The sequence below is a fragment of the Bufo gargarizans genome, chromosome 6 (assembly GCF_014858855.1).
Source record: "Bufo gargarizans isolate SCDJY-AF-19 chromosome 6, ASM1485885v1, whole genome shotgun sequence".
Taxonomy (NCBI): Eukaryota; Metazoa; Chordata; class Amphibia; order Anura; family Bufonidae; genus Bufo; species Bufo gargarizans.
In genome coordinates this window covers 78,861,009-78,933,097 of record NC_058085.1, presented here as the reverse complement: position 1 = coordinate 78,933,097, position 72,089 = coordinate 78,861,009, and the positions used below count along the sequence as shown (strand labels likewise).

General features: G+C 44.8%; 1 protein-coding gene across 3 annotated transcripts; it reads left to right on the top strand.

The window, feature by feature from the left end:
* The first annotated feature begins 21,930 nt into the window (after positions 1 to 21,930).
* Positions 21,931 to 69,891, top strand: LOC122941399. 3 transcript variants are annotated; one of them, XM_044298624.1, is made up of 7 exons: positions 21,931 to 22,065; positions 24,532 to 24,565; positions 32,506 to 32,537; positions 38,537 to 38,633; positions 44,051 to 44,174; positions 51,598 to 51,768; positions 66,202 to 69,891. In XM_044298624.1, the coding sequence occupies exons 5-7, from the start codon at positions 44,112 to 44,114 to the stop codon at positions 66,904 to 66,906; spliced, it is 939 nt and encodes a 312-aa protein (XP_044154559.1). In that variant the 5' UTR covers positions 21,931 to 22,065; positions 24,532 to 24,565; positions 32,506 to 32,537; positions 38,537 to 38,633; positions 44,051 to 44,111; the 3' UTR covers positions 66,907 to 69,891. The 3 variants fall into 3 exon arrangements, with proteins under 3 accessions (XP_044154559.1, XP_044154557.1, XP_044154558.1); XM_044298622.1 differs by lacking the exon at positions 38,537 to 38,633 and having other exon boundaries at positions 21,934 to 22,065; XM_044298623.1 differs by lacking the exons at positions 24,532 to 24,565; positions 38,537 to 38,633 and having other exon boundaries at positions 21,945 to 22,065.
* Positions 69,892 to 72,089: the final 2,198 nt, after the last annotated feature.

Here is a 72,089-nt window from a genome sequence, read left to right as displayed (position 1 = left end):
GGAAATGGTGTGTGCACGGTGATGACAATGCCGGGGACGGGCGGAGGACAGCTGTAGGGCTCACACTGTGTCATTACTAGGTGAGATCATGGCATTGCTGAGGAGTGGGGGCACCAGCGCCGCCCGCAGACCGCAGTGCAGGAAAGGAATGAATTTCCCCGCCCCCTCCACCGCCTGAGTCCGCCTCCTACTAACTAGAGGGACTGGGTGGGAGGACTCAGGCGGTGGAGGGGGCGGGGAAATTCATTCCTTTCCTGCACTGCGGTCTGCGGGCGGCGCTGGTGCCAGCCTGGCTCCGCCTACGCTACGCCCCCGTTCCGGCCCCCTCCACCGCATCCGCCGGCCTACCTCATGTTGGACCGCCCGCGCCCCACCCACTACACTGGGCGGGCGGTCGGCCCCCTGGCTGCCTGTGAGTGCTCCTGTGAGTGCTGTGATGTATAAAAAAAAAAAAAATGATGCGGTCCAAACGGGCGGGCCCCCAGTGGCGTAGGGCCCCATAGCCACTGCTATGGTTGCTATGGCGATCCCTACGCCACTGCCCCCGAGGAGCCTGTCAGTAAGCTGGTGATGCGGAGGGGACAGAGGTGGAGGCGGGGAAGACACTTGGCGGGCGCCATTTTGGATGAAGGAGAGTGTGGGTAGGCCCTGCTGATTCTCTGTAAATAGAGGGGAAAAAAGGACCACTCTGTAGAGGGCTTGATGATGGGATACCTAGGACTCCCCCTCCAGTAATAGAAGCTAATGTGCAAGTTACTGTGCCCTGGAAGAGACCTATTGGACGTGGGGAGCTGTGCACTTGGAAGGAGAATCAGAAGTCCCACACATTTCAGCCCTGGAAATGGAGGTAACGGGGGAGCACCCGACGAGTGAGACGCAGACGCCGACACCACGAGGCCCGACATTAAAAGCACAGGAATCCGCCATGACTGCCGCAGCTACAGGAGAGTGGGGAGAGGGTGAATGGGAGAGCTTCCCAATATATGAACAACACACGTATGACTCCTTAGCACCTGTGGGTCCTCCCATATCCCCCACAAGCAAATCAATAGAGATAACACTCATGGCCTCAAAGCAGGAGATCAGGGCTCCTGCCATCACGGTGCTAAGAGATCTCCACACAAGGATATGTTCTATAACCACCAGAGACGACATGGAAACATATATCTCCAAATTGGAGAAAATATACAAAACAGAAGTCAACAATATTAAAAGTGAAATGCTCTCCCTGGGGGAGAAAACAGCCAATCTAGAGCAATCCTTGGCGGTAGTGTCTGCTAAACAGGACACACAAGACGCTAACATAGAATTGCACACCTTTCAGCTGCATCATCTTGCAGACATTGATGACACAGAGAATAGAGAAAGATTAAATAATATCAGAGTGAGGGACCTTACTGAAGCAGTGGCCTTCAGAGATTTGGACAGCACTTTGTGTTCCATCTTCAAGGTACTTTTGGGGGTCCCCCAAGATACACCCCTGGAGTTAAACAGGGTTCATCGAGCATTGGGACCTAAACCGACAGACCCAAACAGAGTCAGAGATGTTATCTGCCGGGTACATCATTACCAACAGAAAGCGGCCATAATGAAAAAAGCTAGGGTGGTAGGCCAGGTTCACTACCAAGGCTCATCATTACAAATTCTATCAGACCTCTCACGCTTCACTTTGCTAAAAAGAAAGGCTATCTGACCAGTGTCACTTTATGTGGTGATAACTTTAAAACGCTTTGACTTATGCAGGCCATTCTGAGATAGTTTTTTCGTCACATATTGTACTTCATGACACTGCTAAAATGAAGTTAAAAAAAAATACATTTTTATTTATAAAAAAAATACCACATTTACCAAACATTTGTAAAAAAAAATGCAAATTTCCAAGTTTCAGTTTCTGTACTTCTATAATACATAGTAATACCTACAAAAATAGTTATTACTTTACATTCCCCATATGTCTACTTCATTTTTGGATCATTTTTGGAATGACATTTTATTTTGTGGGGATGTTACAAGGCTTAGAGGTTTAAAAGAAAATCAACTTTTCAAGGACCAGTGAAGTCACTTTGTGAGGCTTACATAATAGAAACCACCCAAAAATGACCCCATTCTAGAAACCGCTGTACGGGCACACGGCAAGACACAGAAGGAAATGAATGCCATACGATTTTTGGAAGGCAGATTTTGCTGGACTGGTTTTTTGGCACCATGTCCCATTTGAAGCCCCCCTGATGCCCCCTTAGTGTAGAAACTCCCAAAAAGTGACCCCATCTAAGAAACTACACCCCTCAAGGTATTCAAAACTGATTTTACAAACTTCGTTAACCCTTTACGTGTTCCACAACAAATAATGGAAAATAGAGATACAATTTCAAAATTTCACTTTTTTTGCAGATTTTCAATTTTTATATTTTTTTTCCAGTTACAAAGCAAGGGTTAACAGTGAAACAAAACTCACTATTTATGGCCCTGATTCTGTAGTTTACAGAAACACCCCATATGTGGTCGTAAGCTGCTGTACGTGCACACCGCAGGGCACAGAAGGAAAGGAATGCCATACGGTTTTTGGAAGGCAGATTTTGCTAGACAGTTTTTTTGGACACCATGTCCCATTTGAAGCCCCCCTGATGCACCCCTAGAGTAGAAACTCCAAAAAAGTGACCACATTTTAGAAACTACGGGAAAGGGTGGAAGTTTTGTTGGTACTAATTGAGGGTACATATGATTTTTGGTTGCTCTATATTACACTTTTTGTGAGGCAAGGTAACAAGAAATAGCTTTTTTGGCACCGTTTTTGTTATTATTTACAACATTCATCTGACAGGTTAGATGATGTGGTATTTTTATAGAGCAGGTTGCACGGATGCGGCGATAGCTAATATGTATACAATTTTTTTATTTATGTAAGTTTTACACAATGATTTCATTTTTGAAACAAAAAAAATCATGTTTTAGTGTTTCCATAGTCTAAGAGCAATAGTTTTTTCAGTTTTTGGGCGATTATCTTGGGTAGGGTATGATTTTTACCGGATGAGATGACGGTTTGATTGGCGCTATTTTGGGGTGCATATGACTTTTTGATCGCTTGCTATTACACTTTTTGTGATGTAAGGTGACAATAAATTGTTTATTTAGCACAGTTTTTATTTTTTACGGTGTTCATCTGAGGGGTTAGTTCATGTAATATTATTATAGAGCTGGTCGATACGGACGCGGCGATACCTAATATGTATACTTTTTTTATTTATGTAAGTTTTTATGTAAGTTTTACACAATAATATCATTTTTGAAACAAAAAAAAAAAATCATGTTAGTGTCTCCATAGTCTGAGACCCATAGTTTTTTTTTTGTTTGGGCCATTGTCTCATGTAGGGGCTCATTTTTTGCGGGATGAAGTAACGGTTTGATTGGTACTATTTGGGCATACATGCAACTTTTTTTATCACTTTTATTACCTTTTTTTGGAAGTAAGATGGGCAAAATTTCAATTTCCTCATAGTTTTTATTTTTAAGGCGTTCACCATGCGGGGAAAGTAACATGACCGTTTTATAGATCAGGTCGTTATGGACGCGGCAATGCCTAATATGTGTAGTGTATTATTTTTATTTTTTTTCTGTGATAAATGTGTTTTTTTATTTTTACTTTTTTTCACTTTCATTTTTTATTTTTTTTATCCCGACCCACAGATGTCAGCCGTCGACCCACAGATGTCAGCCGTTTATACTAGAGTGTCAGCAATGCTGACACTCTGGTATACCCACTGGACACCAATGAATATTCAAGAGGAGGCGGGCGGAGCGCACCGCCCGCCTCCCGCACCGCCTGCAACCCCCCCCTGCACCACCCGCCGGCATAAAATCATTCAGGGGTGCGGGGGGGGGGGGAATCTTTTATTTTGGGCATTTTAAAGTTTCTGATCCCTGCGGTCAGGAACCGCAGGGATCAGAAACTGCAGAAAGTGCTGCAAACCGCAGGTCTGAATTGACCTGTCATAGGACCCCCCTCAGCATTGATCCTGGGTGCCTGGCTGTGTGTAACAGCCGGGGTCTCAGCGCTGTCACCATGTCTGCAGACATGGTGACAGTTTAATGCCATGACGAGTATACTCGTCATGGAGCGCTAAGTAGCAGTGCTCCATGACGAGTATACTAGTCCTCGGTCCTGAACGTGGTGGATTAGATACGATGACAGCTGTTAAACTAACACTGAGTTTAGAAGCTATAGCAGGCCGCTAACACACAGTTTTAGATTGATGATTCCCAACATGCAACCACAATATGGGACCCATTTCTTTAACACTCCTGGGATGGTTAGCCCTCTGATGGGGGAACAGGCCCACAGTACATGTTCTTTAAGTACTATGACTCTTCGGTTATATGTTATTATGGTTACATTTCAGTGATGATTGTATATTTAATACCAGATTATTTAATGGGGTTTCTCTTTGTCTAGAGGGGGCAGCTCCTCTATTGAAAGCTCGCCTCTTTACAAGGACTCACATCTCTCTTGATGTAAGATATATTCCTTCCCTCCTCTGCATGCGATATACCACATTACATCTGTAGCAATTTTATTAGATATGCAATTGCATTTTTTGTAAGACAAAACCTACTCACAATCCTTTTAAACTATTTGTGATCTATTTTCTCTCTTTGCTCTCTCTTTTTCTTCAGCTTATTACCTGATTTTCTTCCAGTCCTTCTTCTCACCTAAAACACCCCCCCTTTTATTTTTTCTCTTTTCCCCTCGTACACCTGATAGAGATCCCTGAACGTAAGGGGATTTAGCACACCCCAGAAGAGGTTGCAGACTCTTTACCATATGCATAAATAAAAAGTTAAAATATTTCTTTTGCACGAAACTCATTTTAAGAGGGAACATGTTCCAGCGTTACGTGATAGATATTTCTCACATTGGTATCACAATGCCAGCCCAGATTCCCGATCTAGAGGCGTCTCGGTGGCACTACATAACTCCTTGCAAGGAGGGGTAGTGGATGTTAAGATGGATGAAGAGGGGCGCCATATTTTTCTTAAACTCAAGATTTATTCAACCTTATTTTTGGTGGTTAACTGGTATCTGCCCAATAAGAAACAGATATCCACCTGCAGATCCTTTCTGCACCAATTATGCGATTTCATGGAGGGGCAGGTGATAATTGGCAGAGACTTTAACTTTACGCTTGACTCTTCAGCAGACTCCACGGCGGGCCGGAACACTGCAATCTCTACTTTCCCACTTCCATTCTCTGCAACTCACAGATGTTTGGCGGATTCTTCACCCACAAGGTAAAGACTACACATTATTTTCTCCTCTACACCAATCCTATAGTCAGATAGACATATTCCTTGTCAGTCATCACATATTGGCATGGAAACCTCAGGCCTCCATTAGGGACATTTTCATATCCGATCATGCTCCGATTTATTTTGCGATTGAGCTACCAGCTTTTTAAAGCTTGGAACTGGAGGTTAAATGATAATCTCCTCAGAGATGTGGCATGCACAGCATATATCCGAAATGCGATCAAGGAGTTCCTACAGATACACGCTTCAGATTCTACCTCAGTTCCAAAACAATGGAAGGCGTTGAAATGTGTCCTCAGGGTACAATCATAAAACATGGCACTCGATTGAAAAAAGAAAAAGCACTCAAACTCACTAACCTCCTCACACAGGCACACAACCTAGAAGTGCAACACAAACCAATTCTCTCACCTGCTATTCATGCGGAGTTACTCAAAGTTCTGGATTCCATCAAAAGCTTGATAGACCAGAAATACAGGTAGTATAGAGATCAAGGCAAATGCATTTTTTTTATAAATGTGGGAGGCCACTAGCCCATCTTTTGCACCCTAGATCACCTCAGACTTTTATTCCCCATATTAAGAGAAGAGATGGTAAGGGCACAGATAATCCTATAGAGATTTTAGAGGTTTTCAGAGAATATTACAGGACAATTTTCAGATATGACATCTTCTTTGGCTGCACGCATTGAAGACTATATTGCTAAAACAGCATTACCTGAAATATCTGAGGCAGACAGAGAGGCATTAGTCTCTGATTTCTCCGAGGGGGATGTAAAGAATATTATCAGGAACTCACCATCTGGGAAAAGTCCAGGTCCAAACTGTTTCGCAACGGCTTTCTATAGGCACTTCAGTGACCTTCTTTCCCCCTTCTTAGCAAAGGTTTTCAATAGCATTAGTTTAGAAACTCCTTTTACTAAACAAGCATTGGAAGCGCATATTAGTATACTCCCTAAACCAGGAAAAGATCATTCCTTATCATTAAACTATATGCCAATCTCTTTGATCAACATTCCAAGATCATTTCAGATAGATTAGCGCCTATAATTCCAAACACAATCCACACGGACCAAGTAGGCTTTGTTCTTGGGAGGGAAGCACGAGATTATACGATTAAGACTCTATTACCTACTAACATAGCGAAAGTCTCTTTATCCCCCTTATGTTTGTTGTCGATAGATGCCGAAAAGGCTTTCAACAGGGTCCAGTTGACTTTTTTAGACTTAACCCTGAAGCAAATAGGGCTGGGACCTAGGTTCCTGGCTAGAATTCGGGCCCTGTACTCTAACACTACGGCAAAAGTAAGGGTCAATGGACTCCTATCTTCACCAATACAGATCCGAAATGGGACCAGGCAGGGGTGTCCATTATCCCCTTTATTATACATTCTAGTGATGGAACACTTAGCCAATGCACTATGGCATAACACTTCAATACATGGTATCACAATTAAAGACACCCAATATAAAACAGCACTATATGCAGATGATCTTTTATTATATGTTACCCAACCTCACATATCTCTCCCCTCGATAATGAGCGAATTTGAAAGATTCGGTCACAAGTAATTTTAAAGTTATTTGCTCAAAATCTGAGATCCTCAATGTCACTATACCTCAGAATGAATTCCCCAGACTTCTCTGATCAAAAAAAAAAAAAAAAAAAAAAAAAAAAGGGGAAGGAGGGAGAGGGAGAGAGAGAAAAGAAAAAAAAAAGGAAAGAAAAGGGGAAAAGAGGAAAAGAAAAGAAGAACAACCAAGAAGGGAGAGGAAAAAAAAAAAAAAAGGAGAAGAGAAGGGAAAGAGGGAAAGTGAAGAAGAAGCGATACATATACACAAGGAGAAAAAGAGGCGGAATAAGGGAAAAAAAAAAAAAAAAAAAAAAAAAAAAAAAGCAGGAACAAGGTATGGCCCCAAAAGCTAGTAGGCGCTCGACTGACCTCTCAAGTCAGAAACTCGGGTCCAAAGCTGTTGAAACAACAAAAATAGATCAGTTCCTGAGGTCTCCAAGGGTTAATACGAGGGGCGGACAAAAGGAACCTGTCACAAAAAAAAATGACGACTCAGAGATGACTGAGTTAGAACCACAAAAAGCCTTTAGATACCCCGAAGAAGAAGACGGTATAATGGGGGAAGTTATCCCTAATGACAACTCCTCTCCGCTAGAAGAAATACTCCTAGCGGTTAAACAGAATGGGGATCTAATACAGGCGGTCACAACCCAACTTGGGTTTATCCAAGCTGATGTGGGACTAATAAAAGACGATTTGTCAAAAATGCGAGACAGAGTTAACAACCTTGAGAGTTCCGTTGCCCTGATACAGAATCAATCCAAAAAAATAAATACTGAAGTCTCCACATTTAAATTAGAATATAACCTTCTGAAGAAAAAGGTGGCGGACCTTGAGGCTAGGTCACGAAGATATAATGTGAGAATAATAGGGATTCCAGAGGGTGCGGAAGAAAAAAAACCAACCCAATTCATACAGAAGTTAATCCTTGAGAATTTTGGGAAAGATTCGTTTTCTTCCTTTTTTATGATCGAAAGAGCTCATCGGGTCCCAGGGGGAAAACCAATTCCAGGGAGACCACCTCGGACATTCCTTGTTAAGTTATTGACTACAGGGGATAAAGACATCCTCTTGAGAAGGGCGAGGGAATGCTCATCGGTTCTATATAATGGGAATAGATTGGCCTTTTTTCCAGATTTCTCAAAAGATATACAAGAAAAGAGACGCACATTCATGGCTGTTAAAAAGAAGCTAAGAGAAAGGGATATTAAATATTCTCTCATATTCCCAGCAAAACTGCGGATTATTTTCAATGATAAAATTCTTTTTTTTGACACCTCGGAAGAAGCCGCGGATTGGCTTGATCGAAATAATCGATGATTTAATTGATTTATGACCTGGCGGGAATAATATTTGTTATAAGGGGCTTATACCCCTAAATGTACTTCTCTTCGCTTCCTAATGGGGGTGGCTGAGTGGGGGGAGTGCGGGAGGGATGGTCATAGGAAAGAAATCTACTACAATATGTGGTGGATTGCCTGTACGAGGGGGGTGGGGGGGGGGGGATGGGCTGTGGTGCGTCAAAATAGGTGTGATTTTCCTTTATTTTTCTTTTCTTCTTTCCTCTTTTTCCATCTAACCGTTGTTGATAATGTTGACTAGAATTATTGCTTGGAATATACGTGGTTTGGGGGATAGAGGAAAGAGACAAGTGGTTTTTGATTTGACTCAGGTCCATTTACCAGCAATAGTATGCCTGCTAGAGACCCACCTCACTGAGGAGACCTCTAGGGTGGTCGACAGGGGATGGGCTGCGCATACTTATCATTCTACCTTCTCTAACTACTCGAGAGGTGTTACTGTTTTGATACATAGACTTATTGATTTAGTTTGTGAGGCATCCTCTGTCGACCAACAGGGGAGATTTATTTTTTTATATTGTAGGTTAAGGGGGAAGATATGTATTTTGGCCTTTGTCTATATTCCACCGCCATTTTCCTTTTCGGTCCTTAACTCTCTGGTACTATTTATGGATAAATGGCCAGAGTGTCCAACACTGATTATTGGCGACTTTAACTGTGTCATTGATCCTGTACGGGATAGGGTCTCTACGAGTGTCAGGAGTGACAGTCCGGTCCAGGGGTCTCCCCTGGCACGGTTTTGCCTGGAGGCTGGATTTGAAGATGCTTGGGAATATCTGGGACAGGGGAAAAGGGCTTTTTCATGTTTTAGTAAAGCAGGTAAATCGATGTCCAGAATAGATCTTGCATTGATAAGTAGTAAACATGTGAAATTGGTAAAGCGAATGAAATATGAAACGAGGTCAATATCGGATCACTCACCGTTATTACTTGAACTTTGTTTATCTCAGGAAAGATATACACCAAAACCTCCTTTTAGACTAAATCCTTATTGGCTATCAGTCATAAAGACACATGAAATAATTCAAAATGAAATTGGCCGATTCTGGGATGATAATTATGGCTCAGCAAAAATTCAAGTGGTATGGGATACCTTTAAGGCGTATATGAGGGGATTGATGGTTAGTAACGCGAACCTTAGAAGGGAGTACGGGAAAAAACAGAAAAATCTAGAAGAACGTGTAGCACTGGCGACAGAATCCTTTCATATGAACAAGACGGAGGAGAACAGGGAAAATATGCAAAGAGCCACACAAATATATTCTAAGTTTTTATTGGATAAGGCCCAACAGAGCCTTTTCTTTAAAGGGCAAAAATATTTTACCGAGTCAGGGCGACCCGGTAAATTCTTGTCCAGAGTAATTTCAAGTCAACAATCCAAAAAAATATAGATAAGGTTCGAATGACTGATGGTAGGATGGTCACTAGACAGGGCCCGGTGGAGAAGGCCTTTGTTGATTATTTCCTTGATCTGTATAAAGCCGACTCTAACATCACAGATGATAAGATAGATTTCTATCTTGACAGGATCATCTTTCCAACTATTACTGAGACGCAAAAGAGAGCACTTGAACTAGAGGTCTCAATTCAGGAACTTGAGGGAGCTATTAAATTATGCTCAGCTAACTCCACTCCTGGTTCAGATGGGCTTCCATATGAATTTTATAGTAAATATAGGGATTGTATTCTTCCAAGACTGCTGGAGGTCTTTGCTGAATCAATGAAGGATGGGAAGCTGCCAGATTCAATGATGGAGGCTATAATAATATTAATTCCAAAAAAAGGCAAGGACCCTTTAGATTTAGAATCTTATAGACCAATCTCACTGCTTAATGCAGATGTAAAGCTTCTTGCGAGGGTCCTGGCTACAAGGCTTTCTAGGGTCATTTCCTCTATTGTCCATCCGGATCAGAGTGGCTTTATTCAGAGCAAGGGCACACATCATAATTTACATCGGCTTTTCTCTAATATTCAGGCCCCTGGGGGGACCACTCGCTCCATCCTGTCATTGGATGCCTCCAAGGCCTTTGACAGGGTGGAGTGGCGCTTCCTCTGGAAGGTTCTCGCAAGGATGGGCTTTGGGGAAAAGTTTATACGTACTCTTAGGTTACTGTACAGATCTCCAAGGGCAAAATTGAGTCTTAATGGAATCCTCAGTAGTAGTATTGATTTAAATAGAGGCACGCGGCAGGGCTGCCCATTATCCCCCTTGTTATTCGATATTTATATCGAACCCCTTGCGATGGCCATCAGGCAGGATGATCAGGTTAAAGGATTTGGTACGTTAGGAATACAAGACCGTATCTCCTTATATGCGGATGATGTTTTGTTTTTTATAGACCATACGGAAATTACTCTTCCTAGGATTATTCAAATGGTTAAAACATTTGGTGAGGTGTCTGGTCTTCTTATAAACTGGGCCAAGACCAGTTTGATGCCAATAGACCCCCTGCCACAGAAAGAGGTTCTTGTGACACAGTTGGACATTGTTGATACTTTTCAATACTTGGGTTTGACTATATCGCCTCGGGTTGAAAATTTTGTACAACTTAATTTGATCCCCATAATGGTAAAGACTAGAGCTAAAATAGGGATCTGGCTGAGACTTCCTCTATCTAGAGCTGACCGAGTCTCACTAGTTAAAATGGTGATACTACCACAATTTCTTTACGTGCTCAGGAATACACCTATTTGGATACAAGATAAATATTTTAAACTCATGGAAAGAATAATTAATGATTTAATATGGGGAAGAAAGCGAGTTCGAATAAAGCTGGAATATTTGTACAAACCAGTGGAGTGTGGGGGTCTAAATCTCCCTTACTTTAAAGGGTACTTTATTGCAGCCCAGCTATTGAGGTGCTATGAAACAGAGAACAGTGCATTGCTGGGGAAGTTGGTAACTAGCCATGCCCACAATAACATTTTTACCTTGTTGGAATCTGGTCTATTGAAGAGTTATGAGCGTGGCTATAGAGAGACTATAAAATTACTCCTGAAAGTGTGGGCTACAATTAGGACATGGTTGAAGGTTAAGGGTTCACTTATATTTACGCCCCTCTGGCATAATTTGTATTTACAAAGGCTAGATGATATTGCAGCTGACACATTTTGGCAGAATAATAAAATTCTGTATATCTCACAGGTAGTTAAAGATAGAGAAATTAAACCATTTATAGAGATGACACATAATATAAGAAACCTTTCATGGTTTAGGTATTTTCAATTGCGCTCAGTACTATCCAGTTTGGATGATAAACGGGTGTTGGATATAGATAATTCATCTTTTTTGAATGATTGGGTAGGGGGTACACTGTCTAGAATAAAAATTTCAAATATATATAAGTTATTACTTAAGGCACGGTTTAGTGATACACAGTCACCAGGACAAAAAGCGTGGGAGGTGGATTGTCCAAACTTACAAATAGAAGGGTGGGAGAATATTTTTGGGAACTTAGTTTCACTATCCCAGAACTTCAACCATGTTCTAATACAATTTTATATTTGCCATAGATTATATATCACTCCCCTATGGATGAATAAATGTGGGTTAAGAGACACGTCTAACTGCCCTAAATGCGACTCTGTAGGAGCGGACTTTCTTCATATGATATGGACTTGTCCAGAACTTATAAACTACTGGAATAATATTAATAATCGTATTATGTATAAACTAAAAGTTCGAATCCCTTTTGAACCACAAGTATTTGTGCTTAATGATCTTTCCAAATTAAATAATCACAAGTATCAAAAGATCTTCCTGAGCAGAATATTGATGTTGGCTAGAGTCTTGGTCAGTCGGACCTGGTTTGCTCGATTCACTCCAGATATAAATACATGGATAAACTTAATTGTTAAGGTAAAAAATGATGAGAAAATTATGTACAAACAGAGGGAAGCTGAGGATCAGTGGATTAAGATATGGGGTGGTTGGAGGATTGATTAGTTGAGGTCAAACTGTTTTATTTATAGGGGTTCTATTTTGACGCACCACAGGCAGGGGGGGAGGGGGGGGTTGGGGGGGGGACTGTATTCTGTTTTTCTATTCTGTAATGTTTTGATATATTAATTAAAGGGAAAAAAAAAAAATTAAATTTCGAGATCAACTATCAGCACTAAAATATCTGGGAATACATATTCCAGCAGACGAGAATCGTCTATTTAATCTTAATTACCTTCCCTTATTAGACAAAACTTTGAAAGAACTTACTGCCTTGTAATAAAAAAAAGACTTGTCACGTTTCAGGCAAATAAATGTTCTAAAAATGGACATCCTACCCAAATTTCTTTATATTTTCCAGCCTTTTTTCAAAAACTAAAAACAGCGTTTACTAGATTAATATGGGGTCATCTGAGACCTCGGTATAGGTTTATCCACCTTAATAAGACCCAAAACTCAAGGAGGAGTAGGTCTCCCAGATCTCAAACTGTATTACACAGCAGCATCCCTTACCAGATTACTGGACTGGAATTACAATTGGGCAACGAAACAATGGGTTAAACTGGAACAAACTCAATATCCCCTCCCTCTGAAACACTCTCCTTGGATAGATCCCGATGCCCGTCCACAAATAAATAGACAATGTATGTTACTACGACAAACTCTTAAATTATGGTATTCCTTGACACAAAAAGGGGTCTGCGCTAGAAGACACAGCCCACTCACACCGATTTTTCCTGATCCAGCTTTTCCCAGCTAGTGCAGGCAGAGACTCATTTATGGGCATGCAAGCTATAGACGACCCTCGCTTCCATCTCTTTTTGGAAAAACCTTTACCGACATTGGCTGCAATATCTTCAAAATATCCTACTACACAGATTTCATGGCTGGAATATGAACAATTAAAATCATAATTGAGGGGGAGGGGGAGCAGTGCTCCTTTGGGACACTGGTGACAGAAACAGAAAAATTGTTCAACCTCACCTCTCCATCAACCCACATAATCTCTCAACTGTACTAGAACCTAATAACGGACTCGCATAAGGATATTCCGAACTTTGTCAAGGGCTGGGAAAAACCAACATTGAACACGCAGGTCAACAAAAAGCATTTTTGTTCTCATGCAAACTTTCTATGGCATGTTCAACTCAGGAAAAAAACTACAAGATGTCATCACGATGGTACAGATACCCAGTTAGACTACATAGAATATTTCCTAATGTTCATGACTCCTGCTGGCGGTGCAGTAGAGAAAAAGGCACAATGCTACACGTTTGGTGGGGTTGTGAACTGATTAAACCATTTTAGGATAAGATCTTTGAAATATTTCACTGCATTACTCGGAAAATAGTGGTCAATTCCCCACAAGTGACGCTCCTCTCCATCTTACCGGGATCCATTGCCTCTTAGAAAAAGAGCATATTGAGATTTTGTATCACAGCCGCTAGATCGGTAATACCTAGACATTGGCGCATGACACAAGTATCTTCTATAAGAGAATGGTTTCAGGAAATGCAATATATTGCTAGAATTGAGGAGATCTCTGCTGAGTCTTCGGATCTATCCACAAAATACATAAAGACGTGGGCGAGTTGGATTGACTCTCAGGATTCCCTCTGAATTTCTCGCTTTAATTGCTTCTTGATTCACTGGTATTTATTTAAATAGCTTCGGAAGTATAGTCTCATCTTCTTCTGAAATGTAACTACTACACCACCAGCCCCCCCCCCTTTTTTTTTGTTCCTCTCTTCTCTCCTCCCTCTTTCTGCTCTTCTCTGTCCCTGCTATCCTATATCTTTCTCTCTCGTGCCTACTTTTTTTATTTCTTTTTTACAGATACTCAAAGTAAATATTCATATATCAGATAGGTCTAGAACTTTCTATCGAAGGCATTTGATAACACATGATGATACAGATTAGTATTGTACAATGATTTGTCTATTGCATATACAGACGTGGACAAAATTGTTGGTACCCTTTGGTCAATGAAAGAAAAAGTCACAATGGTCACAGAAATAACTTTAATCTGACAAAAGTAATAATAAATTAAAATTCTATAAATGTTAACCAATGAAAGTCAGACATTGTTTTTCAACCATGCTTCAACAGAATTATGTAAAAAAATAAACTCATGAAACAGGCATGGACAAAAATGATGGTACCCCTAACTTAATATTTTGTTGCGCAACCTTTTGAGGCAATCACTGCAATCAAACGCTTCCTGTAACTGTCAATGAGACATCTGCACCTCTCAGCAGGTATTTTGGCCCACTCCTCATGAGCAAACTGCTCCAGTTGTGTCCGGTTTGAAGGGTGCCTTTTCCAGACTGCATGTTTCAGCTCCTTCCAAAGATGCTCAATAGGATTGAGGTCAGGGCTCATAGAAGGCCACTTTAGAATAGTCCAATTTTTTCCTCTTAGCCATTCTTGGGTGTTTTTAGCGGTGTGTTTTGGGTCATTGTCCTGTTGCAAGACCCATGACCTGCGACTGAGACCAAGCTTTCTGACACTGGCTAGTACATTTCTCTCTAGAATTCCTTGATAGTCTTGAGATTTCATTGTACCCTGCACAGATTCAAGACACCCTGTGCCAGACGCAGCAAAGCAGCCCCAGAACATAACAGAGCCTCCTCCATGTTTCACAGTAGGGACAGTGTTCTTTTCTTGATATGCTTCATTTTTTCGTCTGTGAACATACAGCTGATGTGCCTTGGCAAAAACTTCGATTTTTGTCTCATCTGTCCACAGGACATTCTCCCAGAAGCTTTGTGGCTTGTCAACATGTAGTTTGGCATATTCCAGTCTTGCTTTTTTATGATTCGTTTTCAACAATGGTGTCCTCCTTGGTCGTCTCCCATGTAGTCCACTTTGGCTCAAACAACGACGGATGGTGCGATCTGACACTGATGTTCCTTGAGCATGAAGTTCACCTTGAATCTCTTTAGAAGTCTTTCTAGGCTCTTTTGTTACCATTCGGATTATCCGTCTCTTAGATTTGTCATCAATTTTCCTCCTGCGGCCACGTCCAGGGAGGTTGGCTACAGTCCCATGGATCTTAAACTTATGAATAATATGTGCAACTGTACTCACAGGAACATCTAGTTGCTTGGAGATGGTCTTATAGCCTTTACCTTTAACATGCTTGTCTATAATTTTCTTTCTGATCTCTTGAGACAGCTCTTTCCTTTGCTTCCTCTGGTCCATGTCGAGTGTGGTACACACCATATCACCAAACAACACAGTGATTACCTGGAGCCATATATATAGGCCCAATGGCTGATTACAAGGTTGTAGACACCTGTGATGCTAATTAGTGGACACACCTTGAATTAACATGTCCCTTTGGTCACATTATGTTCTGTGTTTTCTAGGGGTACCATCATTTTTGTCCATGCCTGTTTCATGAGTTTATTTTTTTACATAATTCTGTTGAAGCATGGTTGAAAAACAATGTCTGACTTTCATTGGTTAACATTTATAGAATTTTAATTTATTATTACTTTTGTCAGATTAAAGTTATTTCTGTGACCATTGTGACTTTTTCTTTCATTGACCAAAGGGTACCAACAATTTTGTCCACGTCTGTACTTATCTGAAATTTGCATTAATGTACTATGATTTCCTTTGAAAATTTATTTTGATAAAATATGTTTAAACATAAATATTTATGCATCAATATCCACAGGGAGGTTGCAAAATTCTACCAACTATAGGAAGGAACAAGGGGCCGTCATTGATGGTCGGTATGTGTCACCGAGGTTCCTGGCCCTGGTGAGGTAAGAGACGGTTTTTATCAAATGTCATTATTGCAGATTGCAGTCTGACACTTCAGCCGTTTAGGATGGCTGTAAAGCTGATCCAGGATGGCTTTTACTGGGAGTAGTCAAAGTGCTGGGTGGGTGGCTATTCCCCAAGTTCCAGGCCAGGTCTTGGCAGGCTTTAAAGCAGTCAGCACTATCAGGTAGTGTGGATTTTACCATTTTACCTCCATCTGACAGTGAAGCTGTGGAGTCCTCTGGGCTGAAATCTGAAGACTGCAAACAGGCGTGCAGGCTGCCTGGAAGCCTGCCAGTGAACTTTTCTGTGGCTGAGCATTTAGCTGGGTGTGAACTGACACCTAGGATTCCAGGTGAACACTGTTTCGTTTTGCTGTGTGTGAAAAAGCACAAAGACTGTTATGTTTTGCGATGTGTGAACAAGCACCAAGACTGTTATGTTTTGCTGAGGTTGAATAAAACACTGAAGTTTGATTTACAACCTGGTTCCTTGCCTCTATACTGCGTCCGCTAATGTTTTCGTTTTTTTTTTCCCGGGAAAGGGTGTATGTCCTATATCAACCTGGCAAGGTTACGACCCGTGTCCCCTGACAAAATGGAGGCGGTTGTGAAAGCCCTCATGGAGGCTAACTTGCAGCAGTGGGAGGCTAACAAGCAGCAGCAGGAAACCAACCAGCTGCTATTACAGCATATGATGGTGTTACAAGCGGCAGGAGCGTCCCAGAACGTCCACAATGCCCGGAGAGCTGTCTGCATGGCAATCCCTAAGATGACCCCCTCGGACGACGTCGGGACCTATCTGACGGTATTCGAAAAGGTGGACGTGAGGGAGAAGTTACCCCGAGACCAATGGGCGGAGGTCGTCGCTCCGTTCCTAGCATCTGGACCCCAGCAGGTGTTTTTTGACCTACCAGATGATCAAGCGGCCGACTAACCGACCGCAAAGGGTGACATTCTGGCAAGACTGGGGGTGAATATATTGGTCCGGGCCCAGCGGGTGCATCAGTGGGAAATTAACCTGGCTAAACCTGCCAGACCGCAGTATTATGATCTGCTACACCGGTTGCAAAAATGGCTGCAGCCTAACCGTCTGTTGGCTGATGTGTTCTGGAGGGCTTTGCCGTACCCTCTACAGCACTGATTCGGCCAGGTGTCCCCTGGTAATGCCCTAGAGATGGTCAACCTGGAGGAGCGCTATGAGGCCACAAGAAATCTACAGGGGGGTTCTTTTGGGAGGGGGCCAGTTAAACCCCGGAAATCTCCTCCCTCGATCAGGCGGCAAGTGCCAGCAAAACCGCTCAGGATATACTCCCTACAGGCCCAGCTCCGATGGTCTGTTGGCGGTGTCAAGAGCCTGGTCACATAAGGGCCGACTGTCCCCATCGGGGGGAACCGATGGACACTAACAATGGCTACTGCCCCTCAATGTATGCCAGGAGGCTGTGTGCAACCGGTACCCCCGAGACATTAGACAAGTCACCTCTGCAAGGTGCAAGTGGGACATACCCTGGCGGTGGCGCTGCTGGACTCAGGGAGCCTGGTGTCTCTGGTAAGAGCTGCCCTGGTGCGTCCTGCCTAGTATACTGGCCGAAAAAGTCGGCGTTGTGTGCAACCATGGAGACTTAAAGGACTATACCACCGCCCTGGTGTCTCTATCCACGGTGGCCGACAGGTGGACTCATAAGGTGGCTGTCGTAAGTTACATTACGAACTTATAATTGCTAGAGACTTCCCCGGTTTCCCATCACTGTGGCCTGTGGCAAGGGTCACCGATACCCATGGGGCAGGAGTAGCCCCAATAGAATGGCCTTGCTCAGGAGATAAATCAGAACCCTGGGAACCTGAGGCCGAAGGGCCAGCAGTAGGGGTGGCCGCCACTGCAGTGGAAGGGGGGGAGCCAACCCCACTGAATGCAATGGTGGGCGATGTGGAGGATTTGCCGCCGAGTCCGGAGTTGGCAGACCTCAACGTCTCTGGAGACAATTTTGGTACAGCACAGCACCAGGATCTGGGAAAATGTGGTAGTAGTTGATGGTGAGCCGCAACAACCGGGGGCCAAGTCTATGTTCCCCCCTTTTGTGGTTCAACAGGAGATGCTGTACCGGGTAAATCAACTTCGGGGTGAGCATATTGAACAGTTGGTGGTGCCCAAGGCGTATCGCAAGCTTGTGTTGGAGCTAGCCCACCAACATGTTCTTGGGGGACACCTGGTCCAGCAGAAAACGCAGGACCGGATTCTACAGCAGTTTTACTGGCCCAGTGAGAGGTTTAACTTCAGAGAGGTGGAAGAGTATTGCAAGTCTTGCCCAACCTGCCAGATAACCAGTCCCCAGCCACATTTCCATAGTCCCCTGGTCCCTCTCCTGATTATTGAGGTTCCATTCGAGCGGATCGCTATGGATCTCATAGGCCCAGTGCCGAAGTCCTCTAGAGGGCACCAACAGATCTTGGTAGTCCTGGACTATGCCACTCGGTACCCAGAGGCAGTGCCGCTGTGACATACCTCTGCCAAACTTATAGCCAAAGAGTTAATGGAGATGGTTTCCCGAGTGGGCCTACCTAAAGAGATTCTGACCGACCAGGGGATCCCTTTTATGTCAGAAGTCATGAGGGAACTCAGTAAACTACTACAGGCCTGGTAGAGAAGTTTAATTGAAAAACATGTTAAAGCGGGTGGTGTGTAAAGATGGGAGGGATTGGGATCTTCTACTGCCCTATCTCATGTTCGCAGTGCGACAGGTGCCCCAGGCCTCTACTGGGCTCTCGCCATTCGAACTGCTGAATGGTCGACACCCGTGTTATCTGTTGGACATAGCCAAAGAGGCGTGGGAACAACAACCCACACTGCATAAAAGTGTGATTGAGTATGTCACTTGGGATGCAAGAGCGGATGGTGGCAGGATCCCTACGAAGTGCTCGAAAAAGTTGGGGAGGTAACCTACAAGGTACTCCAGCCCGGGCGGAGAAAGCCAGAGCAGGTGTACCATGTAAACTTACTGAAACCGTTGAAAGATAGGGAGACCAGTACGAACAACAGACCCCGGCCGGGTTTTCTGGGGGTAGAGTTTCCAGTCCCACAGTCTGATACGAGGGAAGCAGTTGCCACAGTAAAGATTGCTGACAACCTTTCCTCTAAACAGACTCAGGAGGGCAGGGAGTTTGTCAGCAGGAACACAGATGTGTTTTCAGACCTCCCTGGACGCACTTCTATCTTTCGACATGACATTGTCACTGAGCCTCTGGCTAGAATCCGGTTGAAGCCATACCGGATACCTGAGTCGCGGCTACAAGCCATCTCGGAAGAAGTGCAGCAGATGTTAGGTGTCACAGCTAGGTGTCATAGAGGAGTCAAAAAGTGAATGGGCCAGTCCCATAGTCTTAATACCCAAGCCGGACGGCACGTTACGATTCTGTAACGACTTCCGCAAACTTAATGAGGTTTCCAAGTTTGACGCATATCCCATGCCCCAAGTGGAGGAGCTTATTGAGAAGTTAGGCCAAGCCCGGTATTTTTCGGTTTTGGACCTCACCAAAGGGTACTGGCAGGTACCCCTGACAGAGGCTGCCAAGAAGAAAACCGCTTTCATCACACCAGAGGGGCTGTATCAGTACAAAGTATTACCCTTTGGTCTACATGGAGCTCCCGCCACGTTTCAAAGGCTAATGGACATTGTACTCTGTCCACATCGTCGGTACGCTTCGGCGTACCTGGACGATATCGTTATCCACAATACCGACTGGAAAAGTCACCTACCTAAAGTACAGGCTGTAGTGGACTCCCTTAGGAAGGCTGGCTTAACCGCTAACCCAAAAAAGTGTGCGATAGGGTTAGAAGAGACCAAGTATCTGGGGTATGTAATTAGGTGCAGAGTTATCAAACCTCAGGTGAACAAAATTGAGGCAATTCGGAATTGTCCCCGACCTGTCACTACTCGGCAAGTAAAGTCGTTCCTGGGAATAGTGGGATACTATAAGAGGTTTGGCCCCCACTTTGCTACAGTGGCCGCACTATTGACAGGCCTTTTGAAGGGACGCAAGTTAGTGACGGTCCCATGGAATTAGCAGGCGGAAGAGGCTTTCTCCGTTTTGAAGTTGGCCCTGTGTGGGTCCCCGGTTTTGGTGACGCCCCACTTTAAAAGGGAGTTTATAGTACAGACTGATGCCTCCGAGGTGGGTCTCGGTGCTGTACTGTCTCAGGAGGTCAACAGGGAGGAGCATTCCGTTGTCTTCCTCAGCCGGAAGCATACCCCAGCCGAGACCAGGTACAGTATAGTGGAGAGAGAGTGCCTGGCTATCAAGTGGGCACTCTAGTCTCTCCGCTATTATTTGTTGGGGAGAAAGTCTCGTCTGGTGACCGACCACTCCCCTCTCAAATGGATGACCCAGGCCAAGGACAGAAATGCCAGGGTCACCCGGTGGTTTCTGTCTTTGCAAAATTTAAAGTTTTCGGTGGAACACAGGGCAGGCCGGTTGCTAGGAAACGTGGATGCCCTGTCCCAAGTACACTGTTTAATGTGTGTCCACCCCCTCAGGGTTAAACAAAGGGGGGAGGTATGTAGGAAGAAACAAGGAGCCGTCATTGATGGTCGGTATGTGTCACCGAGGTTCCTTGCCTCGGTGAGGTAAAAGCCAGTTTTTATCAAGTGTCATTATTGCAGATTGCAGTCTGAAACTTCAGCTGTTTAGGATGGCTGTAAAGATGATCTGGGACGGCTTTTACTGGGAGTAGCCAAAGTGCTGGGTGTGTGGCTACTCCCCACGTTCCAGGCCGAGTCTTGCCAGGCTTTAAAGCAGTCAGCACTGTCAGGTGGTGTGGATTTTACCTCCACCTGACAGTGAAGCTGTGGAGTCCTCTAGGCTGAAGACTGAAAACAGGCGTGCAGGCCACCTGGAAGCCTGCCAGTGAACTTTTTTTGTGGCTGAGCATTCAGCCAGGTGTGAACTGACACCTAGGATGCCAGGTGAACGTTGTTTTGTTTTTGCTGTGGGTGGACAAGCACCAAGACTGTTAGATTCTGCTGAGTGTGAATAAAACACTGAAGTTTAATTTACAACCTGGCTCCTTGCCTCTATATTGCGTCTGCTAACCTGTCTACCAGAGCAAATGCCCACAGCACATATGGATGGGTTGGGTGGGATTAGAAGTTTGCTCAATATAAACAAAAACTGACACGCCATGTAAGCAGATCGCAGGAGTTTTCCCACTTTCCATTCTTTCAAAATTGAGAGGTATTGTGTGGGCCTTACTCACTCCTAGATGGCTAAGGCTACTTTCACATCTGTGTTTTCCTTTCCGGTTTTGAAATCCGGCAATAGATCTCAAAACCGGAGAAAAACACATACGTTTCAATACTACAACTAGCTGCATTCATTCAGAATGGATCCGGCCGTATTATATCGAAAATTACCATACCATTGTAAGTCAATGGGTGCAGGATCCAGTTTTTTCGTGTCAGAAAAAAACTGATCCGGAACCATCGACTTACATGGTTTTTGATGCCAGATATGGCATGTTCGATTTCCCATGCTGCTTGCAGCAGTTTTGTGTCTAGCATGGGAATTCAACCAAACAGAACAGAATGCATTTTGGTGTGCTCCGTTCTTGTCTCTTCAGTTTTATCCCCATTGACGATGAATGGGGACAAAACTGAAGTGTTTTCCTTCGGTTTTGAGATCCTTTGCCGGATCTCAAAACCGGAAAGGAAAATGCAGATGTGAAAGTAGCCTTAGAATTACACTACCAGAGGGCAGAAGCAGCATGGTCATATATGCAGAAGGCATGGCTTTGGGACAAGGGCAATAAGTAACAAAATATGTCTATCATAGCTATTATGGGGCACAGAGGTATCTGAAAAACAGCACGTACAATGGCGTAAATCCTCTGCACAAGTCATTGGTATGTAAAGGTTCTAGCTAGGACTCTGGCTTGGTTGGGAGGTACAGAGAGTAACTACCACTCCCTCTTCCTCTTTGAGCTCCTGTTACTTTGTGCAATCCCTCCCTCCTAGAAGTTCAGTTTCAATTTCACTAGAAGTGCATTCATTTACTGAAATCAGCCCGGAGTGTCTGAAAAGAATACCGGTGGACCAGAGGCTTGTAGACTAGAGTGAAGGTAAGGGACATAACAAGCAGCATTCGGGCAAAAATGTCTTCAGTGACTTCCTAAAAGCATTTACGTGAAAGTTCTGCTGAACTTCAACTTTTATTGGGTGTGTTCTTATGTGTGTGGGGGGGGGGGGGGGGGGGGGTAGGCAAGAGTGCATTAAAAGAAGAGATACCAGGTTGACAAGTGATCTGCATATTGCTAGTCTAACCACTTTGATATCAACTTGTAGCTTAAAGGGAGTCTTTCACCTAAAATCACCATTATAGAACACTAACATCAGGATCTCCATTACATTCCCCATATTAGAATGCTACCTTCCATATTGCTGTCAATCGCTGATTTTCTCAGAAAACACTTTTAGTCAATATGATAATTAGCTTCTATAGGTGCCCAGGGGCGGCGTTCATGGGGCTGGTGCCCATGCCCCTTGCCACTTTTCATACCAAACCCCTCCCCTTTCACTTCTCTGGCCCTCCCTAGGTTCTTCTGATTACCTCCTCCCTTCAGTGAGAAATGCAGCACCTGCACCCGTTCAACAGAATCTTCACGCCTGTGCGTTTAATGCGCATGCGCCGGCCCGTACATCCCAAACTAGCTGGGATTTCTCACTGAAGGGAGGAGGTAAATCAGAAGAACCTAGGGCGGGCTAGAGGGGTGAAAGAGGAGGGGTTTGGTATGAAAAGCGCCATGCGGCATGGGCACCGGCTGCATGAACGCCGCCCCTGGGCACCTATAGAAGTTAATTATCATATTGAATAAAAGCGTTTTTCTGAGAAAATCGGCGATGGACAGCAATATTAAAGGTAGCATTCTAATATGGGGAATGTAATGGAGATCCTGAGGTGATTGTTCTATAATGGTGATTTTAGGTGAAAGACTCCCTTTAAATTGTCAAACTTTTCACAAAACTGCATACATCAACAGTACAAACGACTATAAAAAACGTTGTACTATTTCTAATCAGGGAAACATGTCTTGATCTCCTGTTATCAGCTGTCATCCCTTCATTGAAAGTTTTTTCTGAGATTTTAATACTGATGACCTGTCCTCAGGATAGGTCATCAGTATATGATCAGTGGGGGTCTGACATCTGGGACCCCTGCCGATCAGCTGCCTGATAAGGCACTGGCGTTCCTGTGAGCACCAAGGCTTTCTCCGTGCTCGGCAAGCACAGTACCGTACAGTGTATAACGGCTGTGATTGGTATCGTGCTCAGCCCTATTTACTTCTATGGGGCTGAGCTGCTACTGCGAGTGCCGCTGCCTTCTTGAACAGCTGATCGGCGGAGGTCCTGGATTTTGGACTCCCACCGACCAGATACTGATGACCTAAAACATGCTCATTGCTCTTCTTTAAACCTTATGGTACTGTGAAAAATTACCCGCTTCTCATTCGCTAGAAAGTCCTAAAGGCCTGTCAGTGTTCATTAACCCTTTGCACAGTGCTGTGCAAATACAGTGCAAATGAACAGGATATACTGTATATTACAACAAACATATAAAATGCAGTTACACAGTATAGGTCAGTGGTGGCGAACTTATGGCACGGGTGCCAGAGGTGGCACTTAGAGTCCTCACTGTGGGGACCTGCACCCTGGAAAAAGTCTATGGTGTACCAATATAGCTTAGACTTCAGGGCGCAGGGCGCGCTATGAACAGCACAGGCAGCGCAATGAATGTAGGCAGGCTAATATAGCCAAATGATAAGTTGCATAGAAGATATACTATATTGGAATTTAGGTTAAATTGTTGTGTTGGCACTTCGCGACAAATAAGTGGGTTTTGGGTTTGAGCACTCAGTCTCTAAAGGGTTCACCATCACTGGTCTAGGTCAATGAAAGTTAACCTTCTAAAGTGAAATAAAGTAAGTAGTTAATGACTTTGCACAGGGGAAATAGCAGCACATGTCCACAAATGTGCAGAGTTTAAATTACCCCTGCTCCAGGGCACTACAATGTTAATAAAAGTCTCTGGAAAGGGCAGGAGGGAAGAGTGAGCAGGAGCTGATTGAGACTTGAGAGACACACAAATAGACTGCACCTACAGAATAGACAGTTTCTATCTCTCAGTACAAGTACTTTGTTCACATCCGTAAAGGTCAGTACTTTTCTGCAATGTCCTTCATGATCCTGGAGATGCTTTTAACTGAGTGAAGGTTATGAAGCAGATTCCCCTCTACTTTCAGTATACAGTGGATGGGAGTTTTAGGAGAACTGGAGAACTACAAACTAGAGATACAGCATACAGATGGGACAACTGCTAAAAAATGCCTGATACAAGTGATATAATGGCCTGAAGTAGTGTATGCACACTGTACTGTTGATTAATGTAATGTCTGTTAAAGGCACTATAGAAAAAGTTGATATTGTATTCTCTCTCTCTCTCTCTCTCTCTATATATATATATATATATATATATATATATATATATATATAGTATTTTACCTAATATCCAACTGTTTTTCTTTATCAAGAGTAACAATCATGGACAGATGTAGGTCAGAGGAGGTAAGTAGTGCCTCCTGTTGGCAGAAATGTGTCTGTCTGTCTATCTATTAAAATGTGGCCAAAAATATGTGAAAACCCTTCCCAGTTACTGAGTATTGGAGTCGTTTTAACAGTGATTGATAGCATTGTCTGTGTAAGCAACTAATAAGACAACTGTGTACAGTAAAAAGAAGAGATTTTAATGAATAAATTACTAGTTTTGCTGAATCATTTCCCTTAAAACTATATATCAATCTGCTCAACTTCTACTGCTCCATAACATATTGCACTGTATTTCGTTGTTAAAGGTTCGCTTTATCCCATTGAGGACAGGCCATTTTCCGTTTTCATTTTTTACTCCCAGCATTCCCAGAGCCATACCTTTTTTTTTTTTTACACTCACATGACCGTATGAGGGCTTGTTTTTTGCAGGACAAGTTGTACTTTATAATGGCACTATTTATGGTTACATAAACCGTTGAAAAAATTCAAATGGAGTGGATTTATAAATAAAAACACAATTTGGCCACAGTTTTCTGGGGTTTGTTTTTACAATGTTTCCTATGCAGTAAAATTGACCTGTTACTTTCATTTTCTTTGTCAGTAAGATTCCAATGATACCACATTTCTATAGTTTTTCTTGCGGTTTAATACTGAAAAAATGAAAAACTTTGGAAATGTATTTATATTTTTATTTGCATCACGATATTAAGACCCCTATAACTTTTCTATTTTTATGTCTACAGAGCTCAATTTTTTGGGGGAAGTGGACTGACAAAAAATCTGCATTTTTGAGGTTTCTTTCCATTATGCCATTTGTCGTATGGGATAAATATTTTTATATTTTAATAGTATGGGCATTTTTGCAAGCGGTCATGCCTATGAGGTTTTTTTTTATTATTATTGTTTATTTTCATTTTGTAGAAAGGGGGGTGATTTGAAATTTTTAGGGAGGAGCAAATCGACTTTAGATGAAACTTCCGAAGTCGATTCGCATAAAACTTTGTTTGAATACTATTTGAAGCGAGTGCTCCATACAGTATTAGAATGTATTGGCTCTGATGAGCCGAAGTTATTACTTTGCGAAGTCTTACAAGACTTTGCGTAATAACTTAATAAATAAATGTCTACTATAAAAAAACTTTTACCAAACTCGGGTTCGGTTCCAAGGTACTTGGAGAGCAGTACAAACATACTTTCTGTGGAGCTTTTATTATCAGGATTAGTGTAGATATGAAGTTTTATTTTCCAGATTCTGCTCCCCCCCTAATGAACAGTTTCCAACCTTCGTGAAAACTCAGATCCGACAGTATGTTCTAACACAGAGGCGTTCCCATAGTGATGGGGATGCTTCAGGTTAGAATATACTAAAAGAACTGTGTACATGACCCCCCCTCCCCCCCTGTAGTTAACACATTGGTGGCCAGTGCAGCCGGCCCCCCCTCCCTCCCCTGTTGATAACTCATTGGTGGCCAATGGGCCCTCTCCCCTCCCTCCCCCTACTAATTAAAATCTCCCCCCCTATCATTGGTGGCAGTGGAGAGTACCGATCGGAGTCCCAGTTTAATCGCTGCGGCTCCGATCGGTAACCATGGTAACCGGGGCGCTACTGCCGTCCCGGTTGCCATGGTTACTTAGCAATTTGTAGAAGCATCATACTTACCTGCGAGCTGCGATGTCTGTGTCCGGCCGGGAGCTCCTCCTACTGGTTAGTGACAGATCATTAGGCAATGCGCCGCACAGACCTGTCACTTACCAGTAGGAGGAGCTCCCGGCCGGACAAAGCTCTGAAAAAGCTTTTATGCAGATGGATCTTCGGATCCGTCTGTATGAAAGTAACCTACGGCCACGGATCACGGACACGGATGCCAATCTTGTGTGCATCCGTGTTCTTTCACGGACCCATTGACTTAAATGGGTCCGTGAACCGTTGTCCGTCAAAAAAATAGGACAGGTCATATTTTTTTGACAGACAGGATACACGGATCACGGTCTCGGCTGCAAAACGGTGCATTTTCCGATTTTTCCACGGACCCATTGAAAGTCAATAGGTCCGCGAAAAAAAAAACGGAAAACGGCACAATGGCCACGGATGCACACAACGGTCGTGTGCATGAGGCCTTAACCTAAGGCTACTTTCACATTAGCGTTCGGGGCTCCGCTTGTGAGCTCCGTTTAAAGGCTCTCACAAGCGGCCCCGAACGCATCCGTCCAGCCCTAATGCATTCTCAGTGGATGCGGATCCGCTCAGAATGCATCAGTCTGTTAGCGTTTGGCCTCCGCTCCGCTCAGCAGGCGGACACCTGAACGCTGCTTGCACCGTTCGGGTGTCCGCCTTGCCGTGCGGAGGCAAACGGATCCGTCCAGACTTACAATGGAAGTCAATGGGGACGGATCCGTTTGAATTTGACACAATATGGCTCAATTTTCAAACGGATCCGTCCCCCATTGACTTTCAATGTAAAGTCTGGACGGATCCGTCTGAAGCTACTTTCACACTTAGAATTTTTTCTACACTATAATGCAGACGGATCCGTTCTGAACGGATTCATCGTCTGCATTATAGGAGCGGATCCGTCTGGGCAGACCCCAGACGGATCCGCTCTGAACGCAAGTGTGAAAGTAGCCTAATACGTCCCTTTCCAAAACAAGGTTTCGATGATAGGCACTGAATTTTAAACTACTGTCTCAGCAGGGCCAGAAGATATGTGGAGTATGCCTTTGGTATACTGTGCAGCAAGTGGCGTGTTTCCAGTGCTTAACCCAGATAGTTGGAGGAAACACAAGTGCCTTCTACACCAGCCCAGACAGACACATCACAGCTTGGAAAGCAGGAGTAGCTAGACTGAGTGAGGGACTTATTAGCGGACTATTCTCAGTCCCCTCTGGGCTCCGTTCCATTCCATATTATAATAGTTACTGTAATATGATCAATGTTAATAACATTATGGAATAATAAATGAATAATCTATTAAATAATAGAATTGTGTGTAACCTGTAATCTCCTTCACATAACCTTTTGGCCTCATCATGTGCTAGCCAGGCCCGTGCTGCGGACCGCAATGACCGGGCACCGACTGTAGGGCCGCCACATGCGGATGTGGACTGCATCCGATGGTCAGCACCTGCATGCACTACTTTTTTGAGGTGCACAGGCATGGACAAAAACCTCTGGGGTTCTGTGCCTCTGTTCCACACCAACCTTCCGTGAATGGGTCCGCATCCGTGATGCGGGGTGCACACAGCGGGTGCCCATGCATTGCGGACCTGCTATTTGTGGGCCGTAATACAGCCACAGCCGGGCAACGGGCTTGTGTATGAGGCCTTATATAGGCAAAATCCCAAGGTAAAAAAAATCTATGCTGATGTCGTAAAGTAACAGGTAATGAATTCCAGCAGCTGTGTCTTTTGTAAGTAAGCTTCTTTTTATTTAATCAAAGCAAAAGTCCAAGGCGCGTTTCGGCATGCAAGCCTTTCTCAGCAGGTACATCCAACAAAAGAAATCAAACTATATCTAGGGTCTAGTACCGCCCATTAGGGACGTCTCCACCCTTTTTAGTGGGTGGTATTTGAACAATTGTCAATCAACTAATGATACAAAGTAACATAAAATGAAACAAAGTGACATATGGCCGAGATTATTTTCTACCTTATTGGAGAATCGAAATGTCCTTTTCATCATAAGGCAGAGGTCTAAAAGGAATACATAAGAAGTATATTAAACATTTATATATATTTTTGGCTTATTTATATATATATATATATATATATATATATATATTTATATATATATATATGAAAACCTCACAAATGTGTGACCTCATAATCCCTATTCAGGCCCCTTGGGTGCAGTGTGTCAAGGGTATGTATCCAAAAGGCCTCTCTTCTAAGGAGAAGCCTCTTGACATCTCCCCCTCTCCTTGGTCTCTTCACCTGCTCTAATACTTGAAATCGCAATTGTCCAGACGGATCCGCTCATATAATGCAGACGATGGATCCGTTCAGAACAAGGTAGAAAATAATCTCGGCCATATGTCACTTTGTTTCATTTTATGTTACTTTGTATCATTAGTTGATTGACAATTGTTCAAATACCACCCACTAAAAAGGGTGGAGACGTCCCTAATGGGCAGTACTAGACCCTATATATAGTTTGATTTCTTTTGTTGGCTGTACCTGTTGAGAAAGGCTTGCATGCCGAAACGCTTCCTGGTTATAGGACTTTTGCTTTGATGAAATAAAAAGAAGCTTACTTACAAAAGACACAGCTGCTGGATACTGGAGGCTGCTCATCTTCCGTGCAACACAAGGTGAAGTGCTGACCTGTTTCCCTTTTCAATGTCGTGAAGTAAGCCTAGCTCAATAATATCATATCATATCGCTGTGTCTGAGTTGCCCCCAACCCCTAAATTCTTATCTATGGCCTTCCTATCTACACTGGGGAGGCTGCAGCTTATAATATAGCTCTGTAACCGATACAATAAACCTTATAATATACTCTGGCTATGCTTGCATTACTACATGTATAGGATAAAATAGGATATAAAATGTGAACTACTTCATGTATATCAACCCATCCACTACAGATCAAGGACTAAGGCAGTTAACACAATTGTTGGAAAAAAAATACTCATACCAAATAAAAAACTGTTTAAACAAACCAATCTAGACCCTATACAGTTTCTTAAAAATGAATTTACAAATTATAATAGTGGTGAGGTGGTGTTTGTGGCAGCTCAGTCTGTTGGCCATTGTATATTATCTGGCCTGATCATGAGGAGGTTGACGTGGTACCCCCACAGACAGTGGTGGTGGGCCATATGTATGATCTGGCTGGTAGTGTGGAATATATTGAGTCCACTAATGTTGAATACATGGGGCCACGGGGGGGGGGGGGGGGGGGTTAATGCATATGGCCAATGGCAGACTGCTGTGGCTCTGAAGCTGCAGGGCCTGTGGTGTGCCCATATAGACCCCACTGCTCCAGTGCTGTGTACACTTCCGTGGGGTCATTTGAGGGTGTTGCAGCCTCCAAAATAATACTAAATGCAGACTGAGTCTGTCAAAACCTTTCCTTAGGCAGAAGAAGGAGAGGTTACTCAAAATTTCTGACATACAGGTCAAAGGACTCTGCTAAACTGTGGACAAATAATCTAGAACGTGACTATCCACCTCCTGAACTGCAGTCACACCAGCCATTTTTTCTGGTGGCCAATCGCGAGCCCAAGGTAGGATCCATATGTGTGGGGCTGTGTCCAGCAGCTGTAGTAGAGGGTCCAGCTTCTGGAACCTCTGCTGAGGTGAGGGTGTTGGGCAGGGACTGCCATAGTGGTGGATGTTCCCTCCCCAGTGGCCTCCTCTTCATCCTCCAGGTTGTCGGACATCCTAGAAATTTAGTAAACATATATCTAAAACTACACATGATTATTTAGCCTCTAATCTACTATCTCAGTCACCTGATACAGCTATAATAATAATTAAATGTGCCAACAATATCAGGGGGACAATACGCATGTGGCAGCAATATCAGGGGGCAATATGCATGTGGCAGCAATATCAGGGGGACAATACGCATGTGGCAGCAATATCAGGGGGACAATACGCATGTGGCAGCAATATCAGGGGGACAATACGCATGTGCCAACAATATCAGGGGGACAATACGCATGTGGCTGCAATATCAGGGGGCAATATGCATGTGGCAGCAATATCAGGGGGACAATACGCATGTGGCAGCAATATCAGGGGGACAATACGCATGTGGCAGCAATATCAGGGGGACAATACGCATGTGGCAGCAATATCAGGGGGCAATATGCATGTGGCAGCAATATCAGGGGGACAATACGCATGTGGCAGCAATATCAGGGGGACAATACGCATGTGCCAACAATATCAGGGGGACAATACGCATGTGGCTGCAATATCAGGGGGACAATACGCATGTGGCAGCAATATCAGGGGGCAATATGCATGTGGCAGCAATATCAGGGGGACAATACGCATGTGGCAGCAATATCAGGGGGACAATACGCATGTGGCAGCAATATCAGAGGGCAATATGCATGTGGCAGCAATATCAGGGGGACAATACACATGTGGCAGCAATATCAGGGGGACAATACGCATGTGGCAGCAATATCAGGGGGCAATATGCATGTGGCAGCAATATCAGGGGGACAATACGCATGTGGCAGCAATATCAGGGGGACAATACGCATGTGCCAACAATATCAGGGGGACAATACGCATGTGGCTGCAATATCAGGGGGACAATACGCATGTGGCAGCAATATCAGGGGGCAATATGCATGTGGCAGCAATATCAGGGGGACAATACGCATGTGCCAACAATATCAGGGGGACAATACGCATGTGCCAACAATATCAGGGGGACAATACGCATGTGGCTGCAATATCAAGGGAACAATACGCATGTGGCTGCAATATAAGGGGGACAATATGCGTGTGGCTGCAATATCAGGGGGAAAACACGCATGTGGCTGCAATATCAGGGGGACAATACACATATGGCTGCAATATCAGAGGGACAATACACGTGGTTGCAATATCAGGGGACTATGATATTATATATATATATCTTATATACTATAATGGGCCCTATTATAGTCAATAGGAATGTCAGGTATTCCGGTAAAATTTGGCTGGGTAGTGGCCACATCTCCGCTGGACCCCAGTATAATCAATGGGGCTGGCAGGCATTCCAGTAGCATCCAATGGAGGGGAAGGGCAGCCACTTGCAGGCGGTGACAGGGAGGAGCCTCCCTAGCATCACCTCCGGGGACCAGGAGCGGCGCGGAGAGCCAGGTAGGTAGAAACAGTGTGAGGGACCCGGGCGTATGGGGAGGCATTTCCAGCGTCGGATAACCCCTTTAAGTCATTGCAGCTAGTGAGCAGGGGCACTGTTATTTCTACAATGACTGAAACAGCATTAAAAAAATATTGCTATATGGCGCCACATGACATCTAGAATTTTTTTTTTTAATACAGCAACCAAATGAATAGTTTGATACTGTCTAGAATTCATACTCAGATGTCTCTGAATAACAAACCCTGTAAAAGGGGGTCCATTGCTCAGGACCACCCTCTATATGCCCATCTGGAGAGCCGCTCTGTAACAACAGCCCCTGCTCTGGTGGACCCAGCCTAGTCATATGTGTTTGTGTGGGTTTCCTCCCGGTTCTCCGGTTTCCTTCCACACTCCAAAGACATACTGATAGATAACTTAGATTGTGAGCCCCATTGGGGACAGTGTGATGCTAATGTCTGTAAAGTCATATTAGTTTATAAAATAAATAATAAATATTCATATATTACATGGAACGTCGTTTACTGAAATAGCTGGTATAGAAGGCTATAATGTATGTATAAAGGAGGCTTCATCTGGCAATAACAGCTTTATAAAAGCGGGGCCCCGCTTAATTTTAATTAAGTTAAAATGGAATGATCCCTGGTGGTCTAAGGCAGTGAAGGGGTTAATGCCAGCTTAGCTGGTTGTATAGGATAGTGGAGAGGTTAATGACCATTGGGGGGGGTGCGGGACTAGTGTACTGAAGGAGTCAATGCCAACCAGTGCCCTAGAGTATTGAAGGGGTTAATATTGGAGGGATATGTATGACATTAGAAGAACATGGTGGCTTTCTCCAGAACCAGCACTCTTGTCCGATGACCAGTGTCCGATACTGCCATTCACCTGAAGAGGGACTGTCACACACAACCTATGGACTGAATGTTTCTCTAATGTCATATAATCAACTCTTGGATCCATATTTGCTAGTGGAGGCTGTATAGACCGTGAATATGTAAAAAGAGGCAAACCCCTGTCGAAGGAGCTGCTAGTAGTAGTATATTACAGAAATGCTACAGAACCTGTGTCCACTATGACTCCTCAAACCATTATCTCTTAACATTGTGCTGTCTTTTTATATTTTCTATTACAGGATAATTTGACTGCTGAAGAGAAGAAGGCAAGGTATGTTTTCTTAAGGGGCATAAGTATCTGGGTCTGGTGGGACATGCTCAGGGAGATGGGTACTGGGGGATACCAACAAGCATCCTGGCCAGGGTATCTACATATAGAGCAAGGACAACTAAATCAGTGCCCTGGCAAAAGGAAAATCTACCTGTGACTGTTAGGGCTCATGCACATGAACGTACTTTTTCTCCGTGTCCGTTCAGTTTTTTTGCAGCCCATATGCAGAACCGTTCATTTCAATGGGGCCACCCAAAAAACCGGAAGTTATTCCGTAAGTCCGCAAGTCTGTTCCGTAAAAAAATAGAACATATCCTATTCTTGTCCGTTTTGAGGTAAATTTGCAGCAAGCCCCTGAGGAACAATGCAGAGGATGGGAGTGGTAGGGGCCCTGAGGAGGTGTTGTATCACGGTGTACTCCCTCAGGCCATTGCCCCCTGGGGTTCAGTGCAGTGAAAAGGTGATGTGAAGGAATTAGGCAGACATAGGAGAACATCAAACATCTTTCTTTACCGAGTGCAAAGGATAACTTGTGGCACATCTAGCAACAGTATTTACAAAGTGCAATTTCTGTAACCAGATGAGAGGCTATAGTGGCTGGTTGTGGGGCAGTGTAATGACACTAGCAGGCACTTGTGGATATATGTGTCCACTGTGAGACTTGATGTTTGGCTGGCCTGGTTGTTAGCTAGGTGATGGGTGTCTGAGCAGTAGTCCCTCACCTTCAGCAGTGTAGAAAGCTATTATTTATGCTGATCACTTTGCTGTATTAGCACATGGACACTCTGGAAGCAGTGTTCTGTATTCTAAAGATCTCTCTGGAGTGATGGTCTCACAGGATTAGTGTCACAGCTGAGGATGGGGAAAACCCTCAGCCGTGCGATGCCAGAAGATGGTAGTCGCTGCTCGACCAGGAAGACAGAATTAGAGAGCAGTTCACCTCCTAATCGCATCCCGAATCTGACCCTGACTCCTAGCTGTATGAGCCGACCCTGATGGTAGGAGGGCTCATACTCCGGAACCTTGAAGTCCCTGATAGCCCTCAGGGTGGCACTAAACTAGGAGCAGGGTAAGATGACCTGTTCCTTCTGGACACGGAGGAACAGGAGTCTCACTGGCCAAGCTGCAGGGAAAAGGGGAACACAAACAGTCCTATGGATATGGCAGGTGAACTGAACTAGTTCCACCTACCTGCCACAGCCTTGCTGACTGGATCCCTGTGCTGGCAAGCTGATGTTCACACAACATTAAATGAACCCAGCAAACACACATCCACACACAGGAACCCAGATCCATAGCTGCACCAAATAACAAAAGGAAAATATCAACTGAACATCACATAGACATAAACTTAACATCACATAAACATATTGTATCACAATTTATGACCACAAGGGTGGCCCTCACTGGCAGATGGTATATGGGACCAGGAGAGTGCCTCCAGCTTACTACAAGGCTGGAGTACCCCTCAGAACTCAGGTCTCAACTGAGGTTAAATAGCCCATGTAGCCACACCAACGCAGACACACCCAGTGCTCACAGACTAGGAAGGGAATTAACCCTTCTCACACCAGGGAAGGGAAGACAGCAACTAAAAGGGGAATACACACAATAAACCCATGCACACCAGACAAGGAAAGTGCACACATAAACACACGTTGCCAAAGACAACCGCATGCATGGACAGCGAGCCGCCCAGCAACCAGCTCAGGCTGCTCCACTGCCCAACAACCACAAGTTGCCAGCGTCAACCATACGTGAGGCAAGATACTAGCCCTCACCTGTGGTTGACAACAATACCAGACCGCGGGCAAATGCATGCGGGTCCCAAGGAGTCACGACCATGACCATGTTCGTGACAAGTAGGAGCTCTAGCATGTGCTTCCTCTTTCTTTGCGGTCTACTCAGAAACTCCCCTCTCCTGGCAGGAAGTAGGACCAGCCCACCCCTACCAAGAGGGTAGGAACAGGGTGGTTAATCCTGTTCCTGTCAACCATTACCTCCTCTGCTGGAATAAACGGCCTGCGCATAACATAAAATAAAATTACATAACAATATACAATAAAACATTTGCAGATACTCTTAGCTAGGGGTGGAACAAGGTTTAATTTCTCATAATCTGCAAGACAAGTGGTTACATTGATTGGATAAGTCAGGAACGTCAACTGGCATTAAAGGGGTTATTTGGATAAAGATAATGATGACCTATCCTCAGGTCATCATTATGACATTGACGGGGGTCCGAGTTCTGCAAATCAGCTGTTTCAGTGCAAGACTGCAAAGAAGGTTTGATTTGCAAAACATTGCTTATTAGTAGGGATGAGAGAACTTCAAGTTTTGAAGTTTGAGTTCTGGTATGTGCTGAATTGCATTATGGATTCCATTACCACAGGCCATAACACAATTCCATGACGGAATGCATAAGGACTCCTGCATAAAGGAAACCGGTCAGGTCCATTATGCAGGCCATAGACTTCTATTATGACAGAATGCCTCTAAAGGCATTACGTTATGCATTCCGTCATGGAATTGCATTATGGTCCGTGGTAACGGAATCCATAACACAATTCAGCAAATACCCCAACCCAAACTTCAAAACTTGAAGTTCACCCATCCCTACTTATTAGTCGCCGACTCTAAAATGTATGTGTCACGGCTGGCGGTGGGGGAAACCCCCAGCCGTGCGGTGCCAGGAGATGATAGGGTTACCCCTTGGCCGGGACCACAGAGTAAGGGAGCAGGTCACCTCCTATTGCGTCCCTAACGCTGACCCTGTCTCCTATCTGTATGAGCCGACCTTGGTGGTAGGAGGACTCATACGCCGGAACCTAAGTGTCCCTACGAGCCCTCAAGTCGGCCCTGAACTAGGGGACAGAGTAAGACGACCTGCTCCTCCTAGACACGGAGGAGCAGGAGTCTCAACGGCCAAGCAACACAGGGGGATACAAAAACAGCTATGGCAGTGGCAGGCAAATGGAAACAACTCATCACTCACCTGCCACAGACAACACAACCAGGAACCCATGTGCAGGTGCTGTAAGTACAAGACAACAACAGACACAGCACACACCAGACATCACACAGGAACCCTGGACCATAGGCTGCAATAACACAATCCCATACACACCTAAATAACACCGTGAAACATAGAATTTACTGACAAAGGTTTATGACCAGAAGGATGGTCCCCACCAGGCAGATGGAGGAGACAGGAGGATGGCTGAGAGCAACCTACTGAACCCAGCCAGGGACTGAGGCTTTATAGGCCAAGAGGCCACACCCAACGGTCAGAACACACCCAGTGACATCACACACACACTGGGAAGGAAATTAACCCTTCAAGCACCACAGAAGGGAAACTCACATAAAGGGGAAAGCACACAACCTCACTCACCTGTCTCAGACGGCAACGGCATGCGTGGCAACCGTGTCCTCCAGAACAGCCAACAGGCCGAGACACTTCCACAGCATGCAAACATCACCAGACGTTGCCGCGGACAACCGCAGGTGAAGGGAGGAGTCCAGGTGCATACTAAACATCACCTCGTGCACAACAAACAAACAAGGAAGTGCACAATATCACACGTTGTCAAGGGCAACCACACGCATGCCTATTGTCCACGGCAACCGCACCTGAGGCAACAACGAAGTGCTCCCAGCTGCGGTTGACAACGGAAAACCGCGGGCAACAGCATGCGGCACCCAAGGAGTCACGACCATGACCAAGGGTCGTGACAGTATGTGTGTCTCTTGCGCCTCTCTCCAATATTCTGCAGCTGAAATGCTCAAATTCTGTAATAAAAATTCCTTCTGTTTCCTACGCTGCAATTCTTGTCCAAGCTGGCCTCTTCTTGCCTTAAAGTGGGACGTTGAATTAGTATGCCCCGGAGATAAGCTTGCATAGCATCTCATTCACTCTGTCCTAAATGCAGCAGCCAGGCTGATCTATCCACTCGCTACACTGATGCCTCCACCTGCTGCCAGTCACTTCACTGGTTGCCTATCCATCACAGAATACAATTTAAACTTCTCACCCACAGAGCTCTCCACAGTGCTTCACCTCCTACATCTCCTCCTTCATTTCTATCTACCACCCCACTGGTGCTCTCCATTCTTCCAGTTATCTAAGACTAACATCCTCCGTAATTCGTACCCCTCACTCCCGTCTTCAAGACATTTCTCGAACTGCACTTGCTCTCTGGAACTTTCCTTGGACAATCAGGTTAATTCTCAACTTCCTTAGCTTCAAAAGTGCCTTAAAAACACATCTTTTCAGGCAGGCTTATCATGTTTGGTAAACTGACTCTTCCCCGTTAACCCCCCACCTCTACCAACCATAACTGAACACCTTCTTCTGACAGTAATCCCCTGACCCAGTGCACTAGTACACACAGCTCGGCATTCACAACTCTATTTAGTACATAGGTCGCTGGACCGCTTTAAAAAACAACCGATTTTACCTTTTGTGTCACCCCCATTCCCTCATAGATTGCGAGCAGGGCCCTCACACCTGGTGTTTAAGTTGTTTATTTCCCTGTAATTTTGTGGTGTCTTTTGATTTGTACATGAACCCTCTTAATTGTAAAGCACTGCGGAATATGGTGGTGCTATATACCGTATTTTTCGCCGTATAAGACGCACCGGCCCATAAGACGCACTTAGGTTTTTGAGGAGGAAAATAAGAAAAAAAATATTTTGAACCAAAAGGTGCACTTTTGGTGGGTTTTGAACTAATTGTGGTCTGTGGGTGACGCACTGTTATGGGGGATCTGTGGGTGACGCACTGTTATGGGGGATCTGTGGGTGACGCACTGTTATGGGGGATCTGTGGGTGACGCACTGTTATGGAGGATCTGTGGGTGACACTTATGGGGGATCTACTTACAATTAGAAGCGCTCGCCGTTTGGAGCAGAGAGAAGGGAGGAGGCAGGCCGGGAGGACGGGCGCTGGCAACGTGAGTCATACGTCATGCGCCCACGCCGCCTGCTTCATTCATAAAGTGGGCGGCGCAGGCTCGTGACGTATGACTCACGTTGCCAGCGCCCGTCCTCCCGGCCTGCCTCCTCCCTCCTCTCTGCTCCGAATGGCGAGCGCTTCTAATTGTAAGTACGGTATAACACAGAGCTCATTATCGCTCATTATGCGATTACATGCATACAACAATTAACTATTAGGGATATGATTATACAGTGAGCGGGGCCCGTGTAGTAGAATACAGTCACAGCACGGGCCCCGCTGTCATTATAAATGCAGATGCCGGCCCCCAGCCTCTCCTCCCTCACAGCTGATACACCCGCCGCACGGCATCGCGGCGGCTGTATCATTGAAAACTGTGCAAAATCAGCTACATTCGCCATATAAGACGCACTGCTATTTCCCCCGCCTCCCCCCGTCTTATACGGCGAAAAATACAGTAAATACAGATTATTATTATTTTTAATGCTTTTCCGAACTGTATTTTGATTTATACTAAAGGAAATCTGTCACATGGATTATTTTCACCAATAAAGTAAAACTATTGCCATGTAGAACATAACACCTCCTTCCCTGATGTAGCTTCCATTTGTCGTTTTTATTTTCTAGCTTGCGAAAATAATCTTTGTATGATATGTAAATTAGACAGTAAGGTGCCCAGAGGGGCATTATTTTATTTTAACTCTGCCCATGAAAGCCCCCATTCAGTGCCTGGGCCGGACCTCCAGCAGAGCCCAAGCATACCTTTCTTGGGCTGAGACCCCTCTCCCCCATCAGCACCATTGCCTCTGCCCCACCTTTACATCACTGACGTGAGGTAATGCCGCCTGGCGTTAGTCTGGTAGCTGGACTCTGTAGCGATTCAGGTACCTGTAGAGTGGGATGCCTTTGGCTGTTGACCCCCACGTGATACTCTGTTGGTTAATCTGTAGAGTGCTCTATGAGCTGCTTCCTTCTGGAGAGACTCCTGGTGCAGAAGGGGGCTCTTCTTCACCTCACTTCTACATCTTTCATGTCTTTTCAGCCCCACTGTCTAGATAAGTCTGCCTTCAACTAGAACTGCAACTCTTCCCTTTGGTAGGAAGCAGGACTAGCCCACTTGTGACCAAAAGGGGAGAATGGTAAGTTCCATTCTACCTAAAGATCTGTCTCTGCCAAATGCACACCATCTGCTGGACAACCAGGCACATTACATGAACATAACAAATAATAGTTTCAAAGCAATATTAGAAGTGCACAATGTAATAGGACCTGGAAATAAATACAAAGAAGACATTAATGTTAACCATTAAAGACAGTAGCAGGGTGCAGGAATGGTAATATGAAATGGTAGGAATGGTAATACCACTCTGAGGTGTTACAGGAGGGACTCGTTTTAATAGGTGGGAATCTCAATTTAGTGATAAATCCTTTATGAGACTCCTCACAGCACTCAGCCATTTCATACAGGGCTTTGGAGGGACTTGGGACATCCCTTTTGGATCAACGGGTGAGAGATGTGTGGAGAACTCTACACGCATATGCTAAGGACTTCACCTTCTCAAGTGCTCATAGGTCGTATTAGCGGCTGGATTATTTGTTTCTTAGTGACCGCTGCTTACCTAAAGTAACTTCTGCTACAGCTGGTAATATCACCATATCTGATCTCGCCCCCAATTTATTTTTCCTTTTCATTGTTAGATGTACTTGAAGGAGAAAGAACGTGGCGACTTAATGAAACCCTGCACTCCTCTGACTCCTCCATACGCTCTCTATCTGATAAACTGCAAACATACTTTACACTGAACACCCATATTGATACGTCCTTTTCGGTACAATGAGGTGGAGGCACTTAATGTCTGGGCAGCGGCAGCATACATGCGCATTAAACATAAATATTTTGCCCATGGCGATAAAGGTAGAAAATATGTCATACCTGGTGAAAAAGGCAAAATCTCGTGCATGGGTCTGACAGATTTTCACCTCCTAGGGGCGTCTCTGTGAAGCGACAGAGGATATTGTGCAGGAATTTGCATCATTCTATAGTCATCTTTATAATATATGTCCTGATGAAGTTTCCAGGCTTGTCAGGAAAGATCCCAGAAGATCTTGGATTTTCTGAACTCGCTATCCCTTCCTGCTCTGTCGGTCAGTGAAGGTTTAGACCTTCTTTGCCTGGTAACAGTGCAGGAGATCCGTAAAACCTTTCATATTGTCCAAGAACAAATGGCTTTCCAATTTTGTACTGTAAGAAAGTCTTCCCCACCCTAGCACCTGATATGGAGGCCTATTTCAATGATCTAATGATCTTCTTCAGGGTTCCCTCCCAGATAAGCAGTCTTTGGAGGCTCATATTTCAGTCTTCCCAAAAGGGAAAGATGCCTCCCTATATGGGAGCTATCACTCGATCCCCCTGCTAAATACTAATGTCATGCTATGGGCTAAACTTTTAGCAGTATGCCTTGCGCCCTACATTCATCGTGCATTTAGATCAAACTGGGTTTGTTACTGGCAGGGAGGGCTGATAGAGGGAGGGCTGAGACAACATCATGAGAGTTCTCCACTCCATCCATTCAATACACTGCTGCCTCCTGGACCTCGTTAACCCTTCCCAGCACTGATGCCAAGAAGGCATTTAAGAGAGTAGATTGGTTGTATATGAACCTCACACTACACAAATTTGGGCTCCCACCCCTTTTTATCGCTTCCGTGATGTCCCTTACTCAGACCCACAAGCTAAGGTCCTAGTTAATGGTTACCTTTCTCAGGCCTTTCTGATAAGGAATGGTACTTGGCAGGATTGCCCCCTTTCCCCCACACTGTTTATATTAGCTCTGGAGCTGTTACTCCAGGCAATTCGGCAACACCCAGACATATCAGGTCTATCAGTGCAGGAAAGGGAACATCGGGTGGCTGCATTTGCAGAGGCAGATGAAATGCTGCAATTACTCACTGACACTACGGAGGCATTTCCAGCTATCCTGGATCTATTTAGGAAGCATTGGTGGTTAATATTTTCCCATCTGTTGTCTGTACTTTAGAGAACGTGTACCATTTTTCTTGGTCCAGATCACTTTTCACCTATTTTGGGCTCAGAATTAGCCTGCTCCTATTAGATTTGTTTCGCCTAAATTACACCCCACTCCTCCACTCCATCCAGAAGCAACTGTCAGAGCTCAGTGTCCCGTACATGTCCTGGATGGGCAGGAAGAATTATCTTAAATGTTTTGCCGCGCCTACTGTATTTGTTGCAGACAGCACCCATCTACCTACCACCTTCTTTTTTTCCTTTCAATTTTTCGTTTGTTTTTGCATTTTGTTTTGAGAAGGGAGACTTCTATCCTACAGCCTTTTGGTTCTACCTTAGGACTTGGGTGGCTTTGGCCTTCCAGATAACATGCAACTTTAGTACTACTAACCTCTAAGTTGTCTATAGGTCCATCTCTGGTCCATCTCTGGGATATTGTGGCAGTTTGGCTGCAGATTCTTGTCCTCAGTTAGTTTATTTTGGTGCATAGCCAGGAGTACAAGTGTCTCCTTTCCTGCTATCCCTTCTTTGTTGCAACGAGTCATTGCTAATGTGAGAAGATGCTGTATTGAAGTGGCACCACAGCAGTTGTAGGAGTCCGAGTGGGAGTTAAAGGGGTTCTCCAGGATAAAAAAAAAAAATAATAATATTAGGGTACTTTCAACTAGCATTGTTCGGATCTGGCAGGAAGTTCCAGCAATGGAACTGCCTGCAGGATCCGCCAAACCGTATGCAAACAAAAATATGTTTTTTCCGGATCCATTAGATGAAATACCGGATCCGTCTCATCTGGTATCATCTGGCATAACGGATCCGGTATTTAATTTTTTTCAAAGATCAAAAGCAAAAAATAGCTCCTCCTATGTCCTGGCGCATGCGCAGACTGGAAAACAAGTGCGGTATTGTTCCGGGATTTTGTCTGGAAAAAATACCGCAGCATGCTGCGGTATTTTGTCCAGTCAAATACCGTACAAGGGACGGAACGGAAGACATCCTGTTCTGTTATTGAGACCCTAAATGCAGGTGAATCTCTGTGGGAATGGAGGTGATGAGGAGACATGAGAGGAGGGTGAGGTGTGGCTAATGAGCAGCAGCACTTGTATGCAGCCTCCATTACCACAGCCCCACATTACCACCATCTGTCCTGTCCGTCCTCTCTGTACTTCATGTCTCCTCATTAACTAAATTCCCCAAAGATTCAGCTAAAGTTCTTATCATCTGTATTCAGGATCATAATCCCTGACAAGTAGAGAGCAGAGAGGAGGATGAGGCAGCTCTTTACCTCAGTGTTGTAAAGTAACTTGTCCTCATGTTGGATCAGGACAGGTTTTGTGTGAACTAATGGAACAGCGGCCATTTTGTTTCCCCTGATGACTGCCCCCCAGACAAAACAAGCCATAATAAATAAGAAAAGGTAATTTAAGTATTTTCATTTTCTTAATTCCCGGAGAACCCCTTTAATAACACATGCAGCAGCTTACGTCATTTGCTAGGCCACGTCCGGCGTAACAAGCCATCTTGATCTTGCCCGTCACCACCAATCTGAGGATCTGGATCAGGCCCCATGCACACGGCCGTGTTTCACAGCCGTGTGCGGGCCGTGGAACCGCGGCCTGGATCCCTCCTGAGAGCAGGAGCGCACGGCGTCACTGGTTGCTATGACGCCGTGCGCTCCCTGCTGCCGGCACAGTACAGTAATACACTGGTATAGATCATACCAGTGTATCTCTGTATTGCGGCGGCAGCAGGGAGCGCACGGCGTCATAGCAACCAGTGACACTGTGCGCTCCTGCTCTCAGGAGGGATCCAGGCCGCGGTTCCACGGCCCGCACACGGCCGTGTGCATGGGGCCTAAGAGTGATACCATGGCACTGAATACCTTGGCACTCTGACTGACACTTTTATAGGTGCACTCTGGCTTAGATTATGGAGGAACCTTTACTCTAATATTATGGCCATACTGTTATGGGAGTAGACATGGTCAGTATTACTATCATGGGGGTACCATGGTTTTGACTGTCATAGAAGTACTGCTAAAGAGGCAAATCAGCTGGCCTTGTTATTGGTAACACTAGCACTGTTAAAGGGGTTTTGTGAGATTTTAATATTGATTGATTGATTGAGGGTAGGTCATCAATATCTGATAGGCGATGGTCCAACTCCTGGGTCCCCAGCTGTTTGAAGAGGCCACGGATGCTCAGCTTTGCACAGCGGCCTTCTCCTAAGCCTTCACATGGTCTTTGTGCAGCACAGCCCCATTCAAGTCAATACAATAACAGCAACTATACAATGTAAAGTGCTGTGCTTGCTATGGTATAAAGAGGCTGCAGCACTCGCACTAGTGCCTCGGCCCCTTCAAACAGGTAATCGGCCAGGGTGCCTGGAGTTTAACCTCCATCGATCAGATACCAATGACCTATGCTGGGGATATGGAATCAATATTAAAATCCTGGACAACCCCTACTATTGTCAGCCGAACCTGTCATTTTTGAGGGACTGGCCAACAATCTAGTGTATGTGGGGGGGCTCTGAATCTCCTCTGACAGATGCTTTTGTTCTCCTGGGAGGTAAGCTACCACCAGTGGTATTTGGCAGTGGCTTTCTCCTCTCCCCCATTCAAAACACATACATGTTCAGCCAAGTAAGTACATGGGGCTGCCGGGAGTGATAGCTGTTGGCCAACAGTTATTGAAGGTGCATGGGCGCCTTTAAGAGGCCCTTTGGCTATCATTATGAGACAGAGGTCAGAATATGCAGCAACTTCGCCACCAGATTTTGCTGCTGCGCGGCCGATTTCACCCTTGTACAATGAAAGAAGTAAAATGCACCCCAGGGAAAATCTGTAGCAGAAATTTGAAATGCTACAGATTTAAGAACTGTGCACCGTAGGTTAATTTCCATGCAGAAAATAATCCACTGCATATGTGTCATCCGCATGGTTGCTACTCTAATCCACTAAGACATTTCCATTCGCAAATCTGCACAGAAAATATACGGCATTTACACTGAAGGGCCCTTTACATGGGTCGAAAATCGCACAGATTATCGCTAATGAGCATTCATAGTAATGCTTGTTAGCGATGATAGGGCGGTGTAATTGTACTGCCGATTACCCCATGAACAGTCATGTAAGCACAATCTCCTGCCGGCAAACGAGTCCCTATGGGGAAGAGTGATGGCATTAGCGATTGCTCCTCCCTATACTCTGGAGCAGATTGTTGCATGTAAATGCACTGGTCTCTTCCGCTAGCGATCAGGAGATTAACGGGAAGGAATGCTTCCTTCCTGAGAATCTGCTGTAATATTGTCCCGTGTAAAGGGACCCAAAGTGTAAGGGCTTCATGGCAGATGGTCCTTAGAGATCTCTGCTTGCAGTAATTGAATCATTACTTGATGTGATGGTTATGTGATAATAGAGGTGCAGGGCGTATCACAGTCCAGGTGATTCCTATTGTAAGTATTGTACACATCTTTTATGGCAGTCACCTGTGTAAGGTCAGTGTAATCTGCAATATGGATTGTCTCCTGCAGTAAAAAGGAACGTGAAGAAGAAGAACGCGCAAATGTCATCACAAGTGGAACTCTGCTCATTATGGCCTTCTTTAGACTACAAGAAAATGATAATAATGGCTACATAATACAGTACTTTGAACAGGTATGTGTCTAGTGCTAAAATAGATTTCGGGAAATATTATTGGTCAAAAAAATATTTAGCCTCTTCCAAACATAACATTTATAAAAAAAAAAATAATAGGGATTGCACAAATTAGAGGCATTATCCACATCCACATCAGCTTTTATCAGGCTGTGATTTCATTGATTGGTATTGACAATTTTTTTAAAATACATGAGCCCTTCATTCTTTGGCGTTCCTCCTTACACCCCCTTCCCCCACTGATCATAGAAACATAGAATGTGTCGGCAGATAAGAACCATTTGGCCCATCTAGTCTGCCCAATATACTGAATCCTATGGATAGCCCCTGGCCCTATCTTATATGAAGGATGGCCTTATGCCTATCCCATGCATGCTTAAACTCCTTCACTGTATTTGCAGCTACCACTTCTGCAGGAAGGCTATTCCATGCATCCACTACTCTCTCAGTAAAGTAATACTTCCTTATATTACTTTTAAACCTTAAGAAATACATTCAAAATCTACATTAAAATTAAAGCTTTAACGTGTGGGGTGTTAATTAACCAGTTAATGATTTCCCTTCGAGCTCCCACAGTCCCGTCTACCAGACAGGCTGATGCTTTTTCTTACAGTGTGCAAGCACGGCCACCGCTGCTGGATATGAGCAGTGTATAATGCAATGGTAAAGTGAATCAAGCCAGCAAAGGAGGCAATATCGACAATCTCACAAGTGTCTTGCAGGAGTGGATAACTCTAACTTGGCATAGCTACCTTGAAAATCGCGTGGTCCACCAAAACGCATTTATGCTGACCTTACTGAGGACATCATAAAATAGTGACAGAAATGCTGATGTCAGCGGTGTGCCCCTCATGAGCTAAAAGTAAGTGGTTGCTGAGAACCACCATCATAATCATTGCAGCCCAGGCCTTGACAAGAGTCAAATCTACCTGAGAAGAGTCCTGGTTATTCATGATCTCCTGCTCTCCCTGTCCATCTGCTGATGATTGGCCGTTCTCTCCTGGAGAGAAAGGGAGAAAACTAGGTAGAAGACTAAGTCATCAGCAGGAGAGCAGGAATTCATGAATAACCAGGACTCTTCTCAGGTGGCCGTGACTCTTTTCCAGGCCCAGTCTGCAATGATTGTGATGTTGGTTCTCGGCAACCACTCACTTTTCACTTTTAAATGACAGACCGCTGAAATCAACTCGCTTGTCTCTACTTTATTCTGCCGTTAGTATGGGCAGCATAAAGGTGATGACAGCTTCCCTTTAAGTAACCTCACACAAAGTAATGCCTTCTAAGTGCTCCCACACAGTATGATGTCCCCTTAAGTTGCTGCCCATACAGTGATGCCCCCCACATATAATGATGACTCTTTAAGTGCCCCCCACACAGTATGATGTTGCCTTTATTTGGTTTCCAACTCTTTTTAGCAAATCATCAATAAATTAATACAAATACAAATCTGATATAAAGGTTGCATATCTGCGCTCCGACACACAAGCCAAATTGAGTAGTCTGCCATGATGTGGGCAAACCTAAAGCAGGTATAGACCTTGTCTTGTAAAGGAATTGTATCTAACAGTCATAAAGAAAAAAAGAAATGCAAACACGTCATAGCAAAGCCATGAAACCAAAACTAGAGACCCTGACAGCATCAAGGCACAGCAATCCAACACATCAGAATCCAGCACATCAGGCAACACGCTCAACTGGCGTCACAGCAGCACAAGCAGCTCCACAAAAAATGGAGGAAAGAGGAAGAAAGGGAAGGAAGAAGCTATCCTATAAGTCCATAGGCTGCTCTTAGAAAACTGGCACCATATTGCATATGAAGTGATTGAGATAGGTGGTCTATTCCTGAGGATAGGTCAGAAGTAAGATGTAAAAAAAAAACTTTAAGGGCCGTTTCACACGAGCGGATGCCGTGCGTGGCATCCGCTCCGTAAAAGAGTGCCAAGACCCGCTGCAGACTGCAGAGGCACGGAGCAGTAACATGACTGTTAATGCTCCGTGCCTCTCTGTGATCTCTTTACTACGAAATCACAGTGACAACTGTGATTTCGTAGGAAAGAGATCACAGAGAGGCACGGAGCATTATCAGTCATGTTACTGCTCCGTGCCTCTGCAGTCTGCAGCGGGTCTTGGCACTCTTTCACGGAGCGGATGCCACGCACGGCATCCGCTCGTGTGAAACGGCCCTAAGTTGTTTAAAATCTTTTTATGGGGCAGATTAGGAATTTAAAGAAAATATGGACCTCAGCTGCTGCAGAACATCATAACACACACCTCAGCTGCTGCAGAGCCTCATTAAACACACCTCAGCTGCTGCAGAGCCTCATAACACACAAGCTGCTGCAGAGCCTCATAACACACACCTCAGCTGCTGCAGAGCCTCATAACACACAAGCTGCTGCAGAGCCTCATAATACACACCTCAGCTTCTGCAGAGCCTCATAATACACACCTCGGCTGCTGCAGAATCTCATAATACACAACTCAGCTGCTGCAGAGCCTCATAATACACACCTCAGCTTCTGCAGAGCCTCATAATACACACCTCGGCTGCTGCAGAATCTCATAATACACACCTCAGCTGCTGCAGAGCCTCATAATACACACCTCCGCTGCTGCAGATTCTCATTATACACACCTCAGCTGCAGCAGATTCTTATACTACACACCTCAGCTGCTGTAGAGCATCATAATACAAACCTCGGGTGCTGCAGAGCCTCATAATACACACCTCAGGTGCTGCAGAGCCTCTTAATACACACCTCAGGTGCTGCAGAGCCTCATAACACACACCTCCGCTGCTGCAGATTCTCCTAATACACACCTCAGCTGCTGCAAAGCCTCATAATACACACCTCAGCTGCTGCAGAATCTCATAATACACACCTCAGGTGCTGCAGAATCTCATAATACACACCTCAGCTGCTGCAGAATCTCATAATACACACCTCAGCTGCTGCAGAATCTCATAATACACACCTCAGCTGCTGCAGAGCCTCATCATACACTCCTCAGCTGCTGCAGAACCTCAAAATACACCACAAATGCTGCAGAACACAACACACACCTCAGCTGCTGCGATTCTCATAATACACACCTCAGCTGCAGCAGATTCTCATAATACACACCTCAGCTGCAGCAGATTCTCATAATACACACCTCAGCTGCTGCAGAGCCTCATAATACACACCTCAGGTGCTGCAGAGCCTTATAACACACACCTCAGCTGCTGCAGAATCTCATAATACACACCTCCGCTGCTGCAGAGCCTCATAATACACACCTCAGCTGCTGCATAGCCTCATAATACACGCCTCAGCTGCTGCATAGCCTCATAACACACACCTCCACTGTTGCAATTCTCATAATACACACCTCAGCTGCAGCAGATTCTCATAATACACACCTCAGCTGCTGTAGAGCCTCATAATACACACCTCTGCTGCTGCAGAGCCTCATAACACACACCTCCGCTGCTGCAGATTCTCATAATACACACCTCAGCAGCTGCAGAGCCTCATCATACACTCCTCAGCTTCTGCAGAACCTCAAAATACACCGCAAATGCTGCAGAACACAACACACACCTCCGCTGCTGCAGATTCTCATAATACACCCCTCAGCTGCTGCAGAGCCTCATAATACACAACTCAGGTGCTGCAGAGCCTCATAATACACACCTCAGTTGCTGCAGAATCCCATAATACACACCTCAGGTGCTGCAGAGTGTCACGGATGGGGTTGCAGAAAGCTGGAACTTATAAATAAACATCCAACTGGCTTGATCCCAAACTTAGGAGCATATGGGTGAGCCCTATAAAACCCCTAGAGCTCTCCCTGACTGCTATGCCCATGCAAAGGTCTTTATGGTAGACGATTGCATGTCCACGTACCTCATACTATGTAACACCTGAAAACCCTATAATAGTGAGGGGACACACCACCGGCTCCCTGCACTTAATACAGACGGAGTTAGGGTCACCTAGAATCAAACCAGCAAGGAAACACAAATAAAGGAAACAGACTTATCTGAGGAATCAGCAGAAGCAGCATCCAACAGTGAACACAATCCAAGAAGAAGTATAAACTGCAAAGTGAGGCAGTATGGGAAGGAATATAAAGGGAGACAATTAGTGTAAATAGGTAACAGCTGGGAGAAGGAAAGGAGATGACAAAGTGAAACCAAAACAAAGAACTTCATGCAGGTAGAGAAGAACATCTAACAGACCTTCTCACAGAAGTGGTGGTGACACAGATCCTGATAATACACACCTCAGCTTCTGCAGAATCTCATAATACACACCTCAGCTGCTGCAGAGCCTCATAATACACACCTCAGGTGCTGCAGAATCTCATAATACACACCTCAGCTGCTGCACAACCTCATAATACACACCTCAGCTGCTGCAGAATCTCATAATGCACACCTCAGCTGCTGCAGAGCCTCATAATACACACCTCGGGTGCTGCAGAGCCTCATAATACACACCTCAGGTGCTGCAGAATCTCATAATACACACCTCCGCTGCTGATGATTCTCATAATACACACCTCAGGTGCTGCAGAATCTCATAATACACACCTCAGGTGCTGCAGAATCTCATAGTACACACCTCAGCTGCTGCAGAGCCTCATAATACACACCTCCGCTGCTGATGATTCTCATAATACACACCTCAGGTGCTGCAGAATCTCATAATACACACCTCAGGTGCTGCAGAATCTCATAGTACACACCTCAGCTGCTGCAGAATCTCACAATACACACCTCAGGTGCTGCAGAATCTCATAGTACACACCTCAGGTGCTGCAGAATCTCACAATACACACCTCAGCTGCTGCAGAATCTCATAATACACACCTCCACTGCTGCAAAGCCTCATAATACACTCCTCATCTGCTGCAGAACACATAATACACACCCAAGCTGCTGCAGAACCTGATAATACATACCTTATCTGCTGCAGAACACCATAATACACACCTCAGCTGCTGCAAAGCCTATAATACACAGCTCTGCTGCTGCAAAGCCTCACAATACACTCCTCATCTGCTGCAGAACACATAATACACACCCAAGCTGCTGCAGAACACCACAATACACACCTCAGCTGCTGCAAAACCTCATAATACACACCCAAGCTGCTGCAGAATCTTAAAAGCTCAGCTGATTCACAATATCTGAATATACACTTTAGGTGCTGCAGAATCTCATAATAAAGTCCCAGAAAATAATGCACTATAGTAGTAGATGCAAACATAACATATGGGCTAAGCCCTCACTCTAGTAATAAAATCTGAGACTCTTAGCCAATACATTTTGATCAAAACAAATCTTTGCCCACCTACCCAGCGCCAAGGTGGTCTCAGTCTGGCAGGTCCTATGCTAAACCTACCTATGCCGTTATTTATCTGTGTTCAGGAGCGCAGACCCCACATATAGTGTGCTGCTTCTAGTCACCTCTATGTGCATCAGCATCTATTACTATAATGCATTATTTTCTGTGACTTGCAGCCGTACACATCCGCATATTTAGTATCATATCGTGCAGGATGTTTTGTATCCCCTTTTTTTCATGATTTGTAGAACCTCATAATACACAAGTCAGATGCAGCAGATTTTTTTTAATGCACCGGACCCTCATAATACACAACAAATTTTGTATAAAATCATAATACACCTCTCTGCTGCTGCAGAACCCTATAATACACATCACAGCTGCTGCAGAACCTCATAATACACATCACAGCTGCTACAGAATATCATAATACACACCTGCTGCAAACCATAGGCCGCCCAGGTAGGTGGAATTTTGGTGGCATGTAGCATCTACATCTCAACTTTGTTGTGGAAAATCCAACTTTAGGCATAAATATACAATGTGACATTTTAGAAACCTGAATTCATGTATCAATTTACAATGTTTATGCAGAAGCACTTCCTCCTCATAAGAAAAGACTTGTGCAATGCAAAAAGTGGAGGAGCTATCCATACCAGCTGAAAACATTATCCATTGGTGACATTATATTAGCGAGGGCATGTTTTGTGTGGCAGTAAGAGCAGTATATCCATCAGAGCTCTATACTTGAAAGGGATGGCCGCTCTGCTCACAGGGGCACAATAAGGTTAGTTTCACACTGCCATTAGCTCTCTGGATCCGGCAATGCCGAGTGTTACCGGAATACCTGCCAGCCCAATGGACATAAATGAGGTCCGGTAGAGATCGGTGCATATTTGCTGATTAGCGGCCAGATCTTGGCTGGACCAAATTATAGTCAATCAGAGAACAGCCTGAGAACAGAGAGAGCAGAAAACAACTACTAACGGCATTATTAAAAAAGCTTAAGCCTGCAGAACATTAGAAAGAGCAGGCCGAGAAGACTGAACATCTTCCCAACAGAGGAGATGGGGAAGGAGGTGAGGTGCCCCCAAAAAGGATGGGCAGGTGGGCTTTTCTCCTTCCTCAATTGCTATGTAGCATATGAGCAGTGAGGATCACAGGGATTTCAGACCCTGTCCTGCTGCATTTGTGAGAACCTCTGTGAGAGCTTACTGCCAGGAAGGTGCAGGGCGAGAGGAACAGCACAGCTTAAAGGGGTTGCCCCATCTGGGACATTTTTGGCATATCAGTAGGATATGCCATAAATGTCTAATAGGTGGTGGTCCCACCTCTGGGACTAACTTCTGTCTCAAAAAACGGGCCCTGCTGTGGTACTCAGCTCAGTGATGGCACGTCTCTTGCCCAGCGCTCACGCCCCCAGTTGAGGGTATTGAAAGTTGGATCTATGGTGATCCTTCTGTGGCAAATAGCCAGTTTTGCGAGGGTACACCACAATCTACCAGATGTAGTATTTAGGCCTCATGCACACGACCGTTGTTCCGTGATCCGTTTCCGTTTCCGTGTGTCTTCCTTTATTTTTGGAGGACCACCAGACATAAAGGAATTAAAAAAAAAGACAAGTTTGCCATGCAAATGATAGGAAAAAAACGGACGCGGATGACAATCTTGTGTGCCTCCGCATTTTTTAGAGGTCCCATTGACTTGAATGGGTCCGCGAACAGTTTTCCGGACTGGAACCACAGATTACGGAGGCAGATGGCAAACGGTGCATTAGCCGAGTTTTCAATGGACCCATTTAAGATCAACGGGTCCGCAGAAAATCACGAAAAACGGTGCAACAGACACGGAATAAAACAACGGTTGTGTGCATGAGGCCTTAGGGAAATGTCCAGATATTACGTGGTCCTCACAAGGTGCTTCTTGATAGGGGCTCTCAACTTGGGGAAGGAAACCATTGTCAACATTAGGAAATAATTTCCAGGTACTGTCCTTGGAAATTCAGAATGAGAATTCATATCTGTCACTACATGTGCATAAGTTGACCTATTGAAATGTCTACACCTTATTTGTACATCTCTCTCCAGGTCCTACATTCTATCTTCTTTTTTGGATATATTAACAAAAAAAAAATCTTACCAGAAGACTTCCTTCCTGAAGAAGTGATTTCGCAACTTAAAAATCTGTTCCCGAAGCCATTCAGAGAGTACAACACCCATCTCCCTTATTACACCCCATACTCCATTCTCCTGGAATATGTAAGTTTTTAAAACTACGGTCTTACATGAAAAGTAGACGGGCTGGTGCATAGAAAACACCACGGCTGAAGAATTGGGGAGATGTAAAAGCTTGAGCTTCCTTTTTAAAACACTAGGAAAAATGCAAGGGACACAAGGTATTGCATATTCAAATTCATAATTGCAACGCAGGCCCTATAGAAGTGAATTGGGCTGTGTGAAAATCGCAAGCAAGTGCGGATGCGGTGCTATTTTCTCGCACGGTTGCTAGGAGACGATCGGGATGGGGACCCGATCATTATTATTTACCCTTATAGCATGGTTATAAAGGAAAATAATAGCATTCTTAATACAGAATGCATAGTATAATAGGACTGGAGGGGTTAAAAAAAAATAATAATAATTTAACTCACCTTAATCCACTTGTTCGCGCAGCCCGGCTTCTCTTCTGTCTTCATTTTGCTGTGCACAGGAAAAGGACCTGTGGTGACGTCACTGCACTCATCACATGGTCCGTCACATGATCCATCACCATGATGGATCATGTGATGGACCATGTGATGAGTGCAGTGACATCATCAAAGGTCCTATTCCTGTGCACAGCAAAATGATGACAGAAGAGAAGCCGGGCTGGGCGAACAAGTGGATTAAGGTGAGTTAAAAAAATATTATTATTTTTTTAACCCCTGCAGCCCTATTGTACTATGCATTCTGTATTAAGAATGCTATTATTTTCCCTTATAACCATGTTATCACGCGGAAAAATCGCACATTTTCCCGCAACGCACCCGCATGTTATCCGGCCCTAAAACATGACGCCCGTGTGAAAGAGGCCTAAGGGTGAATGCACATAAGATTCGCATGTGCATTTCCACACCAAAAACAGCAATTTCTAACATTGGTTTTTGGTACTGATTTGATGTGGTTTTGCCTCAGATCTAACTTTTCCATTGAAAAGGGTGAAATCGGCAGCAAAAACCACAAACATAATTGATATGCTGCAGATTTTGAAATCCACAATGCAGGTCAATTTCCGTTTTGTGTAGGACCTCGTCCACACTTCCTTTGCAGACTGCCAAATACATACGGTTCTGTGCATGAGCCCTTAAGCTGATGAATTCCCTATCAAGGACTGTTTCACACAAGCGAGTCCATTGCGGGAATCACACGCTGCAAGATCCTCCGTTCTGGACTTGCAGGAGCCCACAGCATTATAGTGATTTATAATGCTGTGTACCTCTGCTTGACCTTACTTCTACAGGATCATACTCACAGCTTTATGAAACAATGATTCTGTATCAGAAGGCCATGCAGAGGCACACAGCATTATAAATCATGATAATGCCCTGTGCTCCTGCAAGTCCAGAACAGAGGATCAAGCTCACACACGGAATGTTATTCCCGCTATGGACTCGCTTGTGTGAAACAGCTCTAAGTGTACCGTTGTTCCTAGCAAAAGGGGGCTGTGCTCCTGAAACCTTTCAGGTTGCATGCATCATGCTCTGGCTGCCTCCGTGATGCCATGTTCCTTGCTTACCAACTACCGGGACTTGATACCAAGTGATTTATCTCATCTGGACTGATAGGATGCATATTTATCTCTGTACCTTGTGTTTTATGTATTTGAGTAGAGAATCTTTTCTAATATCTCGCATCCCTTGCATTTTTCCTGGTGGTGTGGTTTGCATGTTAGCGTGGCAACCGTATATCTCTTTGATGCTTCCCTTTTAAAGGATATGTCTGCTTTTGCAGCCATCTTATTTTTGCTTTTAGTTACACCATTTTGGAGTATGTGTGACATTTTAATCACTTTTTAGTCAATTTTTAGTGGGAGGTGAAGCAACCAAAAAACAACGAATTGGCCATTTTGACACTTTTTTTTTTTTTTCCGTTTCGCTGTTGGCCATATGGGATAAATATTTTTATATTTTATAACATAAGTGTATGTTTATCATTTTTATCACAAACTTCTCAATAAAAAGAGATTTGTTAAAAAAAAAATATATTTTTATATTTTAATAGTATGGGTGTTTTCACATGCTGCAATGCCCATGATGTTTATTTTTTTAATTGTTTATGTATTTTTATTTTGAGGAAAGTGGGATATATTTTTTCCTTATTTTTTTTTGTATTTTTAAAACTTTTTTTTTTTACTTACATTTATAAAATAGTCCCCCTAGGGAACTTGAACAAGCAATACTTAGGCTACTTTGACACTCGCGTTTTGTGCGGCTCCGTCATGGACGGATCCGTTCAGATAATACAGCCGTCTGCATCCATTCAGAATGGATCAGTTTGTATTATCTTTAACATAGCCAAGATGGCTTGAAAGTTAATGGAGGACGGATCCGTTTTCTATTGTGCCAGATTGTGTCAGTAAAAATGGATCCGTCCCCATTGACTTACATTGTGTGTCAGAACGGATACGTTTGGCTCAGTTTCATCAGACGGACACCAAAACGCTGCAAGCGTCCGTGACTGCGGGGATAAGAAACTTCAAAATGACACATCCTTTCATTTTTAACCCCCCCCCCTCCCTGTAGCCCTCATTGTTATGTGCCGGCGGGCTGTGCGGGAATGGGGGGTGCTGACCGGGCGGGCGTGCGATCATCCGCCCGCACCCTTTCTCATTTCCAGGATGGCTGAGGCACAGATGTCAGCCGTTTAACCCCTTCCATGCTGCGGTCCGTAGGGACCTCTGTATGGAAGGGGTTAACAGGGAGGGAGCCCCCTCCCTCTCCCATCCGGGGCTGCTGTGCCGTTTCAGCCCCCGATTCTTGACTGGATCACAGAGGGAGGGGGCCCCCCTCCCTCCCCATCACCCGCTGCTCTGTTGTGGTGATGGTTACCATGGCAACCGGACGCCTTCACAGGCTTCCGGCTTGCCATGGTAAGGCTTCCTTCTGTGCCCTGCCGTGTGCCTGTACAGCAGTTTACAACCACATATGGGGTGTTTCTGCGAACTACAGAATCAGGGCAATAAATATTGAGTTTTCTTTGGCTGTTAACCCTTGCTTTGTTACTGGAAAAAACTTATTAAAATGGAAAATTTGCAAAAAATATGAAATTCAGAAATTTTATCTCCATTTGCCATTAACTGTTGTGGAACACCTAAAGGGTTAACAAAGTTTGTAAAATCAGTTTTGAATACCTTGAGGGGTGTAGTTTCTAGAATGGGGTCATTTTTGGGTGGTTTCTATTATGTAAGCCCCACAAAGTGACTTCAGACCTGAACTGGTCCTTAAAAAGTGGGTTTTGGAAAATTTCTGAAAAATTTGAAAAGATTTGCTTCTAAACTTCTAAGCCTTGTAACGTCCCCAAAAAATAAAATGGCATTCCCAAAATGATCCAAACATGAAGTAGACATACGGGGAATGTAAATTAATTACTATTTTTGGAGGTATTACTATGTATTATAGAAGTAGAGAAGTTGAAACTTGGAAATTTGCACATTGAAAAAAAAAAAATGTAAATTTGGTATTTTTTTATATATTTTTTTTTTACTTCATTTTACCAGTGTCATGAAGTATAATATGTGACGAAAAAACAATCTCAGAATGGCCTGGATACAGTGGAGGAAATAATTATTTGACCCCTCACTGATTTTGTAAGTTTGTCCAATGACAAAGAAATGAAAAGTCTCAGAACAGTATCATTTCAATGGTAGGTTTATTGTAACAGTGGCAGATAGCACATCAAAAGGAAAATCGAAAAAATAACTTTAAATAAAAGATAGCAACTGATTTGCATTTCATTGAGTGAAATAAGTATTTGAACCCTCTAACAAAAAAAGACTTAATACTTGGTGGAAAAACCCTTGTTTGCAAGCACAGAGGTCAAACGTTTCTTGTAATTGATGACCAAGTTTGCGCACATTTTAGGAGGAATGTTGGTCCACTCCTCTTTGCAGATCATCTCTAAATCCCTAAGGTTTCGAGGCTGTCTCTGTGCAACTCTGAGCTTGAGCTCCCTCCATAGGTTTTCGATTGGATTAAGGTCCGGAGACTGACTAGGCCACTCCATGACCTTAATGTGCTTCTTCTTGAGCCACTCCTTTGTTGCCTTTGCTGTATGTTTTGGGTCATTGTCGTGCTGGAACACCCATCCACGACCCATTTTCAGTTTCCTGGCAGAGGGAAGGAGGTTGTCGCTCAGGATTTCACGATACATGGCTCCGTCCATTTTCCCGTTTATGCGAATAAGTTGTCCTGTGCCCTTAGCAGAAAAACACCCCCAAAGCAAAATGTTTCCACCCCCATGCTTGACGGTGGGGACGGTGTTTTGGGGGTCATAGGCAGCATTTTTCTTCCTCCAAACACAGCGAGTTGAGTTAATGCCAAAGAGCTCTATTTTGGTCTCATCAGACCACAGCACCTTCTCCCAGTCACTCTCTGAATCATTCAGGTGTTCATTGGCAAACTTCAGACGGGCCTGCACATGTGCCTTCCTGAGCAGGGGGACCTTGCGAGCCCTGCAGGATTTTAATCCATTGCGGTGTAATGTGTTTCCAATGGTTTTCTTGGTGACTGTGGTCCCTGCTAATTTGATGTCATTAACTAACTCCTCCCGTGTAGTTCTAGGATGCTTTTTCACCTTTCTCAGAACCATTGACACCCCACGAGGTGAGATCTTGCGTGGAGCCCCAGAGCGAGGTCGATTGATGGTCATTTTGTGCTCCTTCCATTTTCGAACAATCGCACCAACAGTTGTCACCTTCTCTCCCAGCTTCTTGCTAATGGTTTTGTAGCCCATTCCAGCCTTGTGCAGGTCTACAATTTTGTCTCTGACATCCTTGGACAGCTCTTTGGTCTTTCCCATGTTGGAGAGTTTGGAGTCTGCTTGATTGATTGATTCTGTGGACAGGTGTCTTTTATACAGGTGACTAGTTAAGACAGGTGTCCTTAATGAGGGTGACTAATTGAGTAGAAGTGTCTAACCACTCTGTGGGAGCCAGAACTCTTAATGGTTGGTAGGGGTTCAAATACTTATTTCACTCAATGAAATGCAAATCAGTTGCTATCTTTTATTTAAAGTTATTTTTTCGATTTTCCTTTTGATGTGCTATCTGCCACTGTTACAATAAACCTACCATTGAAATGATACTGTTCTGAGACTTTTCATTTCTTTGTCATTGGACAAACTTACAAAATCAGTGAGGGGTCAAATAATTATTTCCTCCACTGTAAGTAAAAGCATTTTAAAGTTATTCACACATAAAGTGACACTGGTCAGATTTGCAAAAAATTGCCTGGTCCTAAAGGTGAAAATGAGCCCGGTCCTTAAGGGGTTAAAGAGATTGGCCTCTCCATTAAATAATACTATGTACAGCATGGAAGACGAGAGCATGCACAGTGTCAGTGTTATTCAACGATGGCTGCTGATGGGTGAGAGTGGTCACGTGTAGAGTTGAGCGAACACCTGGATGTTCGGGTTCGAGAAGTTCGGCCGAACATCCCGGAAATGTTCGGGTTCGGGATCCGAACCCGATCCGAACTTCGTCCCGAACCCGAACCCCATTGAAGTCAATGGGGACCCGAACTTTTCGGCACTAAAAAGGCTGTAAAACAGCCCAGGAAAGAGCTAGAGGGCTGCAAAAGGCAGCAACATGTAGGTAAATCCCCTGCAAACAAATGTGGATAGGGAAATGAATTAAAATAAAAATTAAATAAATAAAAATTAACCAAAATCAATTGGAGAGAGGTTCCATAGCAGAGAATCTGGCTTCCCGTCACCCACCACTGGAACAGTCCATTCTCAGATATTTAGGCCCCGGCACCCAGGCAGAGGAGAGAGGTCCCGTAACAGAGAATCTGTCTTCATGTCAGCAGAGAATTAGTCTGCATGTCATAGCAGAGAATGAGGCTTCACGTCAGCCACCACTGCAACAGTCCATTGGCATATATTTAGGCCCAGCACACACACAGGCAGAGGAGAGAGGTCCCGTAACAGACAATCTGGCTTCATGTCAGCAGAGAATCAGTCTGCATGTCATAGCAGAGAATCAGGCTTCACGTCAGCCACCACTGCAACAGTCCATTGGCATATATTTAGGCCCAGCACACACACAGGCAGAGGAGAGAGGTCCCGTAACAGAGAATCTGGCTTCATGTCAGCAGAGAATCAGTCTGCATGTCATAGCAGAGAATGAGGCTTCACGTCACCCACCACTGCAACAGTCCATTGGCATATATTTAGGCCTAGCACACAGGCAGAGCAGAGAGGTCCCGTAACAGACAATCTGGCTTCATGTCAGCAGAGAATCAGTCTGCATGTCATAGCAGAGAATGAGGCTTCACGTCAGCCACGACTGCAACAGTCCATTGGCATATATTTAGGCCTAGCACACAGGCAGAGCAGAGAGGTCCCGTAACAGACAATCTGGCTTCATGTCAGCAGAGAATCAGTCTGCATGTCATAGCAGAGAATCAGGCTTCACGTCAGCCACCACTGCAACAGTCCATTGTCATAAATTTAGGCCCAGCACCCAGGCAGAGGAGAGAGGTCCCGTAACAGACAATCTGGCTTCATGTCAGCAGAGAATTAGTCTGCATGTCATAGCAGAGAATCAGGCTTCATGTCAGCCACCACTGCAACAGTCCATTGGCATATATTTAGGCCCAGCACCCAGGCAGAGGAGGGAGGTCCCGTAACAGAGAATCTGTCTTCATGTCAGCAGAGAATCAGTCTGCATGTCATAGCAGAGAATGAGGCTTCACGTCACCCACCACTGCAACAGTCCATTGGCATATATTTAGGCCTAGCACACAGGCAGAGCAGAGAGGTCCCGTAACAGACAATCTGGCTTCATGTCAGCAGAGAATCAGTCTGCATGTCATAGCAGAGAATGAGGCTTCACGTCAGCCACCACTGCAACAGTCCATTGGCATATATTTAGGCCTAGCACACAGGCAGAGCAGAGAGGTCCCGTAACAGACAATCTGGCTTCATGTCAGCAGAGAATCAGTCTGCATGTCATAGCAGAGAATCAGGCTTCACGTCAGCCACCACTGCAACAGTCCATTGTCATAAATTTAGGCCCAGCACCCAGGCAGAGGAGAGAGGTCCCGTAACAGACAATCTGGCTTCATGTCAGCAGAGAATTAGTCTGCATGTCATAGCAGAGAATCAGGCTTCATGTCAGCCACCACTGCAACAGTCCATTGGCATATATTTAGGCCCAGCACCCAGGCAGAGGAGGGAGGTCCCGTAACAGAGAATCTGTCTTCATGTCAGCAGAGAATCAGTCTGCATGTCATAGCAGAGAATGAGGCTTCACGTCACCCACCACTGCAACAGTCCATTGGCATATATTTAGGCCTAGCACACAGGCAGAGCAGAGAGGTCCCGTAACAGACAATCTGGCTTCATGTCAGCAGAGAATCAGTCTGCATGTCATAGCAGAGAATCAGGCTTCACGTCAGCCACCACTGCAACAGTCCATTGGCATATATTTAGGCCTAGCACACAGGCAGAGCAGAGAGGTCCCGTAACAGACAATCTGGCTTCATGTCAGCAGAGAATCAGTCTGCATGTCATAGCAGAGAATGAGGCTTCACGTCAGCCACCACTGCAACAGTCCATTGGCATATATTTAGGCCTAGCACACAGGCAGAGCAGAGAGGTCCCGTAACAGAGAATCTGTCTTCATGTCAGCAGAGAATCAGTCTGCATGTCATAGCAGAGAATGAGGCTTCACGTCAGCCACCACTGCAACAGTCCATTGGCATATATTTAGGCCTAGCACACAGGCAGAGGAGAGGTTCATTCAACTTTGGGTAGCCTCGCAATATAATGGTAAAATGAAAATAAAAATAGGATTGAATGAGGAAGTGCCCTGGAGTCCAATAATATATGGTTATGGGGAGGTAGTTAATGTCTAATCTGGACAAGGGACGGACAGGTCCTGTGGGATCCATGCCTGGTTCATTTTTATGAACGTCAGCTTGTCCACATTGGCTGTAGACAGGCGGCTGCGTTTGTCTGTAATGACGCCCCCTGCCGTGCTGAATACACGTTCAGACAAAACGCTGGCTGCCGGGCAGGCCAGCACCTCCAAGGCATAAAAGGCTAGCTCTGGCCACGTGGACAATTTAGAGACCCAGAAGTTGAATGGGGCCGAACCATCAGTCAGTACGTGGAGGGGTGTGCACACGTACTGTTCCACCATGTTAGTGAAATGTTGCCTCCTGCTAACACGTTGCGTATCAGGTGGTGGTGCAGTTAGCTGTGGCGTGTTGACAAAAGTTTTCCACATCTCTGCCATGCTAACCCTGCCCTCAGAGGAGCTGGCCGTGACACAGCTGCCTTGGCGACCTCTTGCTCCTCCTCTGCCTTGGCCTTGGGCTTCCACTTGTTCCCCTGTGACATTTGGGAATGCTCTCAGTAGCGCGTCTACCAACGTGCGCTTGTACTCGCGCATCTTCCTATCACGCTCCAGTGCAGGAAGTAAGGTGGGCACATTGTCTTTGTAGCGTGGATCCAGCAGGGTGGCAACCCAGTAGTCCGCACAGGTTAAAATGTGGGCAACTCTGCTGTCGTTGCGCAGGCACTGCAGCATGTAGTCGCTCATGTGTGCCAGGCTGCCCAGGGGTAAGGACAAGCTGTCCTCTGTGGGAGGCGTATCGTCATCGTCCTGCCTTTCCCCCCAGCCACGCACCAGTGATGGACCCGAGCTGCGTTGGGTGCCACCCCGCTGTGACCATGCTTCATCCTCATCCTCCTCCACCTCCTCCTCATCCTCGTCCTCCTCGTCCTCCAGTAGTGGGCCCTGGCTGGCCACATTTGTACCTGGCCTCTGCTGTTGCCAAAAACCTCCCTCTGAGTCACTTCGAAGAGACTGGCCTGAAAGTGCTAAAAATGACCCCTCTTCCTCCTCCTCCTCCTCCTCCTCCTGGGCCACCTCCTCTTCCATCATCGCCCTAAGTGTTTTCTCAAGGAGACATAGAAGTGGTATTGTAACGCTGATAACGGTGTCATCGCCACTGGCCATGTTGGTGGAGTACTCGAAACAGCGCAACAGGGCACACAGGTCTCGCATGGAGGCCCAGTCATTGGTGGTGAAGTGGTGCTGTTCTGTAGTGCGACTGACCCGTGCGTGCTGCAGCTGAAACTCCACTATGGCCTGCTGCTGCTCGCACAGTCTGTCCAGCATGTGCAAGGTGGAGTTCCACCTGGTGGGCACGTCGCATATGAGGCGGTGAGCGGGAAGGCCGAAGTTACGCTGTAGCGCAGACAGGCGAGCAGCAGCAGGATGTGAACGCCGGAAGCGCGAACAGACGGCCCGCACTTTATGCAGCAGCTCTGACATGTCGGGGTAGTTGTGAATGAACTTCTGCACCACCAAATTCAGCACATGCGCCAAGCAAGGGATGTGCGTCAAATTGGCTAGTCCCAGAGCTGCAACGAGATTTCGCCCATTATCACACACCACCAGGCCGGGCTTGAGGCTCACCGGCAGCAACCACTCGTCGGTCTGTTGTTCTATACCCCGCCACAACTCCTGTGCGGTGTGGGGCCTGTCCCCCAAACATATGAGTTTCAGAATGGCCTGCTGACGTTTACCCCGGGCTGTGCTGAAGTTGGTGGTGAAGGTGTGTGGCTGACTGGATGAGCAGGTGGAAGAAGAGGAGGAGGAAGCCGAGAAGGAGGAGGTGGCAACAGGAGGCAAAGAATGTTGCCCTGCGATCCTTGGCGGCGGAAGGACGTGCGCCAAACAGCTCTCCGCCTGGGGCCCAGCTGCCACTACATTTACCCAGTGTGCAGTTAGGGAGATATAGCGTCCCTGGCCGTGCTTACTGGTCCACGTATCTGTGGTTAGGTGGACCTTGCCACAGATGGCGTTGCGCAGTGCACACTTGATTTTATCGGATACTTGGTTGTGCAGGGAAGGCACGGCTCTCTTGGAGAAGTAGTGCCGGCTGGGAACAACATACTGTGGGACAGCAAGCGACATGAGCTGTTTGAAGCTGTCTGTGTCCACCAGCCTAAATGACAGCATTTCATAGGCCAGTAGTTTAGAAATGCTGGCATTCAGGGCCAGGGATCGAGGGTGGCTAGGTGGGAATTTACGCTTTCTATCAAATGTTTGTGAGATGGAGAGCTGAACGCTGGCATGTGACATGGTTGAGACGCTTGGTGACGGAGGTGGTGGTGGTGGTGTTGGTGGTACATCCCCTGTTTGCTGGGCGGCAGGTGCCAACGTTCCTCCAGAGGCGGAGGAAGAGGCCGAGGCGGCAGCAGCAGAATAGGCCGAGGCGGCAGCAGCAGAAGAGGTAGCAGGGGGAGCCTGAGTGACTTCCTTGGTTTTAAGGTGTTTACTCCACTGCAGTTCATGCTTTGCATGCAGGTGCCTGGTCATGCAGGTTGTGCTCAGGTTCAGAACGTTAATGCCTCGCTTCAGGCTCTGATGGCACAGCGTGCAAACCACTCGGGTCTTGTCGTCAGCACATTGTTTGAAGAAGTGCCATGCCAGGGAACTCCTTGAAGCTGCCTTTGGGGTGCTCGGTCCCAGATGGCGGCGGTCAGTAGCAGGCGGAGTCTCTTGGCGGCGGGTGTTCTGCTTTTGCCCACTGCTCCCTCTTTTGCTACGCTGTTGGCTCGGTCTCACCACTGCCTCTTCCTCCGAACTGTGAAAGTCAGTGGCACGACCTTCATTCCATGTGGGGTCTAGGACCTCATCGTCCCCTGCATCGTCTTCCACCCAGTCTTGATCCCTGACCTCCTGTTCAGTCTGCACACTGCAGAAAGACGCAGCAGTTGGCACCTGTGTTTCGTCATCATCAGAGACATGCTGAGGTGGTATTCCCATGTCCTCATCATCAGGAAACATAAGTGGTTGTGCGTCAGTGCATTCTATGTCTTTCACCGCTGGGGAAGGGCTAGGTGGATGCCCTTGGGAAACCCTGCCAGCGGAGTCTTCAAACAGCATAAGAGACTGCTGCATAACTTGAGGCTGAGACAGTTTCCCTGGTATGCATGGGGGTGATGTGACAGACTGATGGGGTTGGTTTTCAGGCGCCATCTGTGCGCTTTCTGCAGAAGACTGGGTGGGAGATAATGTGAACGTGCTGGATCCACTGTCGGCCACCCAATTGACTAATGCCTGTACCTGCTCAGGCCTTACCATCCTTAGAACGGCATTGGGCCCCACCATATATCGCTGTAAATTCTGGCGGCTACTGGGACCTGAGGTAGTTGGTACACTAGGACGTGTGGATGTGGCAGAACGGCCACGTCCTCTCCCAGCACCAGAGGGTCCACTAACACCACCACGACCATGTCCACGTCCGCGTCCCTTACTAGATGTTTTTCTCATTGTTATGGTTCACCACAACAACAAATATATTATTTGGCCCAATGTATTGTATTCAAATTCAGCGGGATATAAATTTGAGGCCTAGTATTTAGGCGCTGGGTGACCGGTATGGATTTAGTGACAGAATTAGACTTGGAAATGCACAGAAGCGTGTGTGTGAAGTTATTCTGAATGACCCTATGTGCACCTTCAATATGATCTACCCTTTTAGGGATAGATTTCAAATAGCTCTGATATAGCAGAAACGACTAAATTATGAAATTGCTAAATTGGGAATTGTATTTCAACCCAGAACAAAAAATGTGCTTTGACGGACACTAAATAACTTTCCCAGCCACAACAGGACAGCGGTAACGAGAGATTTAGCGGGATATAAATTTGAGGCCTAGTATTTAGGCGCTGGGTGACAGGTATGGGTTTAGTGACAGAATTAGATTTGGAAATGCACAGTAGCGGGTGTGTGAAGTTATTCTGAATGACCCTATGTGCACCTTGAATATTATATACCCTTTTAGGGATAGATTTCAAATAGCTCTGATATAGCAGAAACCACTAAATTATGAAATTGCTAAATTGGGAATTGTATTTCAACCCAGAACAAGAAATGTGCTTGAACGGACACTAAATAACTCGCCCAGCTACAGCACTAGGGACAGATTTAGCGGGATATAAATTTGAGGCCTAGTATTTAGGCGCTGGGTGACAGGTATGGGTTTAGTGCCAGAATTAGACTTGGAAATACACAGTAGCGGGTGTGTGTGAAGTTATTCTGAATGACCCAATGTGCACCTTGAATATTATATACCCTTTTAGGGATAGATTTCAAATAGCTCTGATATAGCAGAAACCACTAAATTATGAAATTGCTAAATTGGGAATTGTATTTCAACCCAGAACAAGAAATGTGCTTGAACGGACACTAAATAACTCGCCCAGCTACAGCACTAGGGACAGATTTAGCGGGATATAAATTTGAGGCCTAGTATTTAGGCGCTGGGTGACAGGTATGGGTTTAGTGCCAGAATTAGACTTGGAAATACACAGTAGCGGGTGTGTGTGAAGTTATTCTGAATGACCCAATGTGCACCTTGAATATTATATACCCTTTTAGGGATAGATTTCAAATAGCTCTGATATAGCAGAAACCACTAAATTATGAAATTGCTAAATTGGGAATTGTATTTCAACCCAGAACAAGAAATGTGCTTGAACGGACACTAAATAACTCGCCCAGCTACAGCACTAAGGACAGATTTAGCGGGATATAAATTTGAGGCCTAGTATTTAGGCGCTGGGTGACAGGTATGGGTTTAGTGCCAGAATTAGACTTGGAAATACACAGTAGCGGGTGTGTGTGAAGTTATTCTGAATGACCCAATGTGCACCTTGAATATTATATACCCTTTTAGGGATAGATTTCAAATAGCTCTGATATAGCAGAAACCACTAAATTATGAAATTGCTAAATTGGGAATTGTATTTCAACCCAGAACAAGAAATGTGCTTGAACGGACACTAAATAACTCGCCCAGCTACAGCACTAGGGACAGATTTAGCGGGATATAAATTTGAGGCCTAGTATTTAGGCGCTGGGTGACAGGTATGGGTTTAGTGCCAGAATTAGACTTGGAAATACACAGTAGCGGGTGTGTGTGAAGTTATTCTGAATGACCCAATGTGCACCTTGAATATTATATACCCTTTTAGGGATAGATTTCAAATAGCTCTGATATAGCAGAAACCACTAAATTATGAAATTGCTAAATTGGGAATTGTATTTCAACCCAGAACAAGAAATGTGCTTAAACGGACACTAAATAACTCGCCCAGCTACAGCACTAAGGACAGATTTAGCGGGATATAAATTTGAGGCCTAGTATTTAGGCGCTGGGTGACCGGTATGGATTTAGTGACAGAATTAGACTGGGATATGGCCAAAAAATAAACAGACTATTGCTGGTTAAATGCACTTGGTGTGACAGCTTCACCCTGATGTAGGCTTTAGCCAAAAAACAACCACACCATTGAGGGTTAAATGCACTTGGTGACAGGCGCAGCTTGCCCCTGATTTAGTATATGGCCAAAAAATGAACAGACTATTGCTGGTTAAATGCACTTGGTGTGACAGCTTCACCCTGATGTAGGCTTTAGCCAAAAAACAACCACACCATTGAGGGTTAAATGCACTTGGTGACAGGCGCAGCTTGCCCCTGATTTTGTATATGGCCAAAAAATGAACAGACTATTGCTGGTTAAATGCACTTGGTGTGACAGCTTCACCCTGATGTAGGCTTTAGCCAAAAAACAACCACACCATTGAGGGTTAAATGCACTTGGTCGCAGCTTGTGCTGGCGCACCACAAGACACAAAATGGCCGCCGATCACCCCAGAAAAATGTGACTGACAAACGGTCTGGGCAGCCTAAAAACAGTGAGCAATTGAGGATCAGCAGCTCAATGATCCACAGCTGCAGATCGATCAGTTAATCAAGTCCTTTGGAGGAGTTAATCTGCCTAATCTCGCCCTACTGTCGCAGCCGCAACCTCTCCCTACGCTAATCAGAGCAGAGTGACGGGCGGCGCTATGTGACTCCAGCTTAAATAGAGGCTGGGTCACATGGTGCTCTGGCCAATCACAGCCATGCCAATAGTAGGCATGGCTGTGATGGCCTCTTGGGGCAAGTAGTATGACGCTTGTTGATTGGCTGCTTTGCAGCCTTTCAAAAAGCGCCAAGAAAGCGTCACAAAAGCGCGAAGAAAGCGACGAACACCGAACCCGAACCCGGACTTTTACGAAAATGTCCGGGTTCGGGTCCGTGTCACGGACACCCCAAAATTCGGTACGAACCCGAACTATACAGTTCGAGTTCGCTCATCCCTAGTCACGTGCCCTTCCATTAGTGGTCAGATTGAAGACCAGAGTACAATACAAACAGTGCAGTGGACTGTAGGAAACAAGGGGGCAGCACTGCTCAGCGCGAATAGGGGGAAATATCAGTGAAACTAAATATATTTGTGACTTATTGTGCTGTTTTCAGTAATGTTAAAGTGGTCGACCTGTTCAGCTACTCTGCATGTACATATGACAAAGATAGATCCTTCTGATAACTGTATGTTTCCCTGGACTTCCCTTGTTCTAGATGACTAGGATTATAGGAGCAGAAGATCCAGATTTATTCATGCAAGAACTGACGAAGGTTAATCAATCACTGTGGAAGGTTTGTGATGAGCAAGGAAACCAACCCATTGCCAATGATTTTGCCGCAACAGCTTCTACAGTCTCATACTGCTGTGTGATAGACACCAACAATGGAAAGGTTCTCGAGAAGGCTTATGGAGCCTCAATGTCCTGTAAAGGAAAGATCCAAAGGGAAATCATGATTGCTCTATCTGCCCTGCATGTGTGGGACAAGGCCATCTCGTATGCAGTGAGTAGTAAGGGTAAACATCCTATAACGTTCCCAGATCGAGTGCACTGTAGGGCCTATAGTATAATCGCCCAAAGAGGGGCGTATAAGGAAAAACGTCCATGTAAAAGATGCAACCAATTGTATAAAGTAAACTTTATTCCAGGATATGAAGCAGATAACAGGGAATATCCGTATGGAAACTGTGCGGAAAATGAATCGCTCAGCAGGCTGCTGCAGGCAGAAACAAATATTAGAAATGAAATTTTTAATGTAGGGGATAATGGAGAGAAACTGAACAGAGAGGCTATGGAGAGGAAGTTTAAAGATGAGTATGAAGGCGAAAAGAAATGTCGAGTCAAAGCGCTCCTTTCGTCTATGCAGTTTAAGCTCAACCCACAACAATGGAACTTTTTTACCCCTTCTAGCTCAGTTTAAACTGTTATCTCAGAGGTCCTCTGTACCTCACAAAGTGATTGAAATTAGGGTATGTTCAGATGTAACTAGGGATGAGCGAATCGACTTCGGATGCTTCATCCGAAGTCGATTCACTAAAAACTTTGTTGTAATACTGCCCGGAGCTCCCACTCTGTACAGTATTAGAATGTATTGGCTCCGTATAATAATTCGGGAATTATCACTGTAAAAAACCTTGGTACTGAACTCGGGTTGGGTTCCGAGTGGTACCTTAGAACTGAACCTGCGTTCGGTACCAAGGTTTTTTACAGTATTAATTAATTTCCGAAGTTATTACACGAAGTCTTGCAAAACTACAACTCCCACCATGCCCTGCTGTAGGCTGATAGCTGTAGGCTGTCCAGGCATGCTGGGAGTTGTAGTTTTGCAACAGCTGGAGGGCCGCAGGTTGGGCATCCCTGGTCTATATTGTTAATGACCTTTAATACCACGCGGCCATTAAAGGGAGTCTGTCACGTACTTTAACTGATGCTAATGTCTGTAAAGTGCTGGGGAATATAGTAGCGCTATATAAGTGCGTATAATTAATATTAAATCATCATTGCCCTGTAGGTGATATGAACAGTTAACAGATCGTACCTTTCTTTGTTTTCTGTGTATCTATTGTTAAAAAAAACTAAGTTTGGAGATATATGCAAATGACTACAGGTGCCCAGGGGCGTTCCTCACTGATGCAAGTGCCCATGCTTAGAATTTTTCACACTTAGAATTTTTTCTGAAATATAATGCAGACGGATCCGTTCTGAACTGATCCCATCGTTTGCATTATAGGAGCGGATCCGTCTGTGCAGTCACCAGACGGATCCGCTCCGAACGCAAGTGTGAAAGTAGCCTTAATTGGACAGCATGTGCATGCCCAAATTCTTCCCCAGCCCATGGCTGGCTGTCCCTCAGTATATAAGGCAGCTTCCTTAGTGGGAGGGTGCCTGAGCTTTAGGTTTCTTAGTTTACTATGGGACATCTCAGGGACAGGACTCATCTCAGGTTAATTTGCATATGTATCAAATCTTTTTTTGACACAATAAAAGCACACAGAGCTATGGGGACTGGGTATTGCGGATGTGCTAGCAATCATCTAGCAACCCATGGCCTCAGTTCTATACACAAAATCCAGGTGACAGGTTCCCTTTAATGAATCAATTAGCCGATTGGAAAAATATATTGGCAAACTTAAGATTGGTGTCTCACAATTTCAATCACGTGGTGGTTCAATGTAATATTCTTCACAGAATTTATTTCACACCAGTATGGCTCAATAAATGCAGTTTAAGAAATAATTCAAACTATCCACGATGTGATTTACCGGGAGCTGATTATTTACATGTGTTGGTCTTGTAGAGAATTAATAGAATATTGGAGGGCAATCTATATCACCCAAAAATTGAAAGTAGTGATTCCATTTACAGAACAATTTTGGATACTTGGCGATCTTTCCCAGGTTAATTGTCATAAGTATAAAAAGATTTTGTTAATTAAAATAATGTTTTTGGCTAGATATGAAAATATCCTATATAAACAAAGAAATACTGAGGAGAAATGGAATAGGATATGGGGGAATTGGAAGCCTTAAGTTTAATCGAATGTTTATTGGCGTCCACCTCATCAGTATCCCGTCTCCGTCTTCTAGATGGAGGAGATAGGAGACGCATCGCAAGGGGGAGGGATGGTAGGGTTAAGGGGCTAAAGTTTAAAAGAGGGTAACATTTTTGTTGATTCATTTGTATGAAATTGTTATGCTTTAACTTTTTTTATAAATATTTTAGAAAAAAAAAAGTTATCACTGTAATCACTGTTTCTATTCTTTGCTAATTTTGAAACTAAGAGGTGAGTCAAAAATGAACCGCACTCTAGCTGTAGAATTTATTTTGATCAACTTACAGAAAAGACATGCATCATTTTCCTAGATAATCCTAGATAAAGAAGCTTTGGTATTCCCTCATTACCACAAATGCACCGCTGTTCTCTTCATCAGACATGAATCTTCGTTCTCATAGGGATTTTCCACATAATCCACTGTCACTCGTCTATCCAACAGAATCAGCTCACGTGTGCTCTCTACGTTGTCATCAGTTGTGGACGGGCGCCTGGCTTCTTCTTCATGGCTGACACTTGTGCAACCTTTCTTGAACTTCTCTATCCATTCATACACACTTCTTCGCGACAAAACACTTTTTTTCCATATTGTGCACAAAGTTTTCTGACACACTCTCAGACCATAATAAAACCAATCACTGCTCTTCTTCTGTGCAAATCAGAAGTGGGCAGCCATTTTTTTTTTATCGCGCCACAGTCACAAATGAACTGACATAACACATTCAAACTTGCACAGCAGTGACTGGGGAGACAGCAACCTTGTACCAAAAGCGCTGATAAGTGCGGCCAACAGAAGTTTTCATATAGCCGGAGTGCGGATCTTTTATGACTCACCCTCGTATTTTGCTTACTGTTGATTTTTGTAACATTCTAATTTGCTTATTTCTTCTATATTGTTGCAAACAGAGGCAGACTGGCCAGAGACCCTATTGGGAAATTTCCTGGTGGGCTGATGCCCAGGGGGCAACCTGAGACCTTATCAGGGCCATTGGCTGGGTACATAATCTGATCTCAGCATTATTAATGCCAGGAGCATTCAGTTATGTTGCCGTCCTCAGGACAGTGATACAGTTGAATACTGTGATGCAAGTGGCAATATTTTTTCCTGAACTGTAGCACTTGGTTCTGCTGGGGCAGTATTTTGTGCTGCACTAAGGTTCTGCTGGCCCTGCATACTTTTGTTGTCCCACCTTCTGTCAATCTGGAGCCGCCTACAACATGGGGGCATTTTGAGTTTTTTTTACAGAGCCACTTTAAGTTCCCAGTCCGCCCCTGGTCTCAAATTCTACATATTCAATGTTTGTATTTTGTTCTTTTCATTTCATATTTTGTTATAATAAAGTAATCTTTCATGTGTAAGGTTGTGTTCGTCTGTTTGTTGAATCCTCATCACTAGCATCTTAAAAGAACCTTCAGGAATGAGGATATAGTTCGCACTTCCTGAAACAAAGGCATATTACATCTCTTTTACTTTTATTTCGGTGCTTGACCTACAGTATTTATCCAATTTGTAAAATTTTATTTTTACACCAAAATAATACTTTGTATCAGATTTGAAAGGAATTGTCCCACAAATTACATTTATCCCCCATTCACACCATTCATTGCTGGGACCTCCACGATCACAAACACTATTTTTATTAAATCTTGTCCACTGTATGATTACAAAAGAGTAAGGCTACTTTCACACTTGTGTCGGTAATTCCCAAATAGAGAGATGGCTGAGAATCTCAATACCGGAATTAAACGGATCCGTTTTGATTTTGCACATCAGGATTCGTCCGTTCCGTTCAGATGCAGTTGCATGCATCCGTCACTATATACATTAAAAGTCAATGGGTGACAGATCAGTTTTTTTAGGGGATCCATTGACTTACGGTTCCGGCACTAAAAACAATGTATTTTTTCAGTTTTTATGATGTGAAAATGATGCGTGAAAAAACCGCTGATGTACACAGACCCATTGAAATGAATGGGTCAGGATTAGGTGTGGGTATCATGCGTTTACTTCACGCATCGCACCCGGATGGAAAACTCGCTCATGGGAGGGGGTCTTAGGTCCCTCACTTTCCTATTATCATCATCTTCCCACCTTGCTACCCCAACAATATTATCCTGTTGCTGCCCCAAATACTGTGCCCGCTGTGCTCCCCAAATACTATACCGCAGAAATTATACTGCCATACAGATTATAGTAATATAAAAAGTCCCACCAATAGCAATAATTGTCTTCCAGAGTACCCACATTAGTAATGCCCCCAATAATGATACTGCTCCCCAACAATTCCCCTGTTAGTGACCGTTCCCTCCATATTGTGCCAAATAATAATCGTTAATTTCTAACGATAATTTGTTTTCCCTTAGTCCTAACAGCAGCACAGATGGGGGTTAACTGCCCCTGTGGACTGGTAGGACCGGCGGAATTTTAATGAGCCCAAGAACCAATAAACGATCTTCAGCTCCCTGAAAGGGAGGAGATCACCCCCCAGCCCACCGTGTTTTTAACAAGTATGATGTATTTTAGGGAGGGATATTTGTGTGCTGCTGTTAGGACTAAGGGAAAACAAATTATCGTTAGAAATTAACGATTCCCTTACGTCCTACCAGCAGCACAGATGGGAAGATAGCAAGATAAAACCCCTAGGGAGGGTCCTCATGCCTGGTAGAACTAAGAACTGTCTGCCCAATTGCCGAAAACTCTGCCATCCTAGCATCTATCCTATAATGGGAGATGAAGGTTGACTCAGAGCTCCAGGAGGCCGCCTTACAGATCAACTCCAAGGGGAGAAGGCTTCTTTCCGCAACCGAGGTGGAGACCGCCCTAGTAGAATGGGCTCTCACAAACTCGGGAGGATCTAAGGTTTGGGAGACAAAGGCTTCCCTAATGGCCTCCTTGATCCAGCGACTAATGGTGGCTTTAGACGCTTTACGGCCTTTAGACTTACCGGCAAACAGGATAAGGAGATTCTCATCTATCCTGAACTCTCTGGATCTATCCACATAGATCTGGAGGCATCTAGAAATATCCAGCGGATCTCTAGCTGGAGTATCAGAGGAGGAGGTTGTAAACAAAACTGGTAAAGAGATTACCTGGTTGATGTTCTGAAAGGTAGGCACCTTAGGTCTGAAGTATGGTAAAAACTTCAGAAGCACTCTGTCCTGTAAGAAAATAGTGTATGGATGAATTGCAGAGAAAGCCTGCAATTCAGAGACTCTTTTGGCTGAGGCTATAGCCAGAAGAAAGGCCAACTTTAAAGTTAAATATTTGAAATCTACCTCCTCCAAAGGCTCGAAGGGGGAAGATGCTAGCCCCCTGAGCACTACTGAAAGATCCCACTGGGGAATGGGTTTCAGTATAGTAGGCTTTAGTCTCTCCGCTCCCTTCAGGAAGCGTTTGATGAGTGGGTCCCGGGAATATGGCCTGTTGAGACAGGCCGAGATGGCACAAATTTGTACCTTCAAGGTAGCTGGAGATAGGCCTCTATCTAATCCATCTTGAAGGAATTGTAGTATCGCAGGAAGGGGCGGATCTGCCGACGCCACTTGTTTGG

Coding starts and splice junctions, on each gene's coding strand:
- LOC122941399 (XM_044298622.1), top strand. CDS start 24,542: ATGGACAGATGTAGGTCAGAGGAG. Junction 44,175..51,597: donor TAATACAGTACTTTGAACAG/GTATGTGTCTAG, acceptor ATCTCTCTCCAG/GTCCTACATTCTATCTTCTT. Junction 51,769..66,201: donor ACTCCATTCTCCTGGAATAT/GTAAGTTTTTAA, acceptor CCCTTGTTCTAG/ATGACTAGGATTATAGGAGC.